The 72,089-nt window shown below is 34.1% G+C and overlaps 10 protein-coding genes across 10 annotated transcripts in view; 6 read left to right on the plus strand and 4 right to left on the minus strand.

The window, feature by feature from the left end:
• Window positions 1-19,240: 19,240 nt before the first annotated feature.
• Window positions 19,241-20,893, plus strand: LOTGIDRAFT_169326 (hypothetical protein; the record flags this gene model as incomplete). Its single annotated transcript, XM_009067642.1, has 1 exon — window positions 19,241-20,893. The coding sequence occupies one exon, from the start codon at window positions 19,241-19,243 to the stop codon at window positions 20,891-20,893; it is 1,653 nt and encodes a 550-aa protein (XP_009065890.1).
• Window positions 20,894-21,603: 710 nt separating this feature from the next.
• Window positions 21,604-22,188, minus strand: LOTGIDRAFT_133377 (hypothetical protein; the record flags this gene model as incomplete). Its single annotated transcript, XM_009067643.1, has 1 exon — window positions 21,604-22,188. One exon carries the CDS (start codon window positions 22,186-22,188, stop codon window positions 21,604-21,606), a length of 585 nt encoding a protein of 194 aa, XP_009065891.1.
• A 261-nt stretch (window positions 22,189-22,449) lies between these two features.
• LOTGIDRAFT_236608 (hypothetical protein) lies at window positions 22,450-32,627 on the plus strand (the record flags this gene model as incomplete). Its single annotated transcript, XM_009067644.1, has 8 exons — window positions 22,450-22,480; window positions 24,374-24,471; window positions 27,709-27,865; window positions 28,056-28,154; window positions 28,424-28,558; window positions 30,425-30,553; window positions 30,851-30,963; window positions 31,911-32,627. 8 exons carry the CDS (start codon window positions 22,450-22,452, stop codon window positions 32,115-32,117), a joined length of 969 nt encoding a protein of 322 aa, XP_009065892.1. The 3' UTR covers window positions 32,118-32,627.
• Window positions 32,628-34,437: 1,810 nt separating this feature from the next.
• On the minus strand, window positions 34,438-36,699 carry LOTGIDRAFT_169331 (hypothetical protein; the record flags this gene model as incomplete). The annotated part of the gene is made up of 3 exons (XM_009067645.1): window positions 34,438-34,588; window positions 34,946-36,429; window positions 36,685-36,699. 3 exons carry the CDS (start codon window positions 36,697-36,699, stop codon window positions 34,438-34,440), a joined length of 1,650 nt encoding a protein of 549 aa, XP_009065893.1.
• A 2,108-nt stretch (window positions 36,700-38,807) lies between these two features.
• LOTGIDRAFT_133444 (hypothetical protein) lies at window positions 38,808-39,398 on the plus strand (the record flags this gene model as incomplete). Its single annotated transcript, XM_009067646.1, has 1 exon — window positions 38,808-39,398. A coding segment is annotated over one exon (591 nt), but the record flags the coding sequence as incomplete, so codon positions are not given.
• Window positions 39,399-39,623: 225 nt separating this feature from the next.
• Window positions 39,624-40,142, plus strand: LOTGIDRAFT_133409 (hypothetical protein; the record flags this gene model as incomplete). Its single annotated transcript, XM_009067647.1, has 1 exon — window positions 39,624-40,142. The coding sequence occupies one exon, from the start codon at window positions 39,624-39,626 to the stop codon at window positions 40,140-40,142; it is 519 nt and encodes a 172-aa protein (XP_009065895.1).
• A 1,860-nt stretch (window positions 40,143-42,002) lies between these two features.
• LOTGIDRAFT_169333 (hypothetical protein) lies at window positions 42,003-44,681 on the plus strand (the record flags this gene model as incomplete). The annotated part of the gene is made up of 3 exons (XM_009067648.1): window positions 42,003-42,020; window positions 42,264-43,789; window positions 44,450-44,681. The coding sequence occupies 3 exons, from the start codon at window positions 42,003-42,005 to the stop codon at window positions 44,679-44,681; spliced, it is 1,776 nt and encodes a 591-aa protein (XP_009065896.1).
• A 906-nt stretch (window positions 44,682-45,587) lies between these two features.
• Window positions 45,588-52,348, minus strand: LOTGIDRAFT_222708 (hypothetical protein). Its single transcript, XM_009067649.1, has 14 exons — window positions 52,270-52,348; window positions 51,258-51,454; window positions 51,020-51,077; window positions 50,728-50,811; window positions 50,489-50,586; window positions 50,070-50,179; window positions 49,716-49,767; window positions 49,255-49,372; window positions 48,553-48,710; window positions 47,875-48,092; window positions 47,586-47,658; window positions 47,168-47,296; window positions 46,605-46,706; window positions 45,588-46,192 (listed from the first exon to the last, which is right to left on the minus strand). The coding sequence occupies exons 2-14, from the start codon at window positions 51,423-51,425 to the stop codon at window positions 46,079-46,081; spliced, it is 1,482 nt and encodes a 493-aa protein (XP_009065897.1). The 5' UTR covers window positions 51,426-51,454; window positions 52,270-52,348; the 3' UTR covers window positions 45,588-46,078.
• Window positions 52,349-53,289: 941 nt separating this feature from the next.
• On the minus strand, window positions 53,290-56,413 carry LOTGIDRAFT_236612 (hypothetical protein). Its single transcript, XM_009067650.1, has 2 exons — window positions 55,772-56,413; window positions 53,290-54,248 (listed from the first exon to the last, which is right to left on the minus strand). Exons 1-2 carry the CDS (start codon window positions 56,085-56,087, stop codon window positions 53,695-53,697), a joined length of 870 nt encoding a protein of 289 aa, XP_009065898.1. The 5' UTR covers window positions 56,088-56,413; the 3' UTR covers window positions 53,290-53,694.
• A 7,766-nt stretch (window positions 56,414-64,179) lies between these two features.
• Window positions 64,180-72,089, plus strand: part of LOTGIDRAFT_133427 (hypothetical protein) — a gene marked incomplete at both ends in the record, with an annotated part of 26,668 nt that continues 18,758 nt past the window's right edge. Inside the window, 4 exons of the mRNA XM_009067651.1 lie at window positions 64,180-64,305; window positions 69,802-69,932; window positions 70,255-70,378; window positions 70,733-70,813. Coding sequence (XP_009065899.1) covers window positions 64,180-64,305; window positions 69,802-69,932; window positions 70,255-70,378; window positions 70,733-70,813 — 462 coding nt within the window. The remainder of the gene's footprint in view (window positions 64,306-69,801; window positions 69,933-70,254; window positions 70,379-70,732; window positions 70,814-72,089) is intronic.

Genomic DNA, 72,089 nt, shown 5'->3' on the forward strand with positions numbered 1-72,089 from the left:
ATATCACGAAATAGTAAGAATGTTATAGGGAAGGGAGGGAATGCAATAGATCAAAGATCATGAGAAGAAAGAAAAAGATTGAAAATCTCCGGCGTCATTAGTCTTATAATATTCACAAACGAGTAACACGGCCTTTTTCAAGGTTTGCGTTTAAAATTGCCTGTTAGTACCAGAATACAAATGACACATTTAAAATTGCCTGGTAATACTAGAATACAAATGACTGGGTGTTCAAGGCCGTTATGATTTCACAATACTGACACGGTGACAAGAAATCAATGGTTAGAATGTAGGTTTAACAATACGAATATATGTTAATCATTATTAGCATAATAAACCATTTACTCATGACCTTAACTTTTATGAAAATTAAAGTGTGCTTATTAAGATTGAAGTCTCGGTATACTTTGGCCAAGCGATAAGAGTGACGCAGGCACTCACGTACTAAAATGAGACTCATATTATACCGAAAGTCTGAATTTGATTGGGGTGTTGATCTAGCTCCCAAACGAACATTGGATTTTCAAAGGGGTTGGGGTTGACAGTTTAGGGCTCCAGAAAAAGGTTGGCCCGGCTTTTGCCCCCATTTTTAATTTTTTATTAGTGACGGAATTGCCTGTGCTCGCCCTTGGAAAATGTTGTGACCACCACTCAGCACCCTCACTTAATGTTTCCACAGCAAACGAAGTACATTGATACTTTGTAATAACAAAGTAACTTCAGACAACATTTTTGGTTTGACCGTTTGTATCCAATCCTTATCAAGAATTAAGCCTTTGCTTCATCTCCTCGAAAGCAGGATGCTGCATGGAGTGTTTTATTGATTGGCATACCAAGTTTTTTAGTTCTTAGTTTTGATGGTAGTTCATTAAGTATTTCTTGATTAAACCACAATATCCTGTTATGTAGGATACAAAGTGCTCAACAGATTGGTCAGGGGTTATTACAGTCAGTCCGAAGTACGAAAAAATCTGCTTTGCTTTTCTCAAACTTTCTGAACTCTCGAAGACTGACCATGACAGCATATTTTGAGAGACGATCGTTAATCATTTAAAAGAATACTACCCCATAGACTGGACATTAAGTCTCAAACTTGTTCAACAAGTGCATATATTCATCAGTTGGACTTACCAGGTGCCTTGACTAAAGAATAGAATCTCTATGACACGATTTATATCCATTAAATTAAGTGAATTATTGAAAAACGCTTAATTTGCTTTTGTCATTCTAAGCGGTAGTATACCTTTAATGAGATAAATTTTTTAAGTATTTGATTATCTATTCTTTGTGAAATACTAGAACATTCCTATTCTGGCTGAATTGAAACATAAAACATTCTATAATAAAATCAGGTAGATTAAATAGTATTGCGTACTAGAGGTTATTTGTAAAATTTCACTCGATAATACTTAGCTATAAATTAAGCTTTCCCATTAACGTTTATTAAGAAGAATACTGAACTATATGCACCAAATAATAATAGGTATAATTTTATGTAAATTTTTCAAATTAGTTCTGCTTTCATGAAGCTATATCACACTCTCAAGTATTTTGGTGTTCGCGATCGCAGTACTATTGTACTCATGATATTTGATAAGTTTTCAATCGAAAAAACATTCGTCAATTTAAGATTTAATTATGGACGCCATTATTCAATCAAGTATATTCATTTACTATAGCTTCGATTTAGATACAGAGATCAGTATATCTGGAACCAAGACCTACCGTGCCATTATCTAATCTAGTGCTTGTTTAATGTTCATCGTAAGCCACAAGGTTTCTTCCGACAGCGACAACTTAATGACAAGATAACGTTCACTTTCTGGTAACGTATGACGCAAAAGTAACGCATTCCCACTATATGGGAATTTGTTAAACGGACCGAGACCAAACTATTACGAAACGAAAGTTGTATATCAATACTAAAAGGCTATTGGAAATAAGGACGTAATTCGCCGTCGCCCCTGTCCGTCGGTCCGTCCGTCCACATTCCTTGTGTTCATCTGACGCACGATCACGACGACTTACGAGTAAAGGCCATCAAAATAAGAATCTTGTTATTAATTAGACTTTGAAAGCCATTGTTGTTAAGATCCGAATATAGAAGCAATAAAAACAAAGGAAGATGTTGTAAGTAGTTTACAATCTAAATTGGGACTGGGCCAAACACTGGACAAATCCACTTTAATCGCATTAAGGATGAAAATAGCAGAATGCCATTCATCATAGTCTTGGATGTAAGCTCCTTATTCCTCTTCCGCTCTCACAGTTCAGATTCATATTATAAAGAATTAAAGCATTGTTTTTCAAAAAGGGGAACGTAATAATCTCATTATACTTCGCCAGTACAAAGATAGTATTTGAAATTTAAATAAACTTATTGATTATGAAGAATTTTAATGATTTTATAAAACCCATTTGCTAATTATAGTATTAGGTCATCAGGTACCAATGGGACTACTACTACCAATACTTGACAACAGAGGTCTTGGGTCGTAGAATATACCCTTACTGAAAAGAACGACTTGAATTATAATTCTCCATAAATTTCATGCTTAACTACATAGCGCCGCATTATCCCCCTTAAAAAGAAAGTTTAAAAGTACCCACATGGGAGTAATTTTGGTTAAAAAAAAACCTGCTTTACAATTACATACATTGATACGTTCGTGACTCTGCTGGTGGACAAAAACTGTCCGACGCCTTTCTTCTGTCGAGTCCTGAGCTCTTCGGTCCATGTATGAAAACTATATTTAAGTGAAACCTCAAAACAATAATTATTCGGTGGGTGGGTGCTTTTTGTGCGTTAATATTGCTACATCTCCCAGTAGGAAGTTATCGGCTGTAGGAAGAGATGGATCTTAATTACGTCTATTGACAGTTTAATTGATTTTAATGTAACCTCGGAAGAATGGTAACGAATAACTATTAGTTTCGTGCACGTTTTAAACCCACGTTTACAGTATGCCACTTAAGTCTAAATAAACATCGACATGACGTGTCAATGGGAATTAACCAGGGTTGAATCCATTGTGAATTCATTTAACTTGCCATTTCTTACATCACAACTATTGCATCACCCATTTGTAACCAGTTACAACATTACCAGTCTTTCACTTTTGGTTTTAAGCGAAATGGATTCTAGGTGGCATTGGAGGCCCGTTTCTCGATGATATCCGATATTGGTACCTGCTCGCGCGAAGAGACAAGTATTGATAGTCATATCGCTATCGTTATGGCAATACAATGCGTTCTGGATGGGTTCCTCAAAGCCCTGGAAGCGTTTGATGAACTATGCACTGGACCCACTGGTACAATTTTGTTGGACTATGCCCTGGACCCACCGCAAAAGTTTGATGGACTATTCCTTGGGCCAACGGTGAAAAGTTTGATGAACTATTCTTGGACCAACTGGGAAATATTTGATGATCTATGCCCTGGACCAACTGAGAAAAGTTTGATGGACTATGCCCTGACCCACCGGGAAAGGAAAATTTGATGAACTATGTCCTGGACCCACTGAGAAAAGTTCGATGGACTATGCCCTGACCCACTGGGAAAGGAAAATATAATGGACTATGCCCTGGACTCACTGAGAGAAGTTCGGAGGACTATGCCCGGACCCACTGAGAAAAGTTTGATGGGCTATGCTCTGGACCCATTGAGAAAAGTTTGACAGACTATGCCCTGGACTCAATGAGAAAAGTTTGATGGACTATGCCCTAGACTCAATAAGAAAAGTTTGATGGACTTTGCCCTAGACTCAATGAGAAAAGTTTGATGGGTTATACCCTTGGACCTGGAGCCACTGGGAAAAGGTTGAGGGACTAATTTTATGGTTTTTTGGTTACATGTATATGAATGCAGACAATTCTACTTAAGGCTCCTTTTAGATTAGATAAGTAGATCTGATAATTATGTGGGTGAAAATATGAAAAGTTCAAAATCCTGAAAGAAGATTATTATGTATAACGTTGTGGAGTAGGTAAGGAGATATTAAATTGAAAACGATATGATTTTAACATTTAAAAGCTCATTGAAAGCTCTTTCAAAGATACTCCAATAGATTGAGAGATCAAACTTCAAATTGGGCGTGATGCTATAACACGTAGCCTAACGAAAAGACAATTTAAAACGTTGATCGGAACTCTCTAGGCTGTTATCATTTGTGACAAGTGTAACACAAATAATCAAACTTGGAATTATGACTGATAACCACAATTAAAGAAATACATGCGTCTAATTTTCCATTCAATGAATGTAGGAGTACATTTTTCTTTTCCGGAGAGGATTGGTGGAAACCCTACAGCAAGGGTTGCTTAACGTGTAACGTCTTGGACTAGAGCAGGGTGTCAACCTTTTTCTTTCTATTGCCCCATTCAGGATCCTTGATCGATTGAATTACCCCCCTCTCCCTATATAAATCCTTACAATTTCAGGATTTTCTCATAGGTTTTTCTGTAAATCTTGCTCATATCGGAGTATAAAGTATAAACCCATTCTTTTTTAATAACCCCTTGGTGGTAATTACTATTGGGTTGAAAACCCCTGGTCTATGGCGTCAGTTACTGTCTAATCCGACACACATTTTACATGCCAGACCTTCCGACACCGACACTCCCTAGCAGAGAGTTGACTTATTCGTTGATCCAACCAAAGAATATTTACTACAATAATGTTGCTAAAAACGTATAAACCACATTTTCTGACCATAATTCCGGAAAATATCTGCGAATCGTCTTCGGTGTCAATTTTATGAATAGCCTACAGTGAAAAAAAACCCATTGAAACTGGAGACTGTACAAACAAAAAAGAGACATCAATTAGAATTTTATATTAAATTTCAAAACTCTTGAGGCATTCTTTGTTATTTAAGATTTATAATATTCATATTAGCATCAACTAACTAGCGTTCAAAGTCAACATGTTATGTTACAAGGGTTGACGTAGTGACTGCGATTTATTTTTTGAATCCTCGGTAATAATTCATGCCATCCATACCTTCGACTGAGCTGCAATGAAAGAGTAATAATCATCTGGACTAACAAAATTGTGTACAAATGTATGTGCTTTTTGACATGGGGGACAATTTTTCGTGTTGTTTCACAATAGTCATTGTCATTGTCCAGACGTGTACATGACTGTGCACATTTTGCTAACGCATCTTGATATAGGTCCCCCATTACTTCGATACTAAATGAGTATATGAAATTACATAAATAGTTCACTCTTTAGTGAATACTATTAACATCTTTTGGATAGTCCGCTGCGCATCTGTCCAATATTTGAACCCAAGCCACCTAACGAAGAAGTTGTAGCCCCATGTAATGTTTTGTCATTATCTGCAGATTGCGTAACGGCTACCTTGTTATCGTGCAATCCTCTTAGAGGTCTTCCTGAATATTTGTAGCTAGTGCATTAGACAGCACATAAAACCTTGGCCTTTTATCTTGAATATTTGCATTATACCCTACTCCAATGAGATCAAATTACGGTTATATGGAAACGACGAGGAAATTGATACCATCTCAACTGCTAGTTTACAACCAAATGCTTCAATAAAATATAACGCAATATTATTTCATTTCAAATTTAATAACATATTATTTGGAATGATTGTCATTTTCTTTCGCCTTCTGCAATTGTAAAAGGCATGGAATGTCGATAAATTGTTCAGAGTCAACGTCACTAATGAAGAGAAAAATGTTTCAATAAAACAAGCGTTCTGGACACAAATGATGGGGTAATCTGATAATGTTTCCAAGAACATACGTATATATAAAAAACAAGATAGCCTGAGTGACATGAAATACAATTTAAGCAAAACCATCGTTGTAAGGTCTTTTGCTCGAAGTAAAATCTTTAAACTAAAGTCATGAACTCTACTAAGCGCCTAAAAGATGGGGAGACGCAGATTGATATTGTGCCTTTCCGAATCTTAGGGCAACCGAATTTGCAAAGATGATCATTTTAGAGGTGGTTGGAGCCTTGGGGAATCTCATCATCAGTCCATTGATCAGAGTTGAGGGTTTAGGGATCAATTTAAGCGATATCGCATAGCAGTTTGCGATTCAAAATAACCCATTTTGCGATCCAATATTTTTCGTGTTGTTTCACAATAGTCATTGTCATTGTCCAGACGTGTACATGACTGTGCACATTTTGCTAACGCATCTTGATATAGGTCCCCCATTACTTCGATACTAAATGAGTATATGAAATTACATAAATAGTTCACTCTTTAGTGAATACTATTAACATCTTTTGGATAGTCCGCTGCGCATCTGTCCAATGTTTGAACCCAAGCCACCGAACGAAGAAGTTGTAGCCCCATGTAATGTTTTGTCATTATCTGCAGATTGCGTAACGGCTACCTTGTTATCGTGCAATCCTCTTAGAGGTCTTCCTGAATATTTGAGCAAAACCATCGTTGTAAGGTCTTTTGCTCGAAGTAAAATCTTTAAACTAAAGTTATGAACTCTACTAAGCGCCTAAAAGATGGGGAGACGCAGATTGATATCGCGCCTTTCCGAATCTCAGAGCAACCGAATTTGCAAAGATTATCATTTTGCGATCCAATATTTCCTTTCATTTGAATTTATCACGACGATCTTCGAATCAAATCAATTTTTCGTGCAAATTTTTAGCCAAATCTACAAATATAACTACATAACCTTAAGTTTGCTATTAGAACATTTTAAATTGCTATCGATATTTTAATAAATGAGAATCAAAATTGAACTTGAGTAGTCAAATCTAAAATTTAAAGTGATAAACTGCTAGACTAATCAAAATTTTCAATCTGAATTGAACCCTGCCTCTGATGACTGACAATTCACAGCACGATCTGATCGTTTACCTTAGCGGTTGGAATCTGTGACCATGCAGACGATCAAGTTGGCATAATTGGCGTAATTAACTCGCATAAATTTAAAAGGAAACTATCTGATTCATCTCTTTCTATCAGACCCTTTGAATAAGATCATCGATTTTGGTCTTGAATATTTGTAAATATTCTTCAGAAGTACTAGAAATGTACTAAAATCGCACAATTCCTTCAAAAATACCTTAAACTAGGAATTTCATTTTCTATTTCTATATATGTCTTTTCTATAATATGACGGAGTCTCAATGAAAAATTTCCTTTTCTGAGACTAAGGTACGATTGGTCAAACGGATAGCGAATCTGTCCCTTTAATAGTAAGTCCACATTGTCTTGTAAACTTCTTCAACTATATGTTAGAATTGTGAAATATAAAATTATAACTATTAAACGCCTTCATCTCTTTCTGTCCCCGGGCCTAAAATAAGTTTTTACCGCTGGAATATCTGCTTTGATCTGAGATATTATCTGAGAACATATATATCTAATCAGATTGGTAGTCCATTGGAAGACAATTCTACCTGAAAATTCTACACAAGAGCTATGTTTTGTAATGTGGGTAAAAGGCAAAATTCGCCCAAGCACAAGGTTAATGGCTATATTTTGAGTATGGTTTGAACAATAAAACTCCCACCAAAACGTAAATTACAACGCAGAAAGGCTTTCCCCGTTTTTAATATATGATATGATATAGGGCAATTATAATGCTTTTAGGACAATTATTCGCCACTGTAAAATATCGATGTCTTGTTTGTTTGAAGTAATATAGATATGGTATATAATGAAAATATCTGCCAGGAAGTTCTTCAAGAGACAGATTTTTGGCTAAGCTAATCAGTGATAGTGTTCACAGCTCACCGCCTTCAAATCCATATGAAATCCCTAGTTGGAGATATTTTTGAAGGAAATTTGCGATTTTCGTACAGTTCTACTACTTCTGAAGATTATTTACAAATATTCAAGACTCAGATAAATCCCTCAAAATGACTGTCCCTTTAAAATTTATTTCTGAAATAAAATAATGAATAAAACACTTCTCAATTGTCGGATTTACTATGATGATGAAATAAAATACCAAATATTTTGCCATGAATCAGAGAATTTTTAAATTAGTATTAACAAATGTCAACTGTCTGAGGTAACAATAATTAGCGGTTATTGACAGAAACTTTGTGTCAGGTTATATTACGAAACCATTGGTGACCCACTCTTTGATGTACTCAGAACAATACATTGATGACCCACTCTGTGATGTACTCAGAGCAATACATTGATTACCTAATCTGTAGTGTGATCAGAGCAATACATTGATGACCCACTCTGGGATGTAGTGAAAACGATACCCTGGTGACCCACTCTGTGATGTAGTGAGAGCAATACATTGATGACCTAATCTGTAGTGTACTGAGAGCAATGCATTGTTGATCCAATCTGTAGTGTACTAAGAGCAATGCATTGGTGACCCAATCTGTAGTGTACTGAGAGCAATACATTGGTGACCCACTATGTGATGTACTCAGAGCAATAAGTCGATGACCCACTTTGGGGTGTTATCAAAGCAATGCATTGGTGACCCACTTTGGGATGTTCTCAGAGCAATGCATTGTTGGTCCACTCTGTATAATACTCAGAGCAATACATTGATGACATAATCTGTAGTGTACTCAGAGCAATACATTCTTGACCAACTCTGCGATGTATTGTTGAGCAATGCATTGGTGACCCAATCTGTAGTGTACTGAGAGCAATGCATTGGTAACCCACTGTGTAATTTACTGAGAACAATATATTGTTTACCCTTTCTGGGGTATATCGAGGCCAATGCATTCTGTGGTGTACTCATAGCAATACATTACCCCCACACTCAGGACAATACACTCTTTGGTGTACGTATTTTCTTATAACTGACCAAAATTGATTATGTCGGATCAAGAAAGTTATCAAGGTACTGATAGTATTTAATGCATAAAATGAATCATGAATTTTCTTTTTTATCTTTGACGGTTCCTTTCATTCAATTTATAACAGATATACAGACGCGTTACTGATTGTTTTTTAATGTTAACATGACGTTATATAACTTAATAAAATTTAGATTGTTTCCATTAGTATTTTATCTGTCTCTCATTATCTAGTCAGATGCAGACCGGTTAGATGTAAAACTCCTATAATTTACGTTTAATATCGGACAATCGTTAAATATGGTATTTAATTATTGGTAGCAAACGCATTAAATACTACACATTAAAATAACGTAATCAATAACTTTACATTGTGATTGTCAAGAATCTTAACACATAACTGGGATAGAACCCCACCCCCTCCCCTCCCATTCACTTCCCCGTTGCGATCTCTTATACGTATAAATGTATACATTATGTATCATTTTTGACAACTAAAAGAAACACAAAAGAAACACTGAAAAGTAGATACCGTTTCATGAAATGATAGATTTGGTGGCGAAATGTCGCAATTTTTTTCTTAAGGGATGTGTTGATCAATCGGAACGGATAGAATTATATCAGAATGGTCTAGCCAGTTATTGAAGATTCCTGTTTACAGAAAATTCTGGATAAACAATAATGACCAGACTATAGACTCCATTATACAAGACATAATCAATTACAAGACCTGGAACTATTAGCAATAATACGACTATCAGTCTAGTCTGTAGATCGCATTGTTATTTATTCCTCACTCAAATGAAATGAATGGAGTTTTACGTCCTACTCTTCTGCACCTTGTGGGCTAATGAAGACGGGCAACGCCATGCAGGGTGCCATGAGGGAAATTTTGCCAGGACAGCGGCATTAGCCTGCTCTTTTTCGATTTCCAACTGTCGAGGGATCTTTAACGTGCACAGCCTGTAGCACACGAGGCCTCGGTTTATTGTGCCATCCGAACGACTAGACGCTTTTTCCATGTCAGCCCCTCTTACCTGCATCACTGACAGGGGGAAACCAGGTTGAAAAATCCGAAGGTAATTATCTCGACCTATGCCGAGATTGAACCTTGGACCTTCAGGTTAGCGAGCAAGCGTCTAACTCACTGAGCCACCGCGGCTCCTATTCCTCACTCAAAGACATTTTGCCAACGAGAGCGAATCAATGATTACTCCTTCCATGACTCTCGTTACTCTTTGTATCTTCTCGCAAAAGGTGAATATATTACAATGATAGCTGTTTTCTGTTTTATTATTTCAATTTGTCCACCTTATTCAAAATATGCAAAACGAGTGCATAGGCCTACAAATTGTTTACTAATTTGAAATTTAAATTTTAAGTCAATTTATACTATGAATACCATTTGAAAGCCTATATTCAATTCACAAAATAATAATCAGTGAAATTCCGACAAAATCTAGAGTATGGTAATTCCTTTATCTACAATCAATCATGTTGAAAGGAAACAGACTAGTTGACAAATACTCCCACAATCTCTAGACGTTATTCCTAATAGTTTTGTCAAAGTTGCCACTTCCTTTCAAATATAAATTCAAAATGGCTGCTACAATGGCTGCTTAAAAAGAAACATTAACGATTGAAATTGATCTGCCGCTTCAATGTTACTAATTAAACCATACATATACATATAGAATTTCTAATCAGCTCGGTTGTCCATTGCCTCATCCCGACATGGGTTTTATAATGTGAACATCTACGACCTATAACGCGGTGAAATTTGATAATTTTTTCTTGAATATAGGCCTATCTATACTTAAAAGTCAATAATTGTTTTGCATTTTACAAGAATGCGGATTAAGCTTTTTGTTATTTATCGCTGCCAATTTCAAATTACTCTACTTTTCATTTCGTACGTAAGAAATCTAGAATAATGAATTATTCTATCTGAAACTTATTAATTTCTTAAGATTTAATTAAAGTTTTTTACAATTTAAACAAGATAAGGCAAATTAATTTTCCATAAAAAGTCGCTGTAAAGCTTGTGAACTATAGAACACATTTTTCACCTTCTACGCTAAAAGTTACTGAATGTGTTCTTGAAGAATGGGGCTAGTAATTAATTTTCCATAAAAGTCACGTTAAAGCTTGTGTATTTTCACTTTCTACGATTAAAGTTACCGAATGCGTTCATAGAATTTTCCAAAAATGTAGGATTTGATATATGATCATTAAAAATATATACAGTTATTTTAGTATTGTCCAATTTATCCCAGGCGTTTTTTCTGAACTCTTTCGACGCGTGATGGGGAAACTGCAATATAAATATATGTATATTTTTTTCAACAAAATTTTATTGTATCACAAGCCCATAGAAGAACCGTTAAACCTAACGAAAATGGGAAATAGATTTGACTCACAACACCCAAGAATATTCCGTTCTAAAACGGACTGTAGCCTTCCCTGACTTGTAACTTGGCGGAAATGTACTTTAACAAATCTGCTTACTGTAGTTAGTGCATTCCATCTGTGAAGCATCTACAAGACGGTATGTCTCCACTACAACTTACAAAGTCAATTCCTTCACTCAACGAGAACACTGAGCGCAGTAGAGAATTTTGTATAAAACGCTAAAGACATAATCCCTAGAAGTAGATTCATATGATGCACGGGTTCGCCTATAAATACACTATACTATCATATGTTATTGATAATACACTTAAAATTCTGTGTCAGAAATCTTCGATCACTTAATGACAACTTTTCAAAAACAAAACATGATGAGAAAAGCTAATCCAATATCGTAAGGAAAACAATCCAGCATGATTGAAACGGTGGATATTTTAAGTAAAATTTGTCCAGAAGATATAATAATTGTCTGTAAAATTGTCCTATCGTACTGCGTCATTTGTTGTGATTTGTTTTGTTTTTGCTTTAAGTGAGCGTTACTAAATCCTACTGCGTCATTTGTTTTTTTCTGTAGGTGAGCGTTCCTAAATCCTACTTCGTCATTTGTTTTGATTTGGTTTTTTTCTTTGGTTGAGCGTTACTAAATCCTACTTCGTCTTTTGTTTTGATTTGATTCTTTCCTTAGTTAAGCATTACTAAATCCTACTTCGTCATTTGTTTTGATTTGTTGTTTTCTTTAGTTGAGCGTTCCTAATTCCTATTTCGTCATTTGTTTTTATTGTTTTACTATAGTTAAGCGTTTCTAAAAAACAATCTTATTCATGCACATTAAATCAGGTTACCTGTTCGATCGAAGGCAGTGTAACTCAATTAAAGTTTTTCTTGCCGCTGGTGACCATGTGGTACCGATGCAGTAATGTTTTATTCTTGCAACACGTACATTGAACGCACTCTCCTGTTCATTAAACAATTTTATTTTTAAAGTGATGCTGAGGTATTAACTCTTCATTTTTTCAAGCACAAGCACACAAAATCAGTAAAGAACATTACAAAATTTTACAATTTAAATCTTACCTTTCAGCGTGAAAAGTATCCGTATACAAATAACAGCAAAAACTTTTTTTAAATGAAAGTACAGCAATATAGTTAAAAAAAATTTAAGATTTAATATTGAATTAGAATAAAATTAATACAGAAAATGGCTATTGTATGCCACAAAATATTGTAACTAAATATTGCCTTACCTTTGTTAAAAAATTGGAGTATCGTCAAAATAGATTCACTGTACACAAATATAAAGAGTTTGGCGAAAAGTTTCGAAGGAAAAAGGATAGCGTGATTGAAGTTAAGTCGTTTTATTCTTCGATCCGATGACACTTTACTTGAATCATACGTAAGAGAGAAACTATAGCAATGTATGCCAATATCCGCCGTTTCTTCCTTAATTCGACAATAACAAGACCTTTTTCATTCTAACTGTCCGTCTCTCAAGTACATCTATGCCTTCAATAGATAGGGAAAGTTTTTAAAAGTTTAGTTCTGAGCAAGATTTGTAGAGTGGTAGCGAGACAGTAGAGATAATTTATCGATATCATCAAATGAACACCTACAAGATTAGTGAGGCACGATGGTTAATAGTTATTTATCGGAAAGGTCAGGTATTCCTATCTTCAGATTATTGTTTCAAAACAGATCAAAGCTGCAGCTTCAGGTCAGTTGTAGAGCAAAATATAAATTGATTGACTATGATTGCAAAAAATTGCCTTTTAAGCCTATTTTTAGATACAAAATCGATTGTCCTCTGGGCTCAAGCAGGGCGGACGGTCGTAACTCTCAGGTGAAAATTCTTTTATAAATCACGTTGCTCAAGAAAGCATACAAGTATAATTATAAGAAGTTTTTTTTTCTTCATTTTGTTTTCTCTTCACTAAAAGTAGTACGGTAATTTCTGGTTCCACGGAAGACATGAGAATCTAGTCATCGCATAGAGGCAATCAACCTAAAACTATTCTTTAGAATTTTTAAAAACTGGTTAAAAATGCTAAGGGTAATTTAAATCATTTGATGTATGTATGTATGTCTTTTGAAATGGTTTAAATGGTTTAAGTCCGATATTGGTATGTTTTTTTTTAATGTACCTGGGCATTCGTGATCGAGGATGGAAATTTCTGAAGGTTCTCTCTTATTATGATCCATTTTCCCACATAATTTCGCTATTTTGGCAAATTCAATACTATGGATAAAAATTTGTTAAACGGAACACCAACAACGATAGAAACTTCTATGGTTCTCGTTTCTACACAGTGTTGCGGCAATGTTTCACGATTTATTTTACCGTTTTGAGCCTTCACAGTTCTCAGACAGGCTTTGTCCCCTGGTTGAACCAATAATTCGATACATCTCCTGGTTTTATTTCTAATTCAAAGAATTGGGTATCTGATATTTGATGGCGATGTCGATTTCAAGACTTAAGATCGAAATAATAGGGTTAAATCTACAATGTAAGACAAAGGAACACAGCCCACGCTCACTTGTATTTCTATAACACTCACTTGTGTTTTTCAATACATAATTGTGAGAAATATCGATGTTTTTTTATAATACTTTAGTTATACTTCCTGATATTTAACATTGATTTTAACTTCATTTATTTGTTTTTTGGGTATTAATATTCAATTTATCGATCTGAAATGATCGATCAAGTTCAAGGCCGTATAAAATTATACTGCCAGAATAAGTTAATCTTTGATTTGACACAATATAACGCATGACAAAATTTTTATTTGTAGAAAAATTCGTGAAAAAAGATATAAAAAAATTGCATTTGAAACTTAGTTAAATCGAGAGAAGCGACATTTCAATCGAAACAAACGACATATTTTAGAGAGTTAGGGGCGTTCTCGTTGATTAAAGATACATTTGTTTAAAAAAGACACTTCTTAAATTTCAATGTTGAGGCTTTTTGACTCTTTTGTCTGCGATATTATTCTACATACAATTTGGTAGACTTATTGTGAATCAAAACAAATTTGCATTAAAAGGACTGGCTCCAATTTTGTATTTTATTGAACCGAAATATACAATATTTCCATATCTACACATGTTTTCCGGTTTTCTGAACGAAAACATACGTTTAAGTTTATACAACCGCTAACGGCTGTGAGTGAAGGTTATGCGTCTGGCATTCAGTGCCATATATGGTTCAAGTATATCATGACCCACGAAGATATTGTCTAGAACATGGAAAAAAATTGCCTAATTACTTTATTAACACCCACTGACACAGTGGTTTAACTGATAACACCGCTATTTATGGTGGTTGGTACCCCAGGCTATGTTCATTTCCTGGCCTCCATAGTAGGATTGGTCAAATCAATCGTTTGAATGGAATATGATTATTGATAACTAGATTTCAGAGAATTATTGATAGTTTTACGTAAAGGAATACAAAAGTGGGTTTCTAGCCTGTTTATGTGTATCGAGGACACTTGTACGTGAAGCTTCTAATTGGTATCCGATCTTCCTGTATATATATTTTCAGACATTATGAATAGATTCAGGACGTCACTAAATACCATTAAAGTTATAGCCATAGCCTTAGGAGCCAAAAATCTGTTTCTTAGAGAAAAAAAACACTGAAAAGCTAGACTTATGTACCTCAGTAGGCTACAAATATTTTACCATTAGCAGAATCATTGTGTTCATAATTCATATTTTCAGACGACGAATTCTGTTTTGGTTATTATCGATATTTTTGTACCGTTTTGACGGGCTAGTATCTGGAACACGGGATCTATAGTAGTTTGTTTGAGAAATCACAGCCTATTAATTTTTGTCATGTGTATCAGGGACATTGATAGCATCAATTTGCATCATTCCAATTTTCAATCAGACGGCCGTAGTTCCTGCAAATTCACTAAAACTAAGTGTTTGATGACGTCCCTAATCGCAAATTGATCCCGAAACATATACATGTGTATATATGTAATGTGTTTTTTTTAGAAAACCTTTTTAAAATCTTTACAATATGGAGTTGTGTATATACATTAAAGCGCATCACAAAACCCCTTCTTTTTGATTAGTTTTCTACTTTCTGAATTATGCATATGATGATGAAGAAATCTTTGTAACTCCCTTTTATGATGTTCTCCGCCATATTATCATAGTTTTATCAGAAAAGATAATGTAAAATATGAGGTCAAATCGATTGTAGACAAAGATTTGAATTAATCAAATAGACTCTAAATTGAAAATATTGACTATCTGATTTATTATGATAACAACACAATTTAACATATTATCTTTAATGAATTGACAAGTTTTCAACCCAAATTTGGTCGAAGAATGTGCCAAAGTTCATGGTAGTTCAGGTAAACATAAGATGTCGTTTTAAAGTACTGTTGTTGGTTGACGCAATTAGTTTTCATCGGAAATGAAAGCGCATGAATTATTATGTAACTTTTAAACACTTATTGCATACTGTTACTGGAAGCCAAATTGGCAATATTGTTCTGATTCAGATGTTAAGGGTCACAGACTTTTTCTTTGGCGAAGACGTCCAATTGCTGAATCTAAATGCAAAGCAGCTTGATAGATTAACTGAGAGTACTAACACATAATGCATCTTTCTAACAGTATAATCATCGAAATGATATCAGTTATCCAAGACAGCACCAACTTAGGGGCTTCAACACGTGAGGTTCAAAATGGCGTCTTGAAGAGACTGTTTTCTGTAAGGAGCATACAGGAAGGAGGTAACAGTTATATCCTTGTTTTAAAATAAAAGCATAATGGTTGCCAAGGAGATAAGATGGACCTGTCCTGTTCATAATTTAACTGTTTTTCGTTCTTTCCTAAATATCCTTGCATGCCTTCAAGCAATGGATGGCCTGAACACTGAAATAGCAAAGAAAAAAAAACCCATGTGCTTACTGTACCTGTTTACACTGACGCAATCTAAGAATTATCATATCATCGGGTTGTTTTATGTCAATGTGTCAAGATAAAGAACAGATGATCGTGTAAAAAAGTACGCGTAAGACTTTTGGCCTTTGGAATAACAGGAAATGATCTGAAAGAGATTTATATCATACTAGTCTGATGGACAACAATAAAATATATTATAGCTACGAATCTGTTCATTATTTCACAGACTCCGATAATATCGTTCTGATATGAATTAATCACCGAGGAGTGCGGGGGATTGTTAGGCTTTGGCAACAACTCGTCTGAAATATTGGTGCCAGAATGTTAGTCGACTCACATAAAACTCTCCAGAGTTCATCAGTTTAGGCATCTTCCATGGGTGCTGATCATGGCATTTGGATGTTGACGCTTGGTCCATCGCTTGTTGTTACATCATATCTCAACGCTATGCCGGATCATTCGCGCTTGTTGGTGCCACTGACCCTATGTTGGTGAAGGACATCAGACCTAAACTTCCAACGAAACGATTGAATCTCGGACCATAACCTTCATGTTATACGTCTTATTTCGACGCCTTGTCGGTTCTTCCATGTTCACCGACCCCAAAGTTGACGAGCAACATGAAACAGAAATTGAAAATTTCACTTTTAAGTTGTTAACTCACCAATGGCAGTGACTGTTTAACAGTGTATTGTGTTTCAAGGGAGCTAACACCTTCTAGATTCCCCGTTTTGGCTGTCTTAGCTGATTGCATGTTTAGTGAAATGAAGTGTATGAGCTTCTTGAAATTTCTGAATGCTTTTAAGTTTAAGCATTAAAATGATATATATATACTCATTCGAGAAGCTAACTCGCAAAATAACTGCCTAGGCTAGCTTACTTTCAAATACGAATGATGACTTTATGAGGAAATCTGAAATTAAAAAAAAAAAAAACACATTTTTCGCCGTTGTATTTTCACAATTCTTGAATTAGTTAATGTTTCATTTTTATTTTTAAAATATTAAATTTTCTATGGATTTTCAATTATATTTTTATTATGCAATTTCTTGACTACCGTCCTTAAGGTTTTCAGTGAAAAATGGTAATTTAGAAACATAAAAAGTACCAATCTATTCTCATAAAAAGTACTTTAGTCATTGATATTCTTGTTAAAATGGTTGTCTCCAAACAAGAATGACATGTTTTTTCATAATGGAAAGATTAAATACTATTAGATTAGTAGGATTATCGTTGATTTGGAGCTGTTGTGACGTGAGAAATTCCCTCAAAACAAAATGAAATAGTTCTTTGACGAAGACTTTACTCGTAGTTCTTTACTCATATAAAAAAAAAAATTACCGAATTTTAGAGGGGCGGATGCTCCACCTGTACACGCGTATGCTACCGGTAATAATACATAAAGTAGGTTAATGGCAAGGTCTTGGCACTAATGTTTCATTTGCCCAACCAGTAGCAGAATAATAGGACGTAAAACTCCAGTGCATTTCACGTGACGTAATATTTTGACATTATTTCACACATTACTGATCAAATTCTCATAAATTTATATTGCATGTGGTGAATTTCGAACTTGTGTGAGTCAGATTTTCGAGTGTCTTAATACTAACATACCCGAATGTAGATTATCTACAACAGATTTATATGAATTTGTATATACCACGCGTATTGTTAATCTTATTAAGCTTAATGTCAGGCCGTAGTGATTATTATGGTTTAGTTTAGTTTAGTTTCTAAGCGAAATTGGTCAGGATTTATGGTTACAAAACACAGATTTTTTTGGAGAAGGTAAGATAATATTGTTTATGTTTTATTCAGGCCCGTAGCCATTACTTGATTGTTCGGAAGGACACGTCATATATCCGGAGGGTAATGGAATTAGTCGGTTATCAGAATTTTTTGAGGGGGGGGGGGCAATCTTTATTTTTTTGGGGTGGGGTGCATTGTCTCCTGTAGCTACGGGCTTGGTTTTATCACGTTGTTCCTAATGAATGATCACAATTTACATTTTTAAGCTGTAGTACATTTTCGATTCCAACCCATGATATTGACATCGATGCTGGAAAATAGCAACTCCTATCATGATTAGAAACCCGAAGGCAGTCTCTCTCATCTCGTTAGCCAAGACAAACAAATGGGCATTGAATTGGTAGCGAATGTCTGATCTCTACAGGATAGTCTGGTAGTTAACAATGCTTTTCCATTCAGAGAAAGAATGTCATTGATATCTTCGAAGATACGTTTCATGTCGGTCTCTGTTCACAATATGCGTTGAATAAAATGTGATCGCGATGCGGGTATTATTGGCTTCCTCTATTTTCGACTATTATATCGACAATCCCACAAGTATGCAGCACTGAAAACCGTACCTCGTCTATTCCCACCCTTAATCCGACATTGAAAGTTCATGTATTATACAGATTGTCAATATTGGTTTTAGCTTGAATAACATTGACTTGTACAAAGTCGTTTATTGTTAATACATACTATTGTCATATTATCGTGTTCTATGCTTTGACTGTATGTTTTTATAATAGTATCTTTTGTGACGATAGGATATATCGAACGACCATCGTGACTTGATTGACGAAATGAAAATTAAAGGGCATATAGCTACTATAATATGCTTGTTCGACCAAGATGAAATATGAATGCCGATCTGATAAAGAGATCCATTTATTCAATTTGTATATATGCATTACTAAAGGGGGTTGTAAAAAGATCTGAAAACCGATTGTATTTGTATCGGGGACACTGATAGAATGAATTTGCATCATTCCTATTTTTAGTCAAACGTCTGTGGTTAATGCAATTCCACCAAAACTAAATGTGTGATGGCGTCACAAATCGCGAAGCGTCTCATATGATACAAGCATTATATGTTAAAATATGTGACTCATCAAGAACTTGTTTTTTTTGTGGAATTGCAGGAACCACAGACGATTGACTGAAAATTTGAATGGTACAAAAATGTAATGAATATTATGGTCCATCAAATTAGTAGGAGTTATATTTATTTTTTCTTCAGAAAATGATCATCTACTAGAGAATAGCCACATAGCCTATTGAATAAGCTGTCGGAAAATATACGAAGTTTTGTTGGTAATCACAAGATAGTAATATGAAGCCAGATAGAAGAGGTAGTGGCCCGTCAACTTCACAAGGTGGACAAGCAGCATATCGAAATGGAAAAGACATCACTAACCCAAGAGACTGGTATTGTTTGTTATCTGAAAAGGTTTGCTGTAAACATGGTATCTATGGTTTCAATCACCCAGAAGATAACTCCTTTCTTCCTCAGTTAGCACAAGAGCTAGACCTATCTTACGATGTAGCGAAGTCATCTTACGCTGGAGGATCTACTTTCCGACGTTCTTCCATTAGCAAGAGCAGTTCTGCTTATCAACATGATTCACCAATCAAACGCCACTCAACTCGATTGTTCGATCTGTCACCGTCCATGGAATCAACATGGACCAGTTTCTACAAGAAGCAAGAACTAGAAACCCAAAAGAAGAAACCAAGCCGTGTAACATTTCTAGATGTACCAGATTACAAGCGATCAGTTTCGTTTCCCAAACTTAAAGGTGTAAAAACCAAGGGTATAATTCCAGAAACCAGTGTGATCGAAAATGAAAACCTTGCTCACAGCCACAACGAAAATTTGGAGGAGTGGTTTTCTCAGATGCCAGACGAAACTACAACGAAGGCTAAACGCAAAGTCATGGAACAAGATATACAAGAAAGTGTGTTGAAAAAGGGTGTCCATACCAATGTTCCCATTCCTAAGATGACCAAGAGCTTCAAGGAAAGCATGAGCAACTTCCCACCATGCTATAAAGATTTGCGTTCTGTGAATACCGAGGAACCAATTCTTATCGATAGAGACATTTACAAACTTCAACTCAAATCGCTGTTCAAGCTTAATAATGGGAATCCATCGATGATCGATAGATTAGATAAGAAAAAGCGAGAGTACATTGTCGTATCACCAGTGCCTCGGGAAGATTTTGTTTATCACCGCGAGAACGTCGACTCGCCTTCTCCCAGCGACCATGACTCAGAAAGTGCATTGGGATTCGATCCCGAAGAATGTCAATTGTTCATCGTCAGCACCAAACGCAGTGTCCCTCAGGAATCAGACTCTAACCAATCTTTCCATCATGCGAGCATGCCAAGACAGAAAAGATTAAAACGTCTGAAAAATGTGTACGGTACGAAGCCCATGAGCAGGTTCCAACAATACGCCGAGTCGAAGGACAGTTGCGAATCTGGAACGACATTGTTGAGTCTTGGTGAAAACCAGTACAATCCTCTTACGAGGCAACCGAAACACATTCGAGAAACTCTCAGACGACAAGAACACAAGGTCGATACTCCGGTTGTGGTCGATAATGATTCACTTCCCATCAGCGAAGAAGTAGAATCTAAAGAAAACATTGCTACCTCACCCAGGGACTTTGATAAAAAGAAATTAGCCCGACTTGCCAAATATAAACCGTTAGAACCATTCAGTGAAAACCGCCGGATGCTAAGTCCGGTAAGCGACTTCAAAATTGTTGAGTTCAGCAAACGAAAAGAAATTCCTCGATTACACCATCCTGTGTTCAAATTGGACCTGAAATGTTATTCCCCTTATTTCGAAATTCCCAATAATGATGACAATGCCGAGTTCAAAACAATCGAAGATTTAATTCCTCTAAAAATTGAAAAAGGCGTGGTGATTGTAGGGAGTGCAAAAAGTGCCAAAAGCAGTCATCGATGCGTCAATTAATGTTACTCAATAGTTGCAATTAGTAAAAGAAAATGGCATGATACATGTATTTCTTATGTAGCAAATAAAAAATTTCAATCTGTTATTTCTTTCGAATCCGTTGTCTTAGCTGTATCATTTATAAATTTAGTTGTCCAGTTGATTGTAATTGAGACTTTAAAACTGGGACTCAAAACTGACGTCGTGTTGTAAAAAGCGACGATGTCTCATTAAAGGGACAGATGCGCCATTTTTGGACCAATCATACTTAAGTCTCTAAAACGTGATTTTTTTCAGCTAAGCCAATCATGATAGTGTTCACAGCTCATGGACGAAATTCGAGCCTTCAAATCGATGTGTGTCCAGAATTATCGGAGTTTAAATGTAAAAAGGCGAGTTGTCTTTCTTTTAAGCACGTGAAGTGCTTCTCAGACATTATATTGTATCTTATAATCTGGTTGGATTATTGTTACGTTTCTTGGTTATTCGTAGAAAATAATTATATTCTTTACTGAAACGATATAATGACGTCATCATGCCCTAATACCATGTGCAGATTTGATGCAACCACAACAACCGTTCCTTACAACGCCACACAGTAAAATTAAGAAAAAAAAATCATGAACTTAATCTTTATTTTTGACACTTTGTTCAATATCTCGTCTTTTACCCCTACATCATTCGAATAAATATTTATTAAAAAAAAAACTTTCACACATAATATTATGCTCTCAAACCATTTTCCTGTTTTTATCTGCTTCGTTGTAAATTCTAGTTGTAAATTCCCCTTCATATATTATTGCTATTTTATAAACAATCGCAACCAGAGCGGACAAAATTATTCCTACAGGACTTGCTTGAACTACAGCATAACCCAGAAAGTTCAGACTAGTACCCCAATACATTGGATTGTTGATAATATTGAAAGGAAATCCTATAACTCTTTCATCCATAAGAATTCCGAAGTAGTCTCCAAGAAAAGTTCCAAAGAAACCAAGTCGCAGAAAGCTGGACAACACTAGAATGGTACCCATGGATACTGTAACATATCCGAGCGCCCATATCCATTGCTGCTCCATTACATGCCAACGGGGCTGTGTTACAATAGCTTCTCCGAATCTCCAATCTCGCACTATACCAAGAACCAAAATTGTCGCCGCTAACAAACTGCATCCCACTTTTGCTCCAAGTTTTCTAGATATGGCTCTACTTCTGCACTCCCAGCGAGCTACAATATTCCAATATAAGGGGTTGAAGATAATGCATCCACTGGCGATCAACAAATTGACATCTTTTAAATTAATGATTGCATCCATTCTAAAAATATATTAACAGCTTTTTAAAAATAAAGGGGCCAACAACGCAAATTCCCTCATTGCACATGACATGCCTGTGTCCTTTTTCAATTAATCGGAGAAAAAATTGAAAAAATTACAGATAAACAATTTCCTAAATAAAAAAGTAGGCTAGTTTAAAGTTAAAATCATATCCTAGTTTTACTAACACTGTCTATCTTGATTGTGTGATAATCTAGACGAAACAGTCAAGATTAACCAGTGTTAAGTGTACTTTAGAAAATGGCAGCTCGAAACCCAGGAATCGAATACGGTATGTAGAACAACTCAAAATTCTTTTTCTAACTTGTATGTAAGTCGATGCCAGAGTGCATTTCACGTTACACCAAAATCAGTCTGCTGTATGTGTAAATATAATTAACTTACTTCAGTTAGCCAAGTCTGTGTATTTGGTATTTTTATTTTCTCGGTCAGTAAGTTATTATTGGTGCGTTCGATGTACAGCAGCTGTGATGTATGGAAGGCAAAACATGCCAAAATGCACCTTCAGTGCTAAGCTATTCACTGCAAAGGATATCAGAATGGCATATTTGATATGATGATACATTTTATCTTTAATTGTGACTTTGTGTTGTACTTTGTACTTCTCCACAAATATTGAACTTTGGGTCATAGTTTTGACCTGCCAAGGTTGATACTACTGATAGGCTATTATTATAATATAGGCTATATAATATATTATATAATATAACATGGAAAAAGCGTCTAGTCGTTCGGATGGGACAATAAACCGAGGCCCTGTGTGCTACAGGCTGTGCACATTAAAGATCCCTCGACAGTTGGAAATCGAAAAAGAGCAGGCTAATGCTGCTGTCCTGGCAAAAATTCCCTCATTGCACGTCTTCATTAGCCCACATGGTGCAGAAAAGTAGGACGTAAAACTCCATTCATTTCATTTTGATTCCCCAAATGATGGACCTCAATCTTTTATTGCTTTTCACAATTACACCTGATTTCTGGTTTCTGATTGTCATTAAAAGCACACGTTCTTTTGACCAATTGTACCTTAGTCTCAGAAACAGGAATTGCTTAGCTAGGCTTTAATCAGTAATGTGTTTAAAGGTCCTTGTCGAAATTTGAGCCTTCAAATCCATGTGTGTCTACGTTTGAAAGTTAAAATGACAAGTCATCTTTTCTTAATACAATATTATAGAAAAAACATCATAAAAAAAAAGTTAAATTTCTAGTTTCAAGTATATTTGAAGGGATAATGCAATTTTTGTGCAGTTCCAGTAGTTCTGAAGACTGTTTACATAATATTCAATACCAAAAAATGCAAACCATGGCCTTTAATATTGTCATTAGTGGGCTAGGCTAGTTACGAACAATTAAACCAAGATGTAGGTCAATCAGCACGCTCCTGCATTGTTACTTTTATAGTTTGTTGCAAATATGAACTTTCATAGGAAACTCAACAAGTATTATATAATAAAGTTGCCTACCTGAAACGCAACCCCTTTCTTATTAAAAAGCAGTTGTTCTGATTAAATTTCTCCGTTTCTTGAAATGTATGAAAACACATTTGAGTGGAAAATGGAACTTAAAGGGACATGTTTACCTTCCATTTGACCAATCGTTCCTTAATCCTTAGTTGCAGAAACATAAATTTTTTCAGTAGGGCCTAATAGGGCTCACTATCGAAATGCTTGCTTTCAAATCCATGTGTGTCCAGAATTATCAGTGTTTGAAAGTTAGAAAGGTGAATCGTCTTTTCTTGAGACTCTGCCACAAATAGAAAATACATTACAGGTATATAGAAATAGAAAGTGAAATTTCTAGTTTGAGATATTTTTCAAGGAATTATGCAATTTTTGTACATTTCTAGTATTTCTGAAGACATATGTTTCATTCATTGAAAACCCAAATCAACCCCTGAATAATATTACAGTTTGTGGTTGGAAGTATTTGAATCATTTAAAACCCAGTCCCCTATCCCCTATCCAGAGTACCAAAATTAGTTATATACTAGCCTACCTACCTATTGTGGCTTCTGTGGTGAGAGGTACCGGTAGGCTTAACTACTAGAAACCTACTCACATCCTAAGCTCTTAATAGTCAGCAAATGAATTAAATCATATTGTAGAATATTGCAAGCATGGTTAGTCATGCAGCTAAATTATATATATATTGGTTATTTATATTACAGATGAAACATGGATACAGAATGTGTATATCAATCTACCAGCAGTTAAACGTAGAGCAGAAACACTGGGAACCAGACGCACAGTTAAAAAACAATGGCAGGTACGTTGTGTTGTATACTTTTGTATTTAACGTACTTACTAAAGCATGAACCGACCAGGAAACGACCCGGAAACGACCAATGAAAACGTGAAACAACCTGGAACCGAGCAGAAAAACGACCAGGAAACAACCTCAAACTATTTGGCAATAAACTCTAAGTATGTTAATTTGCCCGAAAAATCATCAATCATTTTAAAAAAATGTGCATTTGGAAGAAGTTCACTTAATGACCTTGTCTTTCATATTTCCCAGCTGAGTGCATTTTGACTGTGATATAACGCACATAACCCACACCCAATTTAGTCTGTTGTATAACAGTGTATAACAAATTTAACAAAATTGTTATATTGTGTTTCCATTAAGTTTAAAGGGACACTCTAATTCATTAAGTTTGTAAAAGGTCAACTTAGATTTCGTCTTAAATGACATTATACTGTTAGCAAAGATTATGAACACAGTCCTATTCCCCTAAATAACTTCAAAACTTTTCTGCCTGATTAACATGCATAGAATTCATTGCAAAATAGTTTGAGTTCGCTTCCTGGTCGTTTTTCTGCTCGGTTCCAGGTTGTTTCACCTTTTCATTGGTCATTTCCTGGTCGTTTCTGGTTGTTTCTTGGTCGTTTCTGGTCGGTTCATGTTTTAGTAAGTACGTGTATTTAAAGGAAAATCAGGCAATGACAACTTAAAAGTTGACAACTTAACAGGCACACAATTTGTCGCCTATAAGACAGACCGTTATCATGCGATCAGATTCATTTTCCTTTCAATTGCATGAAACGCATACGTGATTATTAACATAGTGGATAACAACTGACTGGAAATTTTTTACTCTAGTTGGCGTCAAAAATTGTCGACCAAGACCATTCGTGTGCCCGCAGCATAGCAGAACATTATTCAAACTGCTTTATTAAATAGTTTTCATATCATGCTGCTGTAAACTGTTCCGAAACAATATTTTCAACAGGATAGCTAATATTGGAGATCAATGTTACCTTTTCAATGTATTCCACTGGTATAATTTAATGCAAATGAGCAAATTTAAAGGATTGCAAGGAGGTTTTCTAAACTTTATATGTGTATTAGTTGCCCAATTGTCCATTCCAATTTTCTGTCAGATGTCAATAGTTCCTGCTATTTTCACTAAAGTGAGGCTCTTTTACATCACTTTAACAAAATCTACTGTAATATCTATATGCCTTTTGTGATAATGACATCATAAACTGCTTCCTTTAGCAGAATTGCAAGAAACACAGATGTCTGATTGAAAATTGCTTAACAAATGTCTTGATACACATAAAAAGTTTTGAAAATCTCTCTACTTTCCCTTTATTCCAACTTACTTAGGATGCTTAAAATGAAATATCTTGATCTACAAGCTATCTTAATCCGTATACTGCTGGTTTATTGGTATGCAAATATCAAACATATGGAGCTCAATATCTTTTTTTATCACAAACATATATTTACTGTGAAATATTGTTCTGTCACCAGAAAAGTTACAACAGATGTTGGTTATTTATTTCTGAATGTTATATATTGATAGAAATAATAAAATCAGCCATGTGAGTAAATACCTTCGTGCCATCATCTTCACAATATCAAGCTAATACGAACTACAGCTAATACCTTCATTGAGGTCTTTCACAAAATACAGAAATTTGATTGGATTGTATGGCAGCTAATACAACCAATCAGAGCTCTGTTTGGTTGTATTGGCTATACTACAATCCAAACAAATTGCTGTATTTACACACTTCCTTGAGCCTCATGAAGTCAAGGTATTAGGCACAGTTCCTAAAAGCTCTACATTGTGAAGTTGGTAGGTCATGTATTAAACTGATTAAAACAAAGGGATATAGTCAACCAATTATTTGCTTACCAACTGAGCTCATTTTCAGCTATCAGTAGCCCCTTTTCAGAATCTCACCTCTGATTATCCTACTGTTTAACATAAAGAAAAATGCACCGGGCCAATTTAGACTGTCATCACTTTGAGGGTATAATTAAAGGGACAGGTAGACCATTTTTTGACCAATCATACTTTAGTCTCAGAAACTGGAATTTTTTTGCTGAGCTAGTCAGTAATAGTGTCCAGAATTGCCTTTGAATGTTAACATGACGACTCATCAATTTAAGAATCTCTGTGATATATAGAAAAGACATATCATATAGAATTAGTAAGTAAAATTCGTAGTTTGAAGTATTTTTAAAGGAATTATGTGATGTTCTAGTACTTCTGAAGACTATTTACTTATATTTTCAAGATGAAAATCAACCCCCCAAAATGGCACATCTGCCCCTTTAACCTTCTTAGGTATAGTTTATTATCAAAATTAAGACGCCATGAGGTAATAATTCGACTAATTCAGTTGTGATTCGATAAACTGAATGCATTGCGATAATAATCGTGATTCATTTATTAGAAAAAGAAAGAGAAATTTAGTAGAAACTTTTTAAATAACAATGTTGTCATTATTTAGCACATGAAAACATTTAGAAGGAAAGAATTGCGAAAGAAAATTCTTACTTTTTATAGTCAGTAATGATTTTTTTTACAAAGTTTGATGAGAAAATTCTACATAAAATATTTGAATCATAACACATTTCTGATATAAACAGGATTCCATATTGATTGTTATTAAAGGAGTTTATCAATAATCGTGCCTATACATTGTGATTATTTAGGATAAGAAGGATAGAATCAGGGTTCATCGATTCATCAGTGAATCATTGCGGCCCTTGTATTATGTTTGTTGCAATGTAGGAGAATCAGAGGTGAGATTTTGAAAATGCCAAAGATAGCTGAAATGATTTGGTAAAGAAAATATTTAGAATAATGTAATCCTTGTAGTTTCTGCTTTGATGATGTCCTTTTGGCCACATTAGAAAGCCAGCCGTCTTATGCTCAAGTATCAAACGTCAGCTCAAGGAATATATTTCAAAACTCAAACTGAACCCGTGAGTTCTCACAATCTAATTGGCTGATATCAAAATGTATTTCAGATCTTAAATTTAGTCTTTTTATGAAATGTTTCTGCTTCAGACTATGACTACATAAGGAAGGGATATGTGCAAGCTTCTTGGTTTCACGAATTGTTTTAGAATTGTGTTTCCATATCAAGTAAATTGGTGCATATACTCCCTCATTGAGCTTCTTGACTATAATGCAAAGTTAAGTTTAGAATGCTCTCTAAATTTGAAAACCACTAAAATGTATTTTTTCTGTATTTGTAGGCAGCATGGTTATTGAGAGCTGTATCTTGTATAGATTTAACAACATTAGCAGGAGATGATACACCAGCTAATGTATCTAGGTTATGCTATAAAGCTAGAAATCCTATCAGATCTGATTTGATTAAGGCAGTTGGGATGCAAGATAAAGGCAAGTTGTGTATTATTTTGCATCACTTATGTTTTCATATTGTAAATCGATAATTTGTAAAGGCGGCACCAAATGTACATTGATGTGTTTTAAGCTAAGATCTTTACCAGATTTAGTCTGTGGTCTTTTCAAACTTTTGGTCAAAATAAATTCTCATGGCTATACTGAGGTGTTAAATCTTTTTTCAATTTAACTACAGGTCTGACTACTGGTGCTGTTTGTGTTTATCCAAGTCGGATACAGGATTGTGCTAAGGCACTGAAGGCATGTAATGGTACCAAGATACCTATAGCATCAGGTAATATAACGTTTAATATAAGAACAGCAGAATAAATAATGATACTAATTAATGCAAATTGGCATTTGATCTTGATGTGGACACATGCATGCTTTGAAAATTGCATTATGGTTAACAATGGGGCTCTAAAATATCCAAACAATTCTATAGCATTCAGTCAAACAACAAATAAAACACTGATTTGCAATATTAAAGAAGCTTCAATGTTTTTCAAAATTTGTCATGAAAGGCATAAAAAAATTCCTCTTATAGCAAAATTCTCTTTTTAGTTGCTACTGGATTTCCTGCTGGTCAAACACCATTAAAGACTAGATTGGAAGAAATAAGACAGGCTGTAGAGGATGGAGCGAGAGAAATAGACATTGTTATAAACAGAACAATGGCTTTAACTGGAGATTGGAAAGGTAGGAGGGTTATTATGTTGTATGGTTTTATTGAAGATTTATTTGTGAAATCAGCAAGATGTAATGAAATCAGAAATACATTATGCAATCAGAAATGTGAAATAGGTGAAGTAGGAATTTTTCATGCGAAATCAGAAATGAAATGTGATATTTGGTGAAATCAGATATATTTAATGAAATCAGATAGATGTAACATGTCAGATTTATGTAATGAAATCTACAATATTAAATGGAACTATATAAAATCTACAATATTAATTGAAACTATATAAAATCTACAATATTAATTGAAACTATATAAAATCTACAATATTAAATGAAACTATATAAAATCTACAATATTAAATGGAACTTTATAAAATCAATGAAACTGTATAAAATTTATATTAAATGTAATGTTATAATATTTACAATATTAAATGTAATGAAATAAAATCTGAAATATTAATTGTAACTATATAAAATCTACAATATTAAATGTAATGATATAAAACCTACAATATTAATTGTAACTATATAAAATCTACAATATTAAATGTAACTATATAAAATCTACAATATTAATTGTAACTATATAAAATCTACAATATTAAATGTAACTATATAATATCTACAATATTAAATGTAATGATATAAAATCTACAATATTAAATGAAACTGTATAAAATCTACAATATTAAATGAAATGATATAATATTTATAATATTAAATGTAATGAAATAAAATCTATATAAACTATATCAAATCTACAATATTAAATGGAACTATATAAAATCTACAATATTAATTGTAACTATATAAAATCTACAATATTAAATGTAACTATATAATATCTACAATATTAAATGTAATGATATAAAATCTACAATATTAAATGAAACTGTATAAAATCTACAATATTAAATGTAATGTTATAATATCTACAAAATTAAATGTAACTATATAAAATCTACAATATTAATTGTAACTATATAAAATCTACAATATTAAATGTAACTATATAAAATCTACAATATTAATTGTAACTATATAAAATCTACAATATTAAATGTAACTATATAATATCTACAATATTAAATGTAATGATATAAAATCTACAATATTAAATGAAACTGTATAAAATCTACAATATTAAATGAAATGATATAATATTTATAATATTAAATGTAATGAAATAAAATCTACAATATTAATTGTTACTATATAAAATCTACAATATTAATTGTAACTATATAAAATCTACAAAATTAAATGTAACTATATAAAATCTACAATATTAATTGTAACTATATAAAATCTACAATATTAAATGTAATTATATAATATCTATAATATTAATTGTAACTATATAAAATCTACAATATTAATTGTAACTATATAAAATCTACAATATTAATTGTAACTATATAAAATCTACAATATTAAATGTAACTATATAAAATCTACAATATTAATTGTAACTATATAAAATCTACAATATTAAATGTAATTATATAATATTTATAATATTAAATGTAATGAAATAAAATCTACAATATTAATTGTAACTATATAAAATCTACAATATTAATTGTAACTATATAAAATCTACAATATTAAATGTAATTATATAATATCTATAATATTAAATGTTATGATATAAAATCTACAATATTGAATGTAACTATGTAAAATCTACAATATTGAATGTAACTAAATAAAATCTACAATATTGAATGTAATGATATGAAATCATAAATATTGAATGTAATGATATGAAATCATAAATATTAAATGTAATGATATGAAATCATAAATATTGAATGAAACAATATAGAAATTAGAAATATTGAATGTAGCTATATGAATATAATGTTTATTATTTAGGGGTATATAATGAAGTAAGATTAATGAGAGAAGCTTGTGGTGAAGCTCATTTAAAAACTATACTTGCTACTGGTGAACTAGGCTCCATGGTAAATGTTTATAAAGCTAGTATGGTCTGTATGATGGCAGGTAAATTATTTATTTATTTATCCATTTCAAAAATTCAACAAAAGCTTTAACCTGTATTTATTGCCCTAAAGACACTCAGTTTCAGTTTTGAAACAAAAACTTAGTTGGTACTGTAAACCTTTACATTGAATATTCTAGAATTATTAACATGTTTTACTCAAGATTTTGAAGCGTCTGGCAGAAAACTTACTGGCTAGTGGCTATGGACAGCTGTATATATTTATCCCAGACAGAAGTACTCCACATATTTCAAACTAGGTTAAGGGATCAAATCCTGTACAATATTCATATTTGTAGGTGCTGATTTTATCAAGACATCCACTGGTAAGGAAGGTGTTAATGCTACTCTACCAGTAGGTCTAGTCATGGTTAGAGCTATCAGAGAATATTACCAACGAACAAATTACAAGGTAAGAATTTATGCAGTTTCTGTTTGATGCTGCACACTTTTTGAAGATGATTCTGTTGAAAATGCTTGCTTCAATATTCATTTCGCTTCATTTTGCTTAATTCTGCTGCATGTTGCTAAACTTCTTGTTGTTCCATCTTCATATTTCTTGCTTCCATTGTCATGTTGCTTATTTCCATCATCAAGTTGCTTATTTCTGTCTTCATGTTTCTTGTTTCCATCTTCATATTGCTTGCTTCCACCATCATGCTGCTTATTTCCGTCTTCATATTGCTTGATTCCGTTTTCATGTTGCTTGCTTTCATCTTCATGTTGCTTGCTTCTATCTTCATGTTTCTTGATTTCATCTTCATATTGCTTGATTTGATCTTCATATTGCTTGATTTCATCTTCATGTTGCTTGCTTCCATCTTCATGCTGCTTGCCTTCGTCTTCATGTTGCTTCCCTCCGTCTTCATGTTGCTTCACTCCGTTTTCATGTTGCTTGCTTCCATCTTCATGTTGCTTGATTTCATCCTTATGTTGCTTGATTTCATCTGCATATTGCTTACTTCATCTTCATGTTGCTTGCTTCCATTTTCATGTTGCTTGCTTCCATTTTCATGTTGCTTGCTTCCATATTCAAAGCTTTCTTCCATCTTAACATTGTCTGCTTCTGTCTTTGTATTTCTTGTTTCTGTCTTTAAATCGCTTATTTTCAAGTTGCTTCCCGTTATCACTAGGTTGCTTTCTTCTTCATGTTGCTTGATTGTATCTTTTGGTAGCTTGCTTACATCTTCATGTTGCTTGCTTTCATCTTCATATTGCTTGTTTCCGTCTTCATTTTATTTTCTTCGGTCTTCAAATGGCCCACATATTGATACAAATAGCAATAAAATATCTGACCCTGTGTGCTGGAATTTGTGCATATACTTTAACCATAGATAGCGTTTGCTTTCATGAATTCAGGTTGGTTTTAAACCAGCTGGTGGTATCAGGACAGCTAAAGATGCCTGTACCTGGTTGTCTCTGATGAAAGAAGAACTTGGTGATGATTGGACCAAACCAAACCTGTTCCGTTTTGGGGCTAGTAGTCTTTTAGGAGACATTGAAAGGCAAATCTTTCATTATGTAACTGGAAGATATGCTGCAGCTCATGAACTACCAATGGCCTAATTTTAAATCCTTAATTATATCTACCTCATGGAAAATGAACTAATCTGCTGGGATGTAAAAATTATATTTTTTTATAGTGTTTGGAATTTAAAGTTACAGGGATTGTAAAAAGGATTTCTAAAATTTGTATGTGTATCTGGGACACACAATTTTCATCATTCCAATTTTCAATCAGACATCGGGGGTTCCTGCAATTTCACTAAAACTAATTGTGATTACTGACGTCATCAAACACTTAGTCTTTTAATGGAATTGCAGGAACCAAAAACGTCTGATAGAAATTGGAATGGTGCAAATTGATGATATAAGAGTACCCAATACACATAATTTGCATCATTCCAATTTTCAAACAGACGTCTGGGGTTCCTGCAATTCCACTAAAACTAAATGCATTTTCTGATGTCATAAATCAGTTAGTTTTAATGGAATTACAGGAACCACAATCGCCTCTTTTGAAAATTGGAATGGTGCAAATTGATGTTATAAGTGTCCATATACACATAATTTTTTTTAGAAAACTTCTTTACAATCCTTTTGATATTGGAACTAATTTGTCAATATTTGATTGAGCCGTTCCAACCTGATGAACGCACAACGAACAATCCTTGTTATTATAAGGCAGCTCAATATCACCCTTTAAATCAAATATCAATTCTGCTGACTTTTGTTGATTTTCCTAGTCTTGATTTGAAATTTTGATTTAAATATTTGTATCCATTTGAGGTTAGATCTAGGTAGTTGTTTCTGCAAATATATATAACTAAAGATCATGAATTCATGGCCATGATCTGAATTTTGATTGATAGGTGACTATATCCTTAACAGTAGACTTACATGCATACTTGCTTAGAAGTTTTGATGACTTGGTATCCATTAGAGTTAGGTAGTAGTTTCCTGCAAATATATTAAGCTAAAGATGATAATCTGAAATCTTGCTTGATTGACGCAAATTTATTCAAATTGATAATAAATTCATACTTAGGTTTTTAGTTGAGATCAGTGTACTTAAAAATGTAGGAAATTTTATGGTCGTTTTGATGAACTTTAGCAATACAATAAATCAGTTTCTGGCATTTTTGCTGATTTATTTAGTGATCTGGTTGCATCTCATGATTTTGACCATTGTAATAGTGGCAGGTGTCACGCAGACCATGCCTTACTCTTTTTGAAACACCTAATGGTACTTATCATGCTTGTATGGATTTTTATTCCGTTTTATTTTTGTTATCTGAATTTATGAATTTACCTGGTTGATTGTAGCCATTTTGAGTGTTGCCAAGGACCTTACTTATTTGATAGCAAGGGATCAGGAGATGAAGAAAGGCTCTGTGCAAGAGTTCTGGAATGTTTTTCTCTTTTTACTTAATTATGTGATTCCCAGGGACTTAAATATGTGATTACTTACATGATATACCAAGAAGTATTATATTGAAATTACTATTATTGTTAAATGATTTCTTACTTATCCATAATAAAATATATAGTTGATAGATAATTATTGTGCTTCTTGCATCCTGATTGTAGGGCTAATTTAATATTGTTTTGGCTCTTTTCTTTTTTACTGTCAAATCCTGAACCAATTGTGTAATGATTTATCCTAATTTACCTCATCAAATACCCTTTCTAAATTGCGTCAACGTACATCCCATAATTCCTCAATTGAGAAGACCAGGCTTGTGCAACCTTTCTGCAACGGTGGGACACATTTGGGGGATGCCAGTGGTAGGCAGTTGGCCGCAGTCCATAGGTTGCACAGGCCTGAGGTAGACAAAACATTTATTTAGCAGATTAGTTGATATATTTAAATAGCTTAGATGTCCTGCAGATAGATAGCAAAAGAAATTACCACGAAAAGAAAAAAAAACTGGAAACAAAGTTCTTGGATGTGTATCTAATCTTACTGATGGTACCTTGTGAATTTGGTTATTTGTAATGGTTGTTAAACTTTTAACTTTGAATGTCATTTACACACAGTAATATCTGTACAAATTCAAAAGAATAATCAATGTTTTTGCAATACTTTTCTCCCAGTGTACAACACTATGTGAGTTTTTGTTAATTTATTGAAAACAGTTTTGTTTTTTCCATTAATGTCATTAAAGGGAAGTAATACTTGATTCATTGAATTTATTTGGTTATAAATGTTTCATAAACATTCTGATTTTCATCATTTTTAATGTTACCATAATTTCAAACTCTTCTTTACGATTCACATTTATAAATATTCCCTGGAAATAAGTGTTATTTCACAGTCACAATTTATTTTGCCCAAAAGCTTCTAAAAGAATTTACAAATATGTTTCATGACAATGTTAATTGCCTAGGTGGATTGGGTGCCAAGATTCTTCCAAAATGTGACCCTACGCCTGAGTAACTTTGTATAAGCTGCTTGGTTGAAATCAAGAAGAAAATACGGCTTTGTATATTGGTTTGATTTTGGCCATTGGTCTGGACCTTCACCATTGGGATTTCTGAAAATACAGATCGGCGAAAAAATCATATCAGGGACCAAACTGTCATAATAATGACAGGTTAACAAAGTTTTTATGTGCTTTCATACATAATTAACTACATGTACTACCATATAATTAATTTTTGCTTTGTAGTTGCTATATACTTAAAGCCCTTGTCTATGATATCTAATTTTCATTATATACGTTTTGTACCCCAAACTTTCACTCTGAAACTTCGTCGTAATAAGACCACATAACATGTCCAAAATAAGTGTCCATTATCAAATAGGTGGACTTTTCAAAAGACATCATAAGTTGGCAACCCACAATCAAAAAATTTTGAGATACGTCAGCTAAGAATATTTTGATACTTACCCATATCTTGCAAAATTACTCCAGTACTTCATAACTAATCGTGAAAAATGTATCTTCTCATCGGAAATGCCTTTCAAAGGAGGCCCGAACACGTATTCTAGTTCGTCTGCGTGGTTTGCTCCTTGAAGCCATGGGAGAGAATGTCTTTTAACTGGTTTATGAGTGAAATAATACTGATATGTCTTCTTCATCTTGGTCAGCTTTGTATGATACTCGACCGTTTCCACGGTGGGAGCTTGAAGAATAAAATCACCGTACATCTCTACCATTTTCACGGCTTGGTCGAAATCAGAGATCCCATCAAATGAATACATATACGTATTCGTAATATTGTCCAGAACCTGATCGAAACTATCATTGTAATAATCTCTAGCTATGGCCAAAGCTATGTGATCCTTAAAAATCTGCCGTGGAACCCCCTTTGGTAAACTGATATTGTACTGCTTAACGTATGCTTGTAGAGGACCAACAGTCAAACTGCCTTCCTGTGCATTAGTTCCAACCATCAAATCAATGTTCTTGAAAGGTACGTCATCTCTGTCTAGAACATTCCGAGGGAAATCGAGCAGGAAATCTCCGTCAACCACTGGACCAATAATTCTTCGATACGCAAGAACACCATAATCGCCTGCTTTGATTGAAGCGTCTAACACTAATGATGGATCTTTAGACTTAAAACACTGCTTGAATGCTTTCGTATCCCAACCACCAGATGCGTTAAACTGAGTGCATCCCAAATAATCACTGATCTTCCTAGAATAATAGATTGGATCATACGTCATTCCAATTGGTGAAACTGCCACACCACTCTCAGAAATAACTCTGTGAAAGAGCCCAACATTGTGCGTTGATAACATGTGGGCACCTGTACTGTAGGCACCGGCACTTTCACCAAACATGGTTAGGGAAGCATTATCACCTGCAAAATTTTGAATATTTTCTTTGACCCAGATCATAGCTTGGCGCTGGTCCCAGAGGCCATAGTTACCCGGAATCTCATTGTCCATTGTAGATAAAAACCCATAAGCATCCAGGCGATAGTTGATAACAACCACAGTGACATTTCCATTAGCTGCTAAAGCGGTACCATCATACATACTTCCATCGCCGAACATATAACTACCGCCATGGATAAAGATCATAACTGGTTTTATCTCTGTAAGAGATCGGGGAACATAAACGTTCAGGTAAAGACAATCCAAGCTCTTGACTGGATTTTTATGAGATGAAGAACCTCTTTGAACACATGCTGATCCATATGTAGTAGCATTCAAGGTTCCGTGCCATGGTCCAATTGGTATTGGCTTCTCTAGCATCAAGTCTTGAACTGGAGGTTTAGCATATGGAATGCCCAGAAACTTGTAAACAGTTGTACCATTGTATTGGAAGGTTGTACCCCGAATTCTACCCAATGGTGTTGTAACTATTATTCCTCTAGTCACTGACCAAAACTGAATTGATGATACAATTAACAAAATAGCAATCTGAAAAAAAACCCATATTCTATGATTGAATTTTTCACCATTATCATCATTCATTAAATGTTTCAAGGCAGGTGGTCCTGCACCTAGATATTTTATTTAAGAAAATAGTAAATAAAAAAATTTTTTTATATCAGTAAACAACCCATAAAAGACCAGACGGACACGCTAGAGAACAAAATCGGTAATGGGGCCAATTGTTGCACAAATGTGCACATCTAGTGACATGAATTATAGTCATAAAGATTGAAAACTTACTTTTAAGCCAAACATTTTGAATGATAATAGACTAGATTCTCTTGACAACAAAAATACGAACGCTGTCTTTATCTTTGGACCACGAGATTACATAAGCTACTTAGTATACAATCACAACTTTCATTTAACGAACTGTCGCTTCTTGAATATTTTACTAGATAAGACGTTTATATTGATTATGTCTGTTGAACGAACTCTGTTGTGGAATAGTTGGTGATGGTAGTTGTGGTGATCGTCTCTTACTTAATATGACCACAGCTGTCACTATCTCTCCTGCGAGCTATTTCATACCTCCACATGGTTCTATATGAACGTTTACCGTCGATAATCATATCCATGTATTTTTCAACGTATTTTAATGTTAAACGTGGTTCGTAGATAAGATCGAAAATGTTATACGTCGTGCTTTAGTAGCCGATTCTAATCAAATAAACAGTTACTGTAGCATATCTGTACGTGGTATGGTATAGTCGGATATTCCCGAAATGTTTCTCGACGGAATTATAAGCTTTCCGCTGAAATTGGCGTATTGAGGCGGTAACTTTTGCCACCCATCCACCCCTCGGGCCACAACAATTCCGCAAAGGGACTCCGGCATATTCCTCAGACAGACAAACCGGGTTGAAAAAGTTTCAGAGTAGCAATTAAGAACTTAACTCGCTCATGTCGAATCGGTACTCACTCTACAGTACATCAGTCTGTTGTTGACCCAGATAAACATATCGAATAAAATATTTTCGTGACGGTAGGTGTAATACGACGAAAGGGACAGTTTCGGCATCCGTTTGATCAATGGCACATTTTTATCTACGTTAATCAGCAATAGTATATGCACAGCTCGCCGTCTAAATTTGGACTTTCAAATCCATCTGTATCCAGAATTCTCCGCGTTAGATATTTAAGAGATTTGAGACTCTGCCATACATAGAAAAGACATTTATAGAAATAGAAAATGAAATTCCTAGTTTCAAGTATTTATGAAGGAATTGTGCGATTTTATATATTCTACTATATACTTATGAAGATTATTTACATATATTCAAGACCCAAATCAATCCCCCTAAATGGCGATACCGTGCCTTAATCAAAACTTTCCATTTGTGGACGAAGTTATTTGGTTATCTTATGCGTAACATCATCGCCACATGTGGTGGCTAGTAGGGCAGTTCAGTCATACAATGCTATACTTTTATAGTAACTTACTCTGCAAGAAAATATTCTCTACTTGAACAGACATGAAAATGATTGCGTAATTGTGAGGAAGGATGCAACAGATTCAAATTACGTAGGATACATTAGGATGGATGAGTTTAGCTTTAAAACACGGCCAGAAGCACACTCACTCAAAGTTTTTTAGGGCATATGTCGTTCAAGATACAGAGCTAAAAGTTCTACGTGGTGTGGTTATATAACAGAATGAAGGTGAGTTTAATTCTGTATTCTATATTGCTATGTTTTGTTATATTGTCATAAGATAAAATCTATCACAAATATGACACAGGTATGGCAAAGCATTTCCAAGATATTTATTTGTGATAGGTATCCCAGTGTGTGACGTAGTAAGAGCGTGCCTCTATTTATAGTAACTTTGGGAGTAATTGATAAAGATGAGAAATCTACTATTTCCATAGTCATTGTCTAACTTTAAGGCAAAGCACTAGTTCACTTGAATTCAAGGTGATATTTTGTGGCACTGTGCGAATTCGAAATACTGAATTAAATGAAAAGACCACAACTATGCGCTGTTCAAAATATTTAAGCATTGTATTGTATGTTTCTAATAAAAGAAATCAACCCATTGCCGAAATGGTTATGAAAATCCGAAAGAGACAAACTAAATTTGGAAACGTACTTGGTAATAAATTTTGGCACAATCTTTGGTAAATTGTAATTGTTGGTCCTCTTTCTTACAGTTGCTGATACTTTTGTCGGTCCTTCTTGCACTTTGTAATACTCAAATCTACCGGGGAACAATGTCAAAAGCTACTCCACCCGTCGGTGATATGTATGGTAGAACAGAATATTACGATGGCGTCAAGGTTTTACAGTTTTTAGACGTTCCTTATGGGGAAAGTCTTCATTTTGATAATATTTTGCTCTCAAGACCACTTCCAAAGACAGGAATGAGAAGGGAAGATGAGCAGGTTATCTATTTTGCTACAGGCCACCTGTGGTCCTGTCCTCAATCACCACCATGGTATGGATTTGGGAACACCCCAGTTACAAACCAGAGCATTGACTGTCTTCGTTTGAACGTTTATGTACCCAGGACAATGAATCCCAAAACTCCCAGAGCAGTGATGGTATTTATTCATGGTGGAGAATATCTTTATGGACAAGGCATGAGATATGACGGATCTCTACTTGCCGTTCATGGTCATGTGGTAGTGGTCACAATTAATTATAGAATCGGTGCCTATGGATTTCTCTCGACGAACGATTCTGTTCTCCCAGGTAACCTTGGACTTTGGGACCAACTCCTGGCTTTGAAATGGGTCAAAGACAATATTGCTGCTTTCGGTGGTGATAGCAACAGGATTACAGTGTTTGGTTCAGGCGCAGGAGCGTACAGTATCGGCATGCAACTGCTCTACGAGAACAATACCGGTCTTTTTCAGAGAGCTATTTTGCAAAGTGGCGTCGCTTTTTCTCCTCTTGGACTGGTGCATTACCCACTGGAGTTTGCTAAAAAATTTGCTGTTGCCTTAGATTGTGGCGATCTTGCCCTCAACGCAACGGATTTTTCTCGGAGACTTAAAGACTGCGTAGTGTCGTTAAATACATGTAGTGAGGTCCTTGAAGCAACATTGAAAGCCAAACAATTTGATATGCTTACATACAAAAGAGCTTTAGGACCAGTTGTGGATGGCGAACTCTTGAAAGATTATCCTTATAAACTCGTCAAAAGCAGGGATATTCCGTTCAGCAATGTTGATCTTATGGTTGGAACGAACAGTGCCGAAGGGGGACAGGCCTTTCATCGGCTCGGATTTTATCAAGATTCGCATAACTTTGATCTTGATAAGGGTGTTCCAAGAGAAGTCTTCAAAAATCTTTTTGTCAAATCGATCATTAGAGACTACTTTAACGGTTCAAAGGATGTCGAGCAGGAACTTCTCATTAGGTATTCTGGATTGTGGATCTCAGATATTGAACAGGCCAGGAAACTTGTTGCACTGTTCGGAGATTTCATGCAGCATGCCCCGTCAGTGAAAACACTTAGGCATCATGCTAAACTAGCAGCCGGTAAAAAGACATACCAGTATTATTTTGCGCACGAACCGACAACAACTAATCGAAGAAGACCCTGGTTTCAAGGTGCTGACCACGCAGAAGAATTGACGTTTGTGTTTGGGCCGGAAGTGATGTACCCTCCTGGAACAAATGTGTCAAAGGAGGAGAGACAGTTTTCTCGGACAATAATGAAATATTGGTCGAACTTTGCTAAGACTGGGTAAGTATAGTATAGTGTTTCTTTCCAAATTTCGAGATGTGCAGATATGCAAATAATTGCCAAATGTAGCAAAATCCTGAAGCTGGTGTTACTTTTGGGCAATTGGATAGTTCTAGGTTCTATCGAAAAGCAGGACGAATTCTAATGTGGACTGTCAGAGCATGCTCAAGAAAGCTTCAAGCTTTCACCTTTGCCACACCCAGCGACTAGCTTTTACCGTTATCCTGTAACGTTTTGTAACTATGTTTTCATTTTCTATTGCAGAAACCCAAATCATGGATCAACGAACGAATGGAAAGAGTTCACAACAGAATTTCAAAATTATATGCATCTGGATTTTACCCCAAAACTTAAGAAGAATCTTAGATCGACGAGTATTGAGTATTTTATAAAGTTTATAAAAGAAGATAAAGATGTTTCAGGGGCAATAACTCATGGAATACCCAAAATATTGTTAGCATTATCAGCTCTCATTTTGCTGTATTTTGCTTATGAATAAATTATCATACCTGTTTATGTACGAAACTTATGTCCAAGTTTTCATTATCCATTGATCTAAGGATCTGACGAAATAGTTATGCATCTCATGTTCTTGTCTTATAATATTCATCCAATCAAATGATCTGGTCAATGATAAATTCTCTAACTTTACTATATATTATGAGGAATTCTGTGATATTCATTGTTAAACATTGACTGTTCATTTTAAACATTGTTTCTGATTGGTTAGAATAAGATGTAACATCTTTTGGAGCTAATTTATTAGCAAACTGAACATGATTCAATGACTATTTGTGTCAGATCAAAGATGACAAGAGTATTGACCTGTGGACAAAACACGAAACAAAACATCCAGCTCTGCGTTTGAATCAGATTGGTAAAAGACATTGACTTGTAAGACTGTTCAATCTGAGTACAACTGGTATATTTTGGGGATCTATTCGAGCGAAAATATTATAGTAAAGAGCATAACGGATAACTAAATAGTGTACGGTCAGTCTAAAATTGTCCAAATAAATCTCGCGGATGAATGAACAAAATTTTCTGAAAACCGAATGCTCACCCAAGCAAGGGTTAAGTCCCCGATTCACTCAAAGGGTAATAGAACTATAGTTTCTTTTAAAATAGTGCATAAGACTTGCAGGCGAGAGAAATTTGTAAGAGCTGGGTCGAATCTTATTTGAATGTTCTAGACAACGCAGATGGTGTTGGTAATGGTGTTCAATGCAATATCATCGAATTTGTGGCGTTATTTTTTTTGAATTTTTCCATTTTCCAACATCATCTTTTACTTGATGCTGTCGGAAGTGATTTGATCCATGGATAAGATCATACATTCAGTGATTTCACAAGGTGCCAACACTGAGAGTAGGGAGATGGTTGGTTGTCTGAATCTTCAATAAGCTGATGCAGTAACTGCATGTCTTGATTTGTGGACGAGAGCATTGTCTGAATTGTAGAAGCACCTCTAAACATTACGGTATGTCAAATTTGGACCCTAGGTTAATAATGCTTTGCCAACGACTTTTTCGATATACCCTTGTTTATTCTTGGTATATGGGCGTATATAAAACGTAACCGTATGTTTTCGTTAAAAACCATTATGCCCAAACATGTTATAGTGATTCTCTCCTGTTTCTGGACTGTTAGGTAGCGTAAAATCAAATACAAATAAAAGTTGAAATGCTTAAATAATCTTATTGAATAAGTCTTGACATGTTTATTAGAAAGGAAAACATCCCATAATCTTGTTATCGTTATGCGAGATCATATTTTTGTCTGAAGTCTCCAGTTTGAGAGATGTCATTCAGTTGTTGGCTGATTTGTCCGTTTTCCTACTAGACGGATGAATTAGATTGCAATTATGGCCAACATCCATGAGGTAATTATTATATTTTTGTGCTTTAATATGTCTATATCGATCTACAATTGTTGTATTCTGCACTTTTTTAACAGTGAAAATTTTGTATTGTATTTTTGCGCTTACGTTTTAATTTTTCTTTTGTTTTTTAACTTAATAAAAACTTTGGTATATATATTTAGAATAGCAAGATTTTGCTTTATACTTGTGGTCTTGAGAAATCTTAAATAAGATATTTTAACACATTTTGTTCTCATCTTACAGTTGCTGATACTTCTGTCAGGCCTTCTTGTCGTCAATAATGCCCAAAACTACCAAGGTAACGTGTCAAAAGCTACTCCACCTGCAGGTGATATGTATGGAAGAACAGAATATTACAATGGAGTGATGGTTCTTCAGTTTCTTGGCATTCCGTATGCAGAGAGTCCAACTGAGGATAGTGTACTTTCAAGACCACTTCCTAAGACAGGTATGACAGGCGAAGATGAACAGACTATATATTATGCTACAGATCATCAAGGATCATGTCCTCAATCACCACCATGGTATGGATATGGCAACATCCCAGTTAGAAACCAGAGCATTGACTGTCTTCATTTGAACGTTTATGTACCCAGGACATTGAATTCCCAAACTCCCAGAGCAGTGATGGTGTTTATTCATGGTGGAGAATATCTTTACGAGCAAGGAATGAGATATGACGGATCTCTACTTGCCGTTCATGGCGATGTTGTAGTAGTCACGATGAATTATCGACTTGATGCTTACGGATTTCTCTCATCCAACGATGCTGTAATCCCGGGTAATCTTGGTCTTTGGGATCAACGCCTGGCTTTAAAATGGGTCAAGGACAATATTGCTGCTTTCGGTGGTGATAGCAACAGGATTACAGTGTTTGGTTCAGGCACAGGAGCGCACAGTATCGGCATGCACCTACTGTACGAGAACAATACCGGTCTTTTTCAGAGAGTTATTTTGCAAAGTGGCGCTCCTCTTACTCCTCTTGGACTGGTGCATAACCCATTGGATTTTACCCAAAAATTTGCTGTTGCCTTAGCTTGTGATTATCCCAACGCAACAGATTTTTCTCAGAGACTTAAAGACTGTGTGGTTTCGAAAAATATTACTGAGGTCCTTGGTGCCACATTGAAAGCCAAACAATTTGACATGCTCACATATAGAAGAGTTTTGGGTCCAGTTGTAGATGGCGATCTCTTGAAAAATACGCCCTCAAGACTTATCAGACGACCGAACATTCCATTTAGAAATGTTGACCTCATGGTTGGAACGAACAGTGCAGACGGAGGACAAGTACTTCTTAAGCTTGGGGTTTATCAAGATTCACATAACTTTAATCTCGATAAGGGTGTTCCAAGAGAAGTCTTCAAAGATCTTTTTGTCAAATCCATTGTTAGAGATTACTTTAATAGTTCAAAGGATGTCCAGCAGGAACTTCTCAATAGGTACTCTGGATTGCGGATCTCCGAAATCGAACAGGCCCGGAAACTTGTTGCACTGTACGGAGATTTAATGCAGCATGCTCCATCAGTTAAAACACTAAAGCAACACACTGAATTAGCACCAGGCAAAAAAACTTTCCAGTATTATTTTGCACACGACCCAGAAACTACCAATTCAAGACCCTGGTTTCAAGGTGCAAACCACGCAGACGAACTTGCGTTTGTTTTTGGACCAGAGGTTATATACCCTCGAAGAATAGAAGTGTCTGATGAAGAAATCCAATTTTCAAGGAGAATAATGAAATATTGGTCAAACTTTGCCAAGACTGGGTAAGTGTTTTACTCAACCCTACCAAAATATCAATGATTTTCTACCTATCTCATGACAACTACAATGCCTCTCTAGAAAATGACTTCCCACCAATCTAATGACCTCCAATATCTCACTACATTATTTTCCTAGCAACTGACTTCCCACCAATCTAATCACCTTCACTATCGTCCTGGCAAATGACTAACAATATCTCCCTAGAAACTGACTTCCCATCAATCTAATGACATAAAATATCTCACTACATTCTAATCCTAGCAACTAGCAAATGACTTCTCACCAATCTAATGACCTAGTACAATATCTCACTAGTAACTTACTTTCTATCAATCTAATGACCTACAATATCTCACTAGAAACTTACTTCCCACCAATCTAATGACCTAGTACAATATCTCACTAGTAACTTACTTTCCATCAATCTAATGACCTACAATATCTCACTAGAAACTTACTTCCCACCAATCTAATGACCTAGTACAATATCTCACTAGTAACTTACTTTCCATCAATCTAATGACCTACAATATCTCACTAGAAACTTACTTTCCATCAATCTAATGACGTACAACAATATATCCCAATTAACCGTTCTTTGTCTATTTGTGTGTATTTCTAAAATTTCCATCTTAACTGGACATTATTTTTTTTTTTTTTAGGAATCCTAATTATGTGTCAGAAGATGTATGGAAGGAATTTACATCACGTTATCAGAACTATATGTATCTTGCCTTTACACCAAGACTTCGAAGGAACCTGCGATCAACATCTATCAAATACTTAATAGATTTAACAGAGAAAAAGGAAGACTCAGGGGCAATAACTCATGGTGCTTCTGTAATTTTGTCAATTGCATTATATTCCTTTCTTTTAGTAAACTTTGCTCATTAAAAATTTTAGATTTAAAGGGGCATTCTGTTTTTTTCCCTCAAATTTATGGAAACTAAATACCAAAATCTAGTGAAATGTGTCTCTGGACAACAAGTTTTTGGTAAAAAAAATACTCCCCTTAATTTTTTAAAACCAAAACTATTTAGAAAGTTTAAGTTTTTTAATTTGTTGTGATTTTTGGGAGGTGATAAAATATTACCAAACAAATTTAAGTAAAATTAACGTCTAATTGAAGAGAAATTCTAAAGTCTTTGTGAGGCCCACTTCTAAAACTAGTTCAAGCTGCTTAATTAACAATTACCGGTAGTCAACCCTTCAAAAATCTAATTTAGTTTGACCAAATAGATACAAAGATGTAAATAGCATATTTTAGAAATATTTTTGATAATAAAAATTTTCTCCAATTTGGAGATGTGACACTAAACTGATAGAGATTTTGAATAAAAATTTTGCAAAATGCCTTTTTAAAGGTATTATCTTGAGTTAATTTTTTTAGTGTGTAATTTATTGCATTAAATAATCACAATTAGAAAATGGGTACAGACTCCTTAACTAAAATGTAGTTCAATGTCCACTAGTTTTGATAGGTTAGTACAAAAAACATACACATTTATAACTTTATTTTTCTACCCAATTGAAACAGCACGACAATTTTTTAGTGTTAACTGTTCAACCTGTATCTGAAGTTAGCACTGTCAAGAGTAATCATGGTTATATATATCTGTGCTCTTGAGATACTTGAAGATAATGGTGGTGTATTAAGAAATGTAGATGTTGGAACCTCTTGTCGCATCTGCCTATGCTTTTATCAACCAACCCTATACTGACAAGCCAATCTTCAAAGGATAATGCATGATCACAAACAGTATATATGAAATGATGTAAGCAAACATGAAATGCAAACGTATTTTGAAAAACTTTATTTCTTTAAGACTTCTTATATACAAACATTTATGTCAATAAACCTTAAGCAACTTCTAAGGGTAGAGATCACATTAAATAATGGAACACAATCCAACAAGTGGTATAACATAAAATTGTGTTCCGTTATTCAATTTCTGAGAATGTAAACCAATTTTTACAAACAAAATCTCTTATAACATTGAGCCCCTGTGAAAGAGTGATCAATTGCAAAGCACAGTATGCTCATTAATTAGGAGAACTGTTTGCAGCTTAACATCTTGATTTGTTCACATCTCCTTTAGAGAGTCCACACAATTTTAATATTCTTATAGCTTACTTAGCACTGAACATTTAAATCGTAAATAATGTACATAACAAATCAGGATCAAATTTCCATTATGGGATCCTATTTACCATGTATATGTACAACAATTGATCCAAACTGCTTTCTTTTGCACATAAGATACATGCATACATAAAGAGTCACTGTGTCTTTAACTGGGCTTAGGTGTTTCAACTTTCAGAAATTTGGCTGTGTTGGAGAAATATTTCTGATTAGCTTCATGAATTCTCTTTTCTGCAGCTTGTGGATTCACAATTTCAAGACCCTAAAATATAAAAAAATTATATTTGGAAAACATATCCATAAATATCTGTTGAGCATTTGAGTCATGTAAAAAGATATGATAGATTCTTATTTTTACATGAACCATATTGCAATGTTACCATATATTTGGCATGAAAAACCTATTCCTCAATGATTGCTAGTAACGTCTGATTTTATCATGGCTATCATTATTGTATTTGTGGAAAATGTATTGATATTCGATCATGCTGGTCCTTGTTGTTGGATGCCAGGGTACTGAGATGGTTTGTTTCCTGTTTCAAGTAACATTCTGCCAAATTCTTGTAATTTTCAAACATCATTGCAAACAAAAATCTGGCCTTGACACCAATCTGCCTATCAATTTAGCCATTTTTCTGGCAGATGTGTTGATTTATATTACACAGTAAACAAACCTGTAATGGCGTGAAGGCTACACTAGAAGCTGTACCAGCAACTTGTTTTTTAACTGTAGTACTACCACCCCATGTTGATTGGTTACCTTTACTTAATTTTTGCTGCAAAAAAATAAAGTATTCAATATTAACTTGGGCATGATAATGTCAAAACCAAATCAATGCTAACAGAGACCTTATTGAAGCAAACTTTAGAATTTACATTGGCTTATTACATTTCTGCAAAGTTTGGGCTGTCTGGATAGTTTTAGAATAACTATGATCCCATGGCCGTCATTTTATCCCAATTTATGGGATCTTTAAGAAAGATGTCAAGTTGCAGATGTAGTATTTAGAAAAAGTTTTCTCTGAACAATCCCTTCAATAAAGTTAAATTTAACACAGTTTGGCATCAAATGATCCATAAGCAACGCTTGCTGTACATGGTGCTGGAAGCTGCCAATGTGGTAATAAGTCAGCTGTCCTGGCACAGATGTAATTTTCCAGTGATAAGATAAGAATTCCTTGAGTTGTAGTACGATTATTTTCCATGATGAGTTCCCAAAAAAGTTTTGATTGTTTACCTGTAATGTCTTGGAGATTCTAGCCTTAGTTTTAGCATCAACTGGTGGTCCTCTAATTTTACCAGAATTAGATTTACCTAGTGAACCAAGTGAAAAACCTAAATCCTCTTGATAAGCATCATCCTCAATCTAAAATAATAACATAGTTGGTTTACAAAGGGAGGGAATAGCCTACTTTCAAAAATCATGCACACTTTGGAAAACAACATTGTCTGTAAATTCAGCTGTTCATATACAAATAATGATTTGTTGCTAATTTAGATTGTGTTTAAAAAAACACTCATTTTAAAATCCAAAAACAGAAATCAACGAAACAATTCAGAATATGTATACAAATAACATCTCTGAAGTCCCAAAGGAGATTTGTAGAATAAATGCTTTAAAATAATATTGTAAACAAGTCCTGATGTACACTTACATCACCAAAGTTCATTCTGTTGGTGGCTTTTCTCATTTCAGTTAAACCTAGTCTATCTTTCATTCTTCTTGCTCTGAAAAATGCAATTTATCACACATAATTTTAGTTTTGGCTGATCAAGTTTTTGCATTTCTTAAAAATTCTGTGGCAATTTGAAATGTTCCAGCTTCAAGTAAAGCTTCAAATATATATGATGTATTCAAATTTTGGCTATCAAAGGATAAATTGGATTGCTAAAGGGGTCGCAAACTGCAAGTCTCAAGGTAATAAACTCATCATGAAACATTACCTTCGTCCACCTCGTTTCTTCTTGGATTGTTCAATAGGGGCTGGTAAGGCTTTAATAGTTTTAACTGGTGGAGGTTCTTGTAGTTTATCTAGTTTCTGTTCTATTTCTGCTCTAAGATTATCCCCTACAGATCCATCTGTACTCTCGTGGAAACTGTCAACTCTGGCTGCAAGAGTACATTTAGCTGCTACCAGTCTTGTAGCTTTCTTTCTTAAATCCTGAAAATTAAGATATAAAAATACATTAATTTTAAAAATTCAGCAATGACAGCCTTTTGACATCATGGTGTTTTGTAGCACAGTTGTCGTAATGTATTTTGCTTGGTTACGTCAAATTAATGGTGGTTGTGGGGTCTTATCTCAGTCGACATGATCTTAAATCAGTCATCATCACTTATAATTCCAGTCAACCCAGTTGTAAATGAGCAAGAGTAATGTGGGAAAGATCAATGCCAAGAGGTTTGGTTAAAGACCAACGGGTAGAAAGAATTGTAGAATCCCTTTAAAAAATATAGAGCTTTCTTTCATATGAAGTCATCAACAATATCTGAGAGTGGGAATGTTAATAACAACACCAAGGCAATAGCAGTATAAGTACTTATTTGATGAATTGTAGTGCAACTAGATGTCTGAATTTGATTCTGAACAATGATATCCATAGCTTTATTTGGCAACTTACTGGTGGTGTTTTCTGGACTATATCAGTATAATATAAGAAACCAGTATGAGGTAATATAGCTGTAGAAGAGAAACCAGACAATGTTCGTTTCTGTGAACCCAATACCATGATATTACATGCTGGCATTATTGATAATTTGGTTAACCCTCCAGCTACACCTAAACATAGAGATTGATACATTTCAGCCGTTTTAATTAAAAAATACACACTATTCACAAAAAGCAGTAGATAAAGTAACACAGTTGGATATTTTTTACTTATAAAAATACTGTGGCATTGTACAAGTCTAAAAAGAACATTTTTTCAAACTTTAGAAAGAACATTTTAGCAGTCCAAAAAGAACATTTTAGCAGTCTAAAAAGAACATTTAAGCAGTCCAAAAAGAACATTTAAGCAGTCTAAAAAGAACATTTTAGCAGTCCAAAAAGAACATTTAAGCAGTCTAAAAAGAACATTTTAACAGTCTAAAAAGAACATTTTAACAACAGTAAAACTGCATTCAACAAATTTAAAATGAAAATTTCAACAAGTCACCAAAGAATACCCTTTTCTCTAGCTCACAAGGAAAACAACTAATTTCATCTGAAAAATTGACAAGCTGTCTTGCAACATTATTTTTACAGGCTCCAAAAGATCATTTTACAAGTTGACAGATATTTGTTCAAGAGTTTTACAAAGTTAAAAAAATAAATTGTGTCTTACCCATCAATTTAGCAGCAATAGAAGCTCCTACTATTATAGATACATTAGGTGCTATAAATGTCATTTTAGATTCTACATATTCAAATATATTATGTTTACATTGGGTTAACTCTACTGCCTGAAAAATAAACACAGAATTTGGAAAAGTCATTTAAAAATGTTTTAATTAACACAAGTTCTTACAAATTAACCTGAGAAATTTGCTCCAATCAAAATATCACATTATATCAAAATATCACATTCTCTTCCTTTTATTTTTCAAATTGTATTTAAAATATCACATTCTCAAATTTCATTTCACATTTAAATATCACTATCAACCAAACCTTATTATATATCTTTAATTGTAAGAAATTTCAATATCACTTTTTCAAATGTCAATACAAATTTTATCAAAATATCAAGCTCTCAGAAATGAAACTATTTCGCTACAGAACAGAATGTGCTCAAAAATTATTTACCATATCACAAGCTTCTATAATAGTCTTTAATTCAGACTCTGGCAATCTAGATCTACAAATATATAAAACATACATAAATACACATATAAATATACAACCAAATACACCAATGGTGTATATTAATACAAATCAGAATAAAATGGTTTGCATACAGCAAATTAATCCAGATGTTTTAGTTTTTTTTAGTAGTGTATTCAATTTAGTTGTTCTTTATTTCATGTTGTGGTATTTGCATAGTTTTCAGTACTTTTTCGTTTTTCTAGTATATCCATTTACGTCAAAGTTTTCAGTTCTATTTCAGAACTACAATTATATATTAGTGCTATCAAAATAAAATAGAAATGTTGAACTAACCCTTGTGTAGTAGAGGCTGTAACACTGACAACCATAATAGTAGCTGGTGTTAATATTTCTTGTAATGCTTCATTATTCTTAGATTTCTCCATAATGTTATTACCCAGCTCCTATAATTTATCATTATCATTTCCAAGAGAGTTGAGGACAATACCAGAAACAAGACTGTGATATATTCATCAAGCAAGATGGTTGATAAATGCTCAGCAATAAATAGCAGATAACAGACAAATCAGATTTGAGATGTCAAATGACAACCCACCAATCATTGTTTATAAGATGGTAATTTTGAAAAAAAAGGCTGTAAAACTTGCAAACTTACAAGTGCTGAAAGGGTACTTTTTACATTAATTTAAGTACACGATTATATTAGTATTCACAGTTCCTGTGAAAAATTGAAAAAAAAAACAATAAGTTACCTTAACTGTAGAAATATATTCTAAAGCTGTAGGTACTAATGACTCTAATTCTGGAAATCTTTTAGAATAGGTATCTCTGACAAATTTGTGTATTACATCTGAAAATTAATAAAACCACACTCAAAATTTTAAGTTTAAATGAAAATTATGTTAAACCCTTAGTTTCATAGGTTTGCTCTGAATTTGAATCATAATGCAAAATTATTTCGTAAAAATCTTGTTTCATTAACAATACTTACTAATTTCATTGTCTATTTCAACTGTCATATTGTTAGCATCAACAATCAGTTTATATTCTGGATCAGATTCTACAGGACCACTAACTGTAAAATAACAGAAAAATTTAAACTTAAAAGATGGATAGTGTTACTTCTGCACGTCCAATGTTGATTCCAAAAATAAATTAATGATTTTTTCCAAATGGTATTACTTAATTGGATAGCTTTTAGGCATGTGTTGAATGTAGATGAGTATAGAATGCAAATCATTTAAGTCCAAAATATCAATCAGATAGATATCATAAACACTTACTTGCTTCACTTCTTGTCATTTTAGAATACTTTTCAATATTAGTTATAATATCCTTAAGCTGCAAGACCGAAAAAAACATATGAGGTAATGAAAATGAAATGCTGTTATTAAAAAGGATTAAGGAAACTCTCATAAAATTTGAGAGGAGTTGAAAAATTATCTTGGCATAATATTGTATGCATTTCTATGATATTCTTATTAATGTGCTAGTTATCAGCTTGCTGAGAGTCCACATTACCTCTTGACTACTCTGTAGTTTAGCAATGCTGTGGACATCATAGGCTGGCTTTTCTGTTTCCATGGCAACCTCCTGAATGTCTTCCACTTCAGGGATAATATCATCTTCTTCATTGTAATCAGGCCCCCCTTCCTCTAAATCAGCCAACAATTCATCTGCTAGAGACATCTTTAAGTATTATGTCCTGCTTCCTTCACCTAAAAAATAGCATAGAAATAAAAACAAAGTATGACATTATGTTTGCCTTTGACTAGCCTAATGTAGAACATTTATTAGGCTACCTCAACATATGTAAACAAAATGAATATGAGTCTGATAAAACTTATATTGGCCTAAACTGGTACTCTGTTGTTTTCGCTTATTGCTACACTAACAACAGGTAGGACCTAAATCTCTGTCAAAATGCTGACCCTGGAATTTGGCGAGGCATGGTTTATTTAGCATTGACAACTAGGAACATCAATGATGTTACTGGGATGTACGACATGAATTGCGATCAATCAATGCTAAGAAATCAATAGCTCCAAAGCTTTAGATGGAATGGGGGAGCAGAAACCATATTCTCGAACATATTCTAGGACGTTCTAAAAACAGTGTCAGAAGATAATACTCTGGGATGTCCTAGCGCTAAGATAGTTTCAAGAATACCAAACCTCTATCATATTGGTTAATTTAATCATTCCAATTTTTACTAATTCTTCAATTAGGGCTTAGAATCTAACTAAGTAAAATTTACTTTGAATATATGATTATTTGTCCGTATTGACATCTAAAATTCAATCAAGAAACCTTAATGTCCTGAAAAAGACCTGAAACTGGTAGAAATGTAGATGCCGATTGAGATCCAAGTCTAACGTAACAAATGCATTAAAAATGTTCACACACCCCCACCCCCCTTCTCTTTTCAAATACTCTTCAACTCTTCTTAGTAGGCCTACAAGACAGCCAAACGAAACCCAATCATGATTTTCATGCTACGGTTTTGTTTTTGTCCCCTACATATCAGACTTACCTACTTTTTGATTTACACTTTTAACCAACAATATTTAGACAAACAAAGTAAAAAAACAAACGAGTCTTTTACGATATGGAGGGCCTTTTCCTCCTTCAAAATAGAGAGTTTAAGACCATAACTATCTTTATTGAAACGAGAGCTCCTTTTCAAGGGACGTAATCGATTGTTAGTTAATTTAGGCAACAGTTAATTTGTTTTACCGCTTATGAGTGAAAGGATCTTAAACCGAATACTTTTTTATCTAAATTATAACCAACTGTAGGCCTTATTGTACACAAGCTATTATAATAACAATATAATGTAATAATGTTAGGAATTAGCACACCCATTCCGTTTTCAAAACAAGCTTATCTAATTTAGCACTTTCTGACGACAAGTTTATTGGCCTTTTGTCCCTCCTGATGGTAATAAATTCTATGCCTAGGCATTTTGTATTTTTAGAGAGAAATTAATTTAGGTGATTTATGTATTTAGCACAACCGTCTAACAATCATATAATGACATAATGCATTGTTTCTATATAACTCGATGGCATAATATTTTCATTTTTGCACCAGTTAGCCACACCCCCGACACCATTCATGCGGCGTCGTCCTTTTCTACCGAACGACGTGGAGGTTTTTATTTTCATGCCAGCCCTTAAAACATGTACATCATCATCAGAGGGAGTATATAGATCTGAATGCCAGTCTACCCCCTCCCCCTCCCATGTCAGAACTGGATCAGTCTTCAATCATTGCATCACAAAGGGGTCTAAATTGGCTAATCAGAATATGGGCCTACTTTTCCTGCAAGTAAGAATCGTTGACAAAAGCACCGATAATAATGATATTCGTTCTTGGAAGACGTTGTTCATAACGTTCCGAGACTGTAGTCACACCCACTTGCTAAATTGCAGATCAACCAGAAGTCGAATTTTCATTCTTAAAAGCTACACGGTCAGCCCAATCTAAGTGGGGAATGAAACGATAATAGTATATCATTTTCATAGGTAGGGCCTTATGAAACTATCATTTTCAAAAATAACTTTATTAAAACAAACATTGATATAGTTCGCTCCACTTGTAAACAAAGTGAAAATAAATATTCAAAATAAAGATAAAATAGCAAAAGAACTGAGGACTATAGTTGTACTTCTCATAAGAAAATCAATTTGGTCATGTCTTTACCAGTTTGGTGGAATGAACAAAGTAGTTTCCTTGTTTACATGATACTCATACCCGTAATCACGTCTTCATTATAGACTTCAAAGAAATTTTACTTGTCACAAGACAATTTTATAAATGCGATAGCAATTTTCACACTCACATTGCAATAAGAAGGCGAGATAACTCGACCCTTCGTTCAAAGCAGTTCAAGGCAGCATAGCTCAGCATAGCCCATGATTTAAAATTATAAAAATTCATATTTTGAAAGTGGCATCTAAGATTTTTTGTGCAGTGAGCAAGTCCCGAAATTGCCTAAAAAGACATTTTCAATTAGGTCAAGTTTCGCTTTTCGTTCTCGTTTTTGTTTCGTTAGGAGGGCAGTACCATTAATGGTTTCAAAGTTTGTTTGATGGAGATCAACGAGCCCATGATATCGTTTTTGAGAAAAGTTCACGCTGCATTGTAAAGTGACCCGTACTTTCTTGGTGACGACGCCATTTACGACTTCGGACGACTCCTCGTGTTGGTCTTCGTTGACGTAATTGACAACAGCTTCTCCGATTGGTTCCATAAGACTGTTGAGAATAATGAATTTTTCATTCTGCTTTACTGCTGCGATATTGAAGGCAAAACCTTCCGGGTGGCTGTCCGACCAGAAGTAGCAGTCTTTATCGTTGAGAGTATCACCAGTGAATGTCAGCCGTTTACCATATCCCATACCAATTGATTGAAGGCACCTTGCTTCTCCACCAAACATATACTTCTCAGAACCATTGTATCTGACTTTGTAGGGGAAACCAGGGGCTATCTGACCATGTACGTACACACCTGCAAAAATACACAGATTTTAAGAAAAGGCATTTTGAAAATTGTTTTTATATCTTATAATATTACACGTTTATCATGCCAGGTAGGGATTAGTGACGTCACAAATGCAGATAGCGGAGGAAGTATATTTGAATAAAGGGTTTGGTTCGGGTTTATTTTTCTGATTGCAAACCAGGAATGATTCACTATTTTGTTCTTTTGATCAACTGTTATCGGATTTCTTGTGATTCTTCAAATGTTTTTTTTTGTTCACATCAAAATTCATATTCTACTGCTGTACTACTAGACGTATCTACAGAAGGATATATGGATAAAAGGAATGTGTTTGTAATTCAGTGTTACCTTTCTACAGCCAGACTCTAGTTAGAGCTAGCAATAGAACTTGGAACTTCACAACTTCTCTGGATAATCTTATTGATTAGTAGATTAGTTACGAGTTTCGCCTCTATTATCAGAACACATCTGGAAAGTGTGTTCATGTTAAAGAAAAAAACATTTCAAAATCCTAGCAATAATACGCAGCCCTACGGTGAAATTTTAAGTGCGGTGATGTTTTGCCCTGCTCATAATTATAATGGCTTTTATTGGTTACATTATTGAGTAGAATTTGTAGGCTAATGAAAGAGTGTAAAGCGACCATAAAATGACCCTTGGTATGAAAACAATACCGTTAAATGAATTTGTCAGCCAATGTACAAAGGAAAAAGCCAGTTCTAAATAATAAGGGAACAAGGCAAAACATCTTCCCTACACTCAATAACGATCATTGTATAATGGTCAGTACAATGGTCAGTGTAGTAAATGGTCAGTAGTAAATGGTATATAAACTCAACACGTCAGATAAGGTTACTTGTTATTAAACACACGTGTATATTAGCCTATATTTCTATTCTCTCGTGCTGGGGCAGGGTCGGAACCAGAATTCACACCACATTTTGATTCACAAAGGTGCACGAGCAGATGGCACCTAACCTTTGATAAAGCAGTTAAATAACAACTTCGGTACACCTTTGATGAATCAAGATCATTACGCAAAGACTAGTATTGCATTTGAAAATTTTATGTGCTGCGGTAGGTTAGTTCTGCGAACCAACAAACCGGGCATATACTGGATACAGTGGGAAAGAGTTGAAATCCTACTGTCATGCCTTCGTTAATTGAACAAGAATAGCATCCGCCTCGTCATTTGTAAATCATTTGGAAGTATTGATTATGTCAGTTTGTTCTTCAGACGACAACTGGGAAAAATCGATATAGCTTCGTGAGAAATACAACATGTACACGTCATTATTGACAACGTGGGCTAATGAGATTCAATTCCTAGTCTATTTTTTCAAAGTTGTCCTTAAAAAGCAAAGGCGAATTAGGTCCTAAAAACGAAGCAATGAATACAACTATCAAAATTTTTTGAGGCACAAGATCTAGCGACTCGCATATCATACATATAAATTAGAAATGTAACGTTCCCCTTACAAAAGGACGCCTTTGGCCACTAAGATACTAAATAATTAAAGCGGTCTTACCTTTGACTGGAAGCTCATGGGACTTTAACCCTCTAATAGTGTATTCTATTGGGACGTCGTTGTGTTCGGCTCCATTCACAACCACGTCTGTAGTTTTTTCTGTGGATATCTTTGGCTTGAAAATATTTTCAACAACCTCTTTCAAATTTAGTTGGTTGGTAAGATTCGAGTTCGGAGTGTTTCCATCAAGTCGCATTAAAGTTTGAAGATCTTGCAGTCCAAAGGTAACGTAAGGTGCCAGACGTCTACGTAAAATGTCTTCTGACTGAAAACCTTGATCTTCAATGACTGTAGACATGTTAGAATTCATATTCATCGTGCTGTAGTTTTGGAAGATTCCCTGTCTGTAGTTGGAAAACGTTTCGTCGTCTGTTGGGTTTCCAAATAAATGGAAACTAATGTAGATTGATGGTTGAATATCGTGGAATGTATGTAGAAGAGTTCTTGAAGGATGGTCTTGGTAGTATATTACACTGGTCTGGTATTTCAGTGTCTGTCGCTCCTCGTACTCTGGAATCGATTTCTAAACTTGAAGTTATTCTCTCTCTCTCTGATCGACTCTCTTATCGGAATCAAAATTAGCTATTGAATAAATTAAACAATTTTGATATTGAAAATCGTGTATTATTAGCGTGAATTTTATCGTATTTCTAACTACCGTTGTATACAACTCGTGCTTTATAAGGGCATGTACATACCGTCGGGGAATTTTTCTACCAATCAAATATCACGCCAACAAACTACTTGATTTCTGATTGGTCGATGTCCACGCGTTTTCAACATGTTTCATTCAGTAATGGAATAGTCCATTTTCTAGAAATTTTCCACATTGCATGACTGGGGTAGCTGATTCAACCTAAGGACAATAAGGGTTAACTTTGCTTATGAATGGATATGAATATCGTAAAGCGTGAAATGAATTCCTATTAAATAGACGGATGACACATTTAAATGAAAGACACATTTATTATAAGTATGTGCCCCAAATAATGACCTACATATTTAAAAATTTCTGACTTTCGTAACTGCGATTTTAAATATTGGCGATATTGTGCAAATCCATGCAAGATTAAAATTAAGCATGCGCCCTATCGCAAATATTTTTGTTCTCCAACTTCTTGATTAAGTTTCTTTCTTCCTGAAACTTTCTGTTAGACACTCCAAGCGATGGCCATCAAGAAAAATCATCTCATAACATGAGTAAAAGCGAGTGGGCGGCGCTTAGCAGTGGTATAGCTAGTTTAAATTGTCATATAACGTTTTGTAATAAGCATGTATTATTACGGGATTGTAAAGGGGTTTTCTAGGTTTTTATGTATATAGCGGGGACACTGATAGCATCATTTTGCACAATTCCAATGTTCAATCAGACGTCTGTGGTACATTCAACTCCACTAGACTTAAACTAAGTGTGTGATCGGCAAGGGCCTTATGTGATAAAGCGTATTACTTTACGATTAGTGAGGTCCTTGTGTAATAAAGAATATTATTTTACTATTAGTGACGTCATCAAACACTTGGTTTTAGTGGAATTGAAGGAACCATAGACGTTGAATATTTGAATGGTGTAATTTGATGCTAACAGTGGCTCCGATACACATATTTTTTTTTCATTACAATCCCTTTGCATGATATATTAACAAAAATCTCTGCGACATTTTTTGGCTGGATTTTCTTATATTTTCTGCAAGCTTCCTTCGTTTTGATAACTGATTTCAACAACTTCTCACTTTTGGCCCAGTGTTAAAGTGAAATAAGAATATAACTCATAAAAGGATGGGCATAGGTCAGAGGTATGCTGTTTAGATCGGTTAAAAAATGTAGTATTTCTTAAATGAGGAATTCCATTAGACCTATACTATAATATTATGCCTGACTGACCGGTCAACGTACGTAGGCTATAACAGAATAACAAAACATGAGTTAACCCAGTTACTATGATCTTATGACCTACGTCCATGAATACCTTTAGAAGAGTACTCTACTTATTACCTGCTTTTGAGTCCAAACCTTGCTGAACTTTTACCTGTGCTTTCCTAACATTACTTAACCACAATTATTTTACAACCTAAAATTCTTATTCTGATTTAAATTTTAAATATTGTCATAATTATATTCTTGCTTATCCGACTTTTCTGAATCTTTGTCCATCTGTGATATACATGTACAGATAATCCGACTTATTCTGGTATATATTTTCAAAGTTATCGGACATGCTGAACCCTTACCTATCTTCTATATTTTACTGGTTATCGGACTTGCTGAACCCTTACCTATCTTACCCATCTTCTGATATATATTTTACAGTTATCGCTGAACCTTTACCTATCTTTTGATGAAAATTCTTACGGGTTATTAGACTTGCTGAACCCTTACCTTTCTTCTGATGAATATTCTTACGGGTTATTAGACCTGTCGAGCCCCCTACCTATCTTTTGATGAATATTCTTACGGGTTATTAGACCTGCCGACATCCCTACCTATCTTTTGATGAATATTCTTACGGGTTATTAGACCCGCCGACATCCCTACCTATCTTTTGATGAATGTTCTTACGGGTTATTAGACCTGCCGACCCTTCTACCTATCTTTTGATGAATATTCTTACAGGTTATCGGACTTGCTGAACCCTTACCTATCTTCTAATATATATTCTTACGGGTTATCGGACTTGCTGAACCCTTACCTATCGTCTGATGTATATTCTTACAGGTTATCGGACTTGCTGAACCCTTACCTAACTTCTGATATATATTTTTCTGGTTCTCGGACTTGCTGAACTCTTACCTATCTTTTGATATATATTCAGTATTCATACAGAATAAAAGACTTTGTTAGGAATTAAACAGTCATCCAAATATTTACTTTAGCGGCTGCTATTTGTGCTACTTTTTCAGAATGTAAATTGGACGTCAGGTTCGTCTGTGATTAATATCATATCAAGTATAATGTCATAAGTATTTGATAAAATATCAAACCTTTAAAGTCTAAACGTGAAACGGGTCACATTTTTCTACAACGGACCGTTTATTCTATCGCACTAAAAAAAGAACGGCATGTATCATAGAATTATGTGTACAGTTAATGGGTATGATATCAATATCAATTGACTACTAAGGACGCCATTGTTGTTGACTACTTTTACAAACGGGGAATTCCCCCGGTAGAAAAAGTGGACTATTCCATATTGGCCAATGGAAATAAGGAATAATCTATTTGTAGCACGCGTTATTCACATGATAGTAAACCTGTACACGGGATTGTTTTCCTACTAGGCCTACTGTTATTTATTTTATGTAAGAATAACGGATATATTTAATAGAGAATTGGGGAAATTTACACAGTTCAAGGTTTTTGCACTGTCAAATCACCCATCCCTAGTCTTGGTGAAATTATTTTGTGTCTGGGTTTTATATTTCAACATTGTGCGGCTTAGAAAGGTATAGTACCGTTATGTCTATTAATAATTACGCCTATCCTAGCATTGTTTATATATGATAATTGATATTGACAGGATGCAGAAATAAGGCATGATATTCTATGGCACTGTAGATTATGCAGCTGACACTGTAATTTGTTCTACTGATAAAGGTTGATAAGTTTCATGTATTATGAAAGCACCGGAATTAAAGTTATACTGACGATATACATAATAGAAAGTGCATGTCAGTAAAGTGCATATTCAATTCCACACTCAGAATTCAGGAAGATGAAAATGATGAATGAAACTTGGTTGAATGTGAATGAATGTCTTTGTCTAATATTATCAAACATTATACTCAGTCATATAAGGCTATGGGGCTTAAATTTTTCATTCTGTTTTAATTTATTTTTAAAAGCATTGTAATATGTACAAGTTATAATGCAGTTTATAAATATAAATGTAATCAAATGGTCTGACATGATCCTACAGACTTGTGGAATTTGTTAAACTGTTTATGATACAAAGAGGTGATTATTTTTTCAAGGTCGTACATATTCAATTGCAAAAGTTTAACACATTGCCCAATTTTCTTATATAATAGTTGTACAAGTCTTGTAGGCCTACTGCTGTGCCTATCCTAAATCACAAGACTACCTTCTTTCTCTTAATGGAATAAGAAAAGGTACCTCTGTACACTATATAGACTACACAAAGACTGTCTTAGTCTTAGCTTGGATCAGTAAGCATTCACCTGTCAAAGCTGTGACACAATTGGTTTAAGAGGATTTGGGTCTTGTCTTGAAATTTTTGTTTTCCTAGATGATGGTGTTCTTTTTGAAATAACAGATTTCCATTCAAAATAGTACTGATAGTTCAAGACTACAACCATACATACCCATTTTATATAAGGTTGACTGGAATTAGGAGTGAAGATGACTTATTCAAGATCATTGGACTCACATGCTAACCGAGATTAGAACCAACAATTGCCATTTGTTTGACGTAACCAAGCAAATGACTTTAACATGCACAGCTTGTAGTAGTGTATTGTCTATTTGATCTACAAGACACTATTCACTGATAAAAATATGCACCTATGCTTGTGAAATTTTAAAGGGACACATAGGCCATTGTTTTCATACTTAAGTCTCAGGAACTGGAATTTTTTAGCTAAGCTAATCAGTAACAGTGTTCACAGCTCACCGTCTAAATTTGAGCCTTCAAATTCATGTGTGTCCAGAATTAGCTGCATTATTGTTAAAATGATGACTCATTTTAAGATACTCTGTGATATATAGAAAAACATATATAGAAATAGTGAGTAAAATTCCTAGTTTGAAGTATTTTTAAAGGAAACATGAGATTTTCGTACATTACTTACTATTACTTCTGAAGACTATTTCCATTTATTCAAGACTAAAATCAACCCCCCAAAATGGCATGCCTGTCCCTTAAACTTCGCTGTTTGTGTACTTCCAAGCATACCTTATACGTTTTAATTAGCATGTAAAATTGTTAGCAACATATTGTATTATTTTTTCATATACAACAGCTGGCTTGTTATTCCAATTAATTTAGTCCTAAATTTAGGTTAGACCAGGTCATGGTTCCAGATGGTATTTAAACAATTTCTGTAATCTCTCTGTTATATTAATGCTTTATCTGGTATAAGCTCCTGGTACAGACTGTTATGATGATAATTCTTAAGGAGGCAATATGTTAATATTTGTTTTATCTACTGATAATTGTTACCTGTGGTTACGGTTGCTTGTCTATAACTGGGAGAAATATCATCAAAAAGTTTACATATTAATGTAACTTATGGTCAAAGGGAAGTAAAAAGATAAATATTTGCTTTACCATGGAACCTGATGGACAGAGTTCAATTCTGGTTATTCATATCACTTTGGCAAAATTAAACCTTGACACTCGGTTAATGGATGTAATTAGTCATGTACCAGAAACATATATACATGTGTTTAAGAAGCTGAATTCCAAAAGTCTTCGGTACCATATCATAAATATGCAAGCTTAATTCTCAAATTTGAATGGTACTGTAAGGAGACAGTGGTACAAATAGGGGGCAGACTGACTCAATAGGAGGCAAATGTTGAGGCTGAAATCAAAATTGGTAGCTCAGTGGTATAACTATACTTTAACATAATAAAAGACAATGCTCAATACTTAATATCAACACCCTGTAAATAGTATAAGCTACCAGTATCAATATAATGAAATTCAGTAAGCTAACCTCGGTGATCAAACTGTTATTATATCTTTTTCCACTCTAATAGTTTTGAATAATAGAATCAAGAATATAATGGGTTCAAAATAAATTTTTATTGTTAAGTAACATTTTGATTACATTATAGATATGCTAACAAAGATTTTTACTGCATATGAAGCTAAAAAAGTGTAAAAAGTGAAGTATGAAGAATGAACAGTAAACTAGTATGGGCATCTTCACAATGTCAGGCTATTATGACCTTCGTCTTATTCCCTGATAGCAGTAGCCACTATTATTGTTTCACAGAATACAGCTGTATGTGAGCCGTTGTGAGCTCTGATTGACTGTATTCGATAGTGTACAATCTAATCAAATCGCTGCTTTTACCAACTTTCATGATAAAAGAATAGCGAATATTGCAGTCAAGGTATAAGACACTGTTCATTAACTTGACATTGTGAAGATGTAGTATTCAAATCGCTGCTTTTACCTACTTTCATGATACAAGAATAGCGCATATTGCAGTCAAGGTATAAGATGCTATTCATTAGCTTGACATTGTGAAGATGTAGTATGGGTTGCTTAGCAAGTCAGACATCTGTTCACTAGACTGGCAATTCGAGATTGATCAAGGTATAACACCTTCAAATTCCCACCAGTGTCCCCTCTGTCAGTGTTCCATGAACTTCGATGGGACAATATACTAAGGCCCATGTCTTGCTAACATTCTTTCTTGGAGCTGCCTGTCATCATAATGCTCAATAAAAACAGAAGTAGGTTAATATCTGCATTGGGGGATGCTAGCTTATCTCAAATTGAAACATCACTCCCTTCTGCACATTTATTGAACCAGACATCAGATTTTTATTCAAAATGGCAAACAGATAGCCCAAAGCAGAAATTAGAAAACTATATTGGTTCAAAGAGTACCTGACAAAAGTCATTCATACTCATATTTCTTTCTCTAAATAGAGCAAACTAGGTAACCAAAACAATTCTATTGGTAATTGCAACCATGTGAATAGAAAGTCCTCTCTAAACACTTAAAACTGAAAATAGTCAGTATCAAGGTGAACTTGATTAGATGATACATACTCTCCGGTTCTACTTGTTTGTCAGCTCATTCAGTTTGAAAAATTGTGGAATATCTGCTGATTGGACTTCGCAACTATTTTTGTTTATTTATTGGAATATTTTGGGAAATATATTATAAAAACAGTTCAAGGTTAGAAGGTACAGGTTTTCTTATATAACAAAGAATTTTGTGATGATGAAATCTAAACTAGAATACTGCGTGCACATATGTTAACAGATTCAGTGCACCTTTGTAATTTATCAAGCTTACCTGATATGAAAAATTGTTTTGATTTCTAACCACTGGGAGAAAAAATTCGCACTGAAAGTGTGAAATGTTTATAACACTGCCACAGGTAAATGAAAGATGCTATATTAGAAAAGCTATCTAGCATTTAAATTTGTTAGATTATATTTTTAAAGATTCATGGTTTCATCTTGTACTAAGGAAGCAATCAGAGTACATTGTTCTCTACTTATGTAGAGATGTAATCATTAGGTCTCAGATTACAGGAACATTCTCAGACTTATGATTACTATACAGTCTTCATTGACTGGTAACTAAGGGTAACCAGTCAGTCAGTAGGTCAAATAGTTCTTATACCAGTTAACTAATAAATTATACTTGTTTATATGTATACATTTATATATTATGTAGATTCACAGGTTGGTCGACTGGTGTTTTAGACTTTAGTTCATGTCTGAAGACATAGCTGAGAAATTCTTAGCTGAAATAGCTGATACAATTATTAAAGAAATGATTGTCATAGATAGAAAGCTTGACCAGATTATGATGTCACTTTTGCAAATCCAATTCAATCCAGATCTATCCATTTAAAATTTCCAAAGCCATGTCTTGTTATTCAAGAGATACTTGATACATTTGGCTGGAGTAGTTTTTGCCCCATTCTTGTCATGTTTTCTGAAAATTGAGGAACCACAGATATTGAACAAAAAATAGTAATGATAGTGTTAACATATAGGATATTGGAAGATGCACTAAACTACGGCTGTTATTTAAAAGAACATGTTAGATCAATTCTGTAGTTTATTGATTTCTTGTTCAAATATGTATTGGTCTGTATGGAATGCATGTGTGATTTCAATGAAAATTTCTGTAATTCAGTAAAATTAATGAGGCATGCACTCTCTGATATAAATATTTTCCATGTTTCTCAAGCCTAAATCTTCCCAACTCAAACTGACCATGAAGTTTGCTGACATCCTGATTTGAAGCAGGGTGATATTGCAAACTTCAGTGTCTGTGTTTCTTCCCAAAAATCAGCATTTTTCATGAAAGATGAATTTGTACTATTTTTAATTTAAACATCTAAGTAAATACTTTTGTAAAAAGTTTAATGATGTTGTATAAAACATTCAGAAATTTGCTATATTCGTTGGTTTTGAACCCCAAATTACTCAAAAGATTGCAATCACAAATGTTCAGTGACCTTAAAAATGTTCTCAGTCCTTGTTATCTGGTAAACATTACTTTAGATTGATTTGAATTTATTTCTAGTAATGGTGTTGTTTACTTTCTTCAACATGCAAATATCATGATGTAAACAAAACTTATAGATTTTTGTTCATTGGGAGATCACAAAATTATATTTCAACTATCAGGCACAATAACTCTTATTATTTCAATTTGATCCATTTCAGAAGTTACAATAAGAATACAAGATGCCCTGTGTACCAGGAAAGTGTTATGGACAGCCAGGACCGGTGGGTCTGTATGACCCTACATATGAAAGTGATGCCTGTGGGGTAGGATATGTGGTCAATATTGACGGAATTCCATCACATAGGGTAAGAATAATGAATTTTTAATATCGAAAGCTGTCACGTGGGATAAGTTGTTTATCTGTTTGACCAGTCTCAGAATCAGAATTTTTTTTAGCTATATAAGCTAGTCATCAATATTGTTCACAGCTCATGGTTGAAATTTGAGCCTTCAAATCCCAGTGTGTCCAGAATTCTCCATCTCCGTCATTTCTTGAGACTGTGCCATATTATTAAAAGTGAAATTCCTAGTTTGAGGTTTTTTGGAAGTATCTTAAGTAATTTTGAAGATTATTTACATATATTCAAGACCAAAATTAACCCCTGAAAATGGCAAACCTGGAGATATGAGAAAGTTTAAAAACCACTGCAATATTTTCATGAAACAAGTAATTTGATAATATTAACAATTATATTATTCTTTACCAGTTTATAAATGAAATTTTGGCGTATTAGTATCTGCTAATTTCCATAATTTGATATTAAGCACTTCTTGTGATCAATCAATTCTATTTGAGAAGCAGTGAAATTTCAGCTGCTAGACATTCATTTTTAAAGTCCCTGTCTGTGACACAAATCACACAATAGATCAGAGTTTTTTGTAGTAGATGTTCTTGGCTCTTATGTCTGTAGGTATAAATTCACTTACAAGAGATCCAAGTGAAGAACATAGAAGAAATCAAGTATTTTTCATGTCTATCCATTATTTAGAGTGTTTAATTTCATTACGCCTACCATTTCTATTGTTAACTCGAAAATCAATACACATCAAAATAAGCTCACGCAGAGTTTTTCCTTTCCACATTACACACTTTTTTTTTATTAGGATTTTCTTAAATGCTAACAAACGTCAAACGCTAATGGATTGCAAAATACATTATCCAGACTGCTTGAAACATTAAGGAGTGTTTTGTACAAACTTACTGAACGTTGACATAACTGTGATATATATCATATACAACATTTTTATATAACACATGCACAATACATGTATATACAATATAAGCTAACTATGTTTATCTTAAAGACAATTATTGCAAATTTTAGTGTGTTTTGGTCTTATTCGGTCAAAATACACAGAATTAAATGCTAATATTGACTTAAATGGTGTCAATGCTAATAGCATTGGCTTATCTAGAAAATGCCTGAGAGGGAAGGAAGGGGGATGAGGGGGCAAAGAGTGTCTCTCAGAGGCAGCAGGAGCAAATCCACTTGATGCTGGGGGTCTCAGGTCTGTGCAGTAGCCAACAGATTCCAGATGGCCTGAGATCGAGATAGCTTAGTTTTCACTTCAAAAGTGACATTTCACAGGCTTGAAAGAAGGGGGGGAGGGTGGGGGCTGACCCTCTGGCCCTATGGCCCACCCCCTACACGACTGTCTGGTAGTTCTTATAGAGTATGCAGTTGTCAAAACATGTGATTGTTGCCAAGATGTTTGCAGATCAGCTCTAATTTTACCCTCAATATTTGGAATTCTCCTTGGCTCGAAAATGATATGAGCTTTGTTTGGCCATAATTTTATCAACATTAGAATGTTGTATCAAGGGTTCAATATAGTCTGATACATATCCACACCAAATACCAGGACATTATTTTCTAAAACTATTGGCTGACATTTTTCCTTTGTTATCAGCTATGATGTAAGGAAGACATTTTGCTCTTCAGGAAACCAAAACCGATTGAAAGCAATTTCAATTAATATGATTATTTTTGGTCTGGCAATCTTATGGGATATATTTTAGACATTCTATTGATCTGTAATGTTGATAAAGTAAATGAATTTACCAGCTTTGACATTAATTCTCTCTTTGAGAGTCATTGATTTTTATACTTGGCCTTTGTGTCACCCTAAGCTAACATAATCTGTCTAAATATAGCTCAGATAGTAACTGAGACTCACAATTACTTTTTATTGAACATTTCCTTAAAGGTGTATTCTCCTCACGATATTTCTTTTACTAACTGATCGAATCCAATTTCTGAATTAAAATCTTAGTTCTCTTGCAATTCAACACAAGAAAGTCATTTTTATTGAGATGCAGATCTGAATTTTTTTTTCTGAAGGTTAATACATTATGTATCCATGATCTGACAAAATTTTACTTTAAATCGTGTTCTAATATTGACCCAAATGGTCATAATATTTGCCACCATGCAAAAACAATTCTAATTTTCTTTCATCTTATGGAATTTCTAAAGAATTCTAAAGATCATGTATAAAGAATTCTAGAGGATAAAAAAAGTTACGAATCTTTTTCATGCTTACAGAATCAGGCAAAATATGGCTTTAGTGATACACACTCTTTAAAAAAATTCTACAAATAAAGTCTTGGAGTTTCATTTATGCAAATTAGCTGTCAGAGATATTTCTAATTTTGTCTCATCTCCTGGAATTACTTTGGAATTCTTCAAATTTATTAATGCAAATAAACTGTCAAGAGATATTTCTAATTCTGTCTCAACTCCAGGAATTTCTCCCGAATTCTGACAATATTCAAGTAAATTACTGTGGTAAATGTCACTTTTTATTGAATTTAAATATAAGATAAGCCAGTGGGTTGAATGAATGATATTTAATTAGAAACCATCAAGATGTCTAGGCTGTGAAGATATTCACTCTATAAGGGGATTCAGCCAATGTATTGAGGAAATTATTGTTTGCTATAATGCTTGTACAACTTCAAGAGATTGTAAAGCGGTTATCTATAAACTTTTACATTTATTATGTTGAACATACTTGAATGTATTCAGCTATCTGTTCAATAAAGGGATATGCATTTAATTTATGATGCAAAATGGCACTAAAAGTTTAATACTGCATATTCCATGCACATAAAAGCTTATTGTTGATTCAAAATCAGTAAAGGACACCTACTCTTGAGGACCCTTAAATTTAACTTTCAAGAAAGCTATGCTCAACAAAATTTTGAAGTAGTGAGCACCATGTTTTAATATACAATTACTTGCATTAGAGTTTTCAACAAGTTGAACAAAACTCAACGACGACTGGTGAATAAAAGAAGACTGCCGATTTCGACTGATTGTGACGACTTCGGGGCCTAGGTACACTGAAATTGTCAATTTGCACCATTCCAATTTTCAATCAAACATCAGGGGCTCTTGCAATTCCTTCAAAAGTAACTGTTTGATGACGTCACTAATTGCAAAATATACTTTATCATAGAAGGTCATTAGTGATTATTAACCTCATCAAATCCTTAGTTTTATTGGAATTGCCAGAATCTCAGACATTTAAATGTAAATTGGAATGGTGCAAATCGATGCTATCAGTGTCCCCGATACACATATAAAAAGTAGAAAATCTCTTTATAATCCCTTTAAAAAATTGTCTCTTTACCCAAGAATAAACTGAATTGTTTGAGACCCATGGTAATAAGGCATATTTTGTTTTGGCCAATCAAACGTATGCACAAGCAGTGAGAAGATTCCCACCTTTTTGTTCAGTCAACAACGCCATTATTAATTTTTGCCGCCATAATCATATTGTTTGTGTAAAAAGTGTTTGTGTCAGAAGTAATCAAGCCATATTTTCAACACTAACATTTTGTATCCAGTAACTGCATCCATCAATGGATAATTATAGAAATAGTCTGTGAACCATCCCCTGTTGGAAGCAGAAGATTTCCACAGTTGAAGTTGAGTTAAATCATTGCTATGAAGCAACGAGCCACACTCATTCATTGACATTGGGTGTTTCTTCCCTTTACATTTTTTAAACTTTTATTAGTCCCGGAAATCGATGCTGCTATTGAAGTGATTTCATTTCAAGATTACCTTTCAATTTTTATAAGATATCAAAGTGATTAAAGCAAATGATACTCATTGTTGCATGGCTAGCTTCTTGAGATTGACTCTCTAAAAGTAGAGATAAGAAAATCAATACATATCTTGAACATATCAGCAAACTTTCATCTCAGAGCTTGACATGAGGAGGGTGTAAATAGAAATTAAGAACTTTCCTATTTCTAAATTTGTTAGGAGAGTTTTATGATCCAGAGATAAGAAACAGGCATGATATTGGAATGTCGTCTGTTACAAATGATTGTCCTTTATATTACATACCTACAGAGCTAAGGGAGAAGTAAATGAACTAAAAAAGGATTTTTTTTCTCACCTTTTTCGGCTGACATAAATAAGTAATCTTGCAATCAGAAATATTTTTAGTCGAAAAAAAATAACTTGTATTTGGCAGAAAATATACATTGATCACTTGTTTTAAGAAATTTTGAAATTATTTGCTTTACCAGTTTGTAGCACTCAATTTTGGCTATCTGTATCTCTTATCAGAAGTAAAACTTGACATTTGATTGCTGTATAATAAGAAAGAAATGTACTATGGAATCTTAAGGTTTAACTATTAATCTTGGATCAATTGATTACTAGTTACATCATCTTTCACGGTGAAATTTGCAGAAACAATACTGAAGTGCAGTAACAAAGTTTTAATAAAGTGCTGCAAATCTTTATAATGGATGTTCGACCAAACACATAAACTGGTTAAAACTAGTCAGTTGTTGGCACTTCTATATCATTTCATACATGCAAGCAACTTAATGATCAATAAATTCCAGTTCTACAGCTATCTGTGTTACAATGTATTGTCTGACTTCAGTTCTTCATAACAAATGTTATGGCATTGTGACCAGTGACGTAATCACTGACATTTCATACTAAAGAGAAAATAGTTACAGAGTATTCATCATTTTTTCCTTACAATTTGAATTTGCATGTATTTTCACATTGTTTTGTTTTCATGTATCCATTAAAGGGTTTAAAACAACAATGTATCCAAAAGAGGTTTAGTGACAACATTGTACCCAAAAGAGGTTTTGTAACAACATTGTATCCAAAAGAGGTTTTGCTTTCACAACATTGCATCCAAAAGAGGTTTTGTTTATACAAAATTGTATCCAAAAGAGATTTTGTTTATACAATATTGTATCCTAAAGAGGTTTTGTTTTTCACAACATTTTTTCCAAAAGAGGCTTTGTTTTGACAACATTGCATCTAAAAGAGGTTTTGTAACAACATTGCATTTGAAAGAGGTTTTGTAACAACATTGTATCCAAAAGAGGTTTTGTAACAACATTGTGTCCAAAAGAATTTTTGTTTTCACATCATTGTATCCAAAAGAGGTTTTGTTTTCACAACATTGTATCCAGGAAAGGTTTTGTTTTGGCAACATTCCATCTAAAACAAGGTTTTGGAATAACATTGTATCTGAAAGAGGTTTTGTAACAACATTGTATCCAAAAGAGTTTTTGTAACAACATTGTATCCAAAAGAGGTTTTGTTTTGGCAACATTGTGTCCAAAAGAGGTGTCGTTTTCACAACATTGTGTCCAAAAGAGATTTTTTTTCGCAACATTGTATTCAAAAGAGATTTTGTCAACATAGTAGCCAATTCATGAAATAAGACAATATTAGTTTGGAATGATGTTGTCTCTCTATGTATACAAAAATATTACAATAAAATATGTATATGTCCATCTTATTCTACAGGTATTAAGAGATGCTCAGACAATGTTGATACGCATGGAACATCGTGGAGCATGTGGTTGTGATAATAACAGTGGTGATGGAGCTGGTGTACTGACTGCTATACCTCATAAGATGTATAAAAACAAGATGAAGTAAGTCTTGTAGCGACATTAATAATTCTATCCTCAATAGCCCAAATTTTGACCCCTGTTGTAAGTCCAATAGCGCTATTATATTGTAGACTAGCCTGAGAAATCTGAAATCCGATTCATCAGATGTCATAGACATGGGATATTGGCACAGTTAGGTCCAAACATAAAATATCGTGTGACTTTTTATGGGAGTTACTCTGACGAATTTTTGGGTCGGTAGTTTTTGAGAATTTTCACCATTTTATGGCCACATTTAGCATCGATTTCACAGACAACATATATGTCTAGAAGCACCTTAAGATTGTTTTCTTTTGACTTTAAGGAGTGAAGGAGTAGAACTACCTGATCCGGGTCTGTATGCTACTGGTATTATTTTTACCAATCCTGAAGATCTTGAGAAGGCTCAACAACTTTTTACTGATTTTGGGAAGAAAGTTGGTGTAGAGGTAAGACTAGCTTTTATTTACAACCTTCAGATAGATTTGATTGAGATTGCATATAGCAGGAAAGCCTCGTACAGGGTTGTGATTTCCTAAAGAACCAATCAACACACATCTTCATAGTTTTTTTTGGCTTGTTTTGCAAATATGGCAACCCTGCTTGTATGAAAAAAAGTTGTGATTGGGTGAATCTCTCATATAAAGCTATTTGGATCGGTCTGTTTATTGATGTTGTTTATTGAGGGGTGTTGTTTAAATGATGATGAAAAGAACCAATCGAACCAAAGGGTTTGCTGCATGAGCTCCATAAGGTTTTGTTTTTTATTTTTGTACCAACAAAATTAATTGTTATTATCATAGGTTATCACCTGGAGAAATGTGCCAGTTTGTAATGAAAAGATTGGATCTGTGGCTAAAACATCAGAACCAGCCATAAGACAGGTAAGCCCAATAGCTTTTATACCATTATTTCATTAATTCAAGATTTTACAAGTCTTAAAGATAAGCTCTTTCAAAATCAGTTTACAAACTGCTTCAAAATTTTAACCTAAAAGGTGACAGCGTGAAACTCTGAGTAACAACATGTTTCAGGTTCTGTTTTGATATTTCTATAGCGCTCGATTTATGTATTGGTCACTCTTCTGTACATCAGAGCTTTTCTTTAAGGCTTTGAAAGCAAGTATTTGTATCACTCCAATTTATGAAGTCAATGAAATTCTCTGCCAATGATAAACAGTGTGTATTAAGTTTTTTATGGTTTGTCCTAAAGCATTGGAATGGAAATCATTAGAATTTCAAGAAGGTAACTTTTCTAAAAACTAAAACAAACTCACTTTGATTTCAATAAAAACTCTTTTAAGGGAATTGTAAAGAGGTTTTCTAAATTGTTATGTGTATCAGGGATTCTGATAGCATCAATTTGCACAATTCCAATTTTCAGTTAGACGTCTGTGGTTCCAGCAATTCCACAAAGAAGAAGTGTTTGATAATGTATCCTTTATTTTTAGTGGAATTGCAGGAATCACAGAGGTCTGATTGAAAATTGGAATGATGCAAATTGATGCTATTGGTGTCCCCAATACATATAGCTAATTTAGAAAACTTCTTTACAATCCCTTAAAACAAATCAAATTGCATTATGCTCAATATTGAGCATTTTCCAATGCTAAAGATAAACCACTCCCCTTTTCAGACAGTATCCAATGAAAATCATGTTTTGTTCCATCATTTCATTTTCATCGTTCATAATTTCTCGAATTGATTTACATAATAAAATCTATATAAATGCTGACTAATATATGATCGCTACTAATCCACTTTGAAATTATATGTCATGACATTAGGCAATATAATTGCGAAACTGGCTTATTATGATTAATTATTAGAATATTATTTCAGGAAAAACTGACTTGTAATTCGAAATTATTTACCTCTATGACTAGAGAGCTTGTTTTTATCTATTCATGTAATGTCAATGAGTTCTTTTGGTTTCCATGAAACAGAATTAATAATTTCTAAATGTCAGACACATTTCTGGATAAAAAAAGCTTTTAATTTCATCAAATTCCAATGAGATATAAATAAATGATTATTGAAGCAGAAATGATGGAATTAAATTTGAGATGAACTTTCTTTTTAATTATTGTACTAATTGGTATTTTTTAGCAAAATTTCCAAACTGTAAAGTCATATAACTGTTACTTGAGATCAGTATATG

Source organism: Lottia gigantea (assembly GCF_000327385.1).
Source record: "Lottia gigantea unplaced genomic scaffold LOTGIsca_84, whole genome shotgun sequence".
NCBI classification, from domain to species: domain Eukaryota; kingdom Metazoa; phylum Mollusca; class Gastropoda; family Lottiidae; genus Lottia; species Lottia gigantea.

Coding starts and splice junctions, on each gene's coding strand:
- LOTGIDRAFT_222708 (XM_009067649.1), bottom strand. CDS start 51,425: ATGTCTCTAGCAGATGAATTGTTGGCTGATTTAGAGGAAGGGGGGCCT. Junction 48,711..49,254: donor TATTGCTGCTAAATTGATGG/GTAAGACACAAT, acceptor CTCTATGTTTAG/GTGTAGCTGGAGGGTTAACC. Junction 47,297..47,585: donor ACAGAATGAACTTTGGTGAT/GTAAGTGTACAT, acceptor TTATTATTTTAG/ATTGAGGATGATGCTTATCA.
- LOTGIDRAFT_236612 (XM_009067650.1), bottom strand. CDS start 56,087: ATGAATATGAATTCTAACATGTCTACAGTCATTGAAGATCAAGGTTTT. Junction 54,249..55,771: donor CCATGAGCTTCCAGTCAAAG/GTAAGACCGCTT, acceptor GTATTTTTGCAG/GTGTGTACGTACATGGTCAG.